Source organism: Electrophorus electricus, chromosome 1 (assembly GCF_041902795.1).
Source record: "Electrophorus electricus isolate QZ-2024a chromosome 1, ASM4190279v1, whole genome shotgun sequence".
Lineage (NCBI taxonomy): Eukaryota > Metazoa > Chordata > Actinopteri > Gymnotiformes > Gymnotidae > Electrophorus > Electrophorus electricus.
In genome coordinates, this window is record NC_137497.1 from 17,729,195 (window position 1) to 17,801,283 (window position 72,089).

Genomic DNA, 72,089 nt, shown 5'->3' on the forward strand with positions numbered 1-72,089 from the left:
TGTGTATGTTCTGCAACTGAACTGGTTTTCTTTCCTTTTTTTGGTGTACAGAGAAATTCTCTACATTTTAGATTTGAATTTGATGTGAGTGAAGGTCGTCGTACTTCCCACACTTCTGGTACTGTCACTCGATCCCCCCTGCCCTGAAAGACATTTAGCCTGTTTACAAACACCACAGCCACCTTTGTTTACAAACACAAACACAGCCAGCCTTGATCATTTTAATTATTTATTAGAATAGTAATGTACCAATACATTCATGCCATTTAGCTGACACTTTTATCCAAAGCGACTTACAATTATGACTGAGTACAAGTTGAGCAATTGAAGGTTAAGGGCCTTGCTCAGGAGCCCAACAGTGCTAACTTGAACCTTTAAATTAAAAGTCAAGTACCTTAACCACTGAGCTACCACTGCCCGGCACATTCATATCCATCAACCATACAATAACAAACACACGTGTACGCACGCACGCACGCACACACACACACACACACACACACACACACACACACACACACACACACACACACCTTTTCAAGTACATGCTCTCATCCTCTTCCACATTGCAGAACTTGTGCGTGTGTTTCGCTGCGCCAATGACTCGTGCCTTGTTCCGTGGTCTCATGGGTAATTTCTCCAGCTGACAGTCTGAGAGAAGAGTTAACACACACACACATACACACACACACACACACCTGATAGTTAGGCAGATAGACATGACAGAAAAGTGAAAGGTTCATTCAGCCAATACGAGTGTGTTCAATACTTAATTAAATCCATGTATTAACAATGTACTATTTGCCATACATTAGACAGCTCTGCCTTGAGATCTGAAGTAAATTTATTTTTTATGTAACATAGAATGTAACATGAAAAATTAATTCTGTAAATTCTGGTTTAAAAAAAATTCTCTTTTCTACCACTGTCAGTGTGGCACACTACCACCTGTTGTAGATCGACTCGGTTTGGTTTTGTAGATTAATTCCTTTGTCACTTTATCAGATGCCTAAATGACAGAAACAATACATACACCCTCTGACAGGAGGTGAACAAACAATGTAAACAAGCAGTGTAAAAACAAACAACTCCACCAACAAACAAATATGTACAAGACAAACCTTATAGGTGCAAAGAAACACAGAGGACCAAGGAGTGGACCTGATCAAGATGAAAATACATTTTTCAGGAATCGCTACATTGCACCTGTACCTAGAACAGTTTTACTGTCTTATGATGGTTTGCAGTTTTGGGGAGTTTTGTTGTTCTTTTTGTTTTGTATTTTTGTTGATAGAAACATCTGACTAGGGTTACACAAGGCAGTGTGAACAGCAGGGCTCTTACACGTGTTTCCTGAACTTCCAGGGAGTCCCGTAAGGAAGCAAGAATTCTCTGAACAAGGATGTGATGACTTAAATGAAAGAGGAAACATTTTGATCAGTTTTTTAAATCTAAATGCAGTTAGCATAAGTTCCAATGGGATGACAGGCATGTTGAATTCTAACTTCTGCTCTTTGGATATCAATAGGTCCACTGGCTATGATTGTGTGAATTATTCTGTAATCTGTATTAGGATGAAGTGAATCAAGAGAGTTCCACTTTACTGAGGAAAGCACAGAGTATATATGTGTCCTATATCTACTATCTAAATCTACAGGATGACGGGGAAAAGTGAGGAATGTTCTAAGGGTCTACGTAGAAAGGAAAAAGACAAGGTTAGTAAAGATTAGATGCAGTCAGCATGACCCAGCCATGAGCTGCTCGTGTACGTAGAGAGAGATGGGGAGAGCGAAAGAGAAAGGGAGGGGTAAAGTATGCAAGAAGAGGGAGCGGATGACCTCGAGTGAGGAGCTCTCGGTCAAGCAGTTACATTATGGCTGATAAGCAGAGACGTTGCGTTGGGGTCTACCAAAAATTACGTCAAATGGAGACAATTTGGTAGTGGCACTGGGCGTCATTCTGATCTCACACAACACTGCTGGCAGTAGATCTATCCACTTCTTTCCTGTTTCCATCATGACCTTTGTCAACCTTTCTTTCAAGGTATGATTCATTCTCTCAAAAATGCCAGATGACTGAGGATGATAAGAGATGTGAAACTTCCAGTCAATAGTTAGGTAGGTGCATAGTTTCTGAGTTACCTTAGAAATGAAACAGGGTCCCTGATCTGAGTCTATTACACAAGGGACACCGTACCTCGGTATTATATCCTTGGCTAGGATTTTAACCACAGTGTGGGCGTCTTCCTTAGAACAGGGAAATGCCTCAGTCCACTTAGAAAACCTGTCTACAATCACTAGCAAGTACTTCAACTGACCACAAGGTGGAATGTGTGTAAAGTCTATCTGTAGACACTGAAAGGGATATTCTGGAGCCAGTAAGGCATCATATTTGGCTTGTGTTTTACCCTGGTTGCTTCTGGCACAGGTTAAACAGCAATCTAGGAGGAGTTTTACAGTTATACATTTTGCAGAGATACAAAACTGTTTTTGAATGTTAGCCGTCACTCCCCCTTTGTGCAATATGTGAAATCCCATGAAAATGGCGCACAAGAAATGGCAAAATAGATTTAGGAAAGGTGATACGCCCCTCCAGGTCACGGATTAGACCATTTTAATCAGGACTACAGCCCTAATCAACCCAGTGAGAGCAGTCCTGTTGTGTACTCTGAGTTTGTAAGAAACACAGATCGATATCATTTGGCACCAAGCAATGAGAAAACATGGAGACAGCTTCACATGTCAAGGACATAGCATATGTGCAAGAGGGGCCATTAACAGCTGCCCAATGTGTGATCTCGTCCGCTAAGGCATCGCCAGTGTCAGACTCAGAGGTTGTATCATGACCCTTGACCTTTACAATAGCCAGCTGAGCTGGTAGTGTACATGCAGACAAAAGTGCAGACACTAGTCCTGGATTAGAAATGGTCTTACTGTCAGAGGTGCGGAACCCCCTGGAGTGCCAAATCTTACCCAAGTCATGAGGAATCCCAAACGCAGGAATCATTGTAGATGGTGACAACCTGATCCCGGAGTAGATGGCAGGCCCTGGTCAACAGCATCAGCTCAGCTGCTTGAGCAGACCTGTAAGGAAGAGAGTAAGCCTCCCAAATGAGGTTAGGCAGAGAGCAGACAGAATAACCACAGAAAAATTCAAAGTCAGACAGTTTAAAACATGAATCATCTATAAAAATGTGATAGCCGCCTATTTTTAATATCAGTCATGCTAGGAGGCATAACTCTACAGTTTTTCACCCAGCATCATGAATGCAGTAGAAATATTTACGAGGTGGCTGGAGCCGTGCGCCGAAGTCTCACCCTGCTGTAGAGAGGCAAGCTTAGTATAGAGGGCAGGTGCGGCTTGTGTGTGTGTGTGTGTGTTTATTTCTTTATTTTTATACATTTCTGTCCTGTATTGTGCCATGTTCACTGTATTATTCTGATTGTTTTAGCAGAAAGTATTGCATGTTTCTCAGTATCTCTTTGTCACTGGTTAGATGATCTAATTACACTGCACTTTCTGTCCATATTTCTACGAGCGGAGGATAAACAGCTGGGACTCTCTGGGGTCTGACTGAGGTGTTTGTTTTTGTGTGTGTAACAGGAACCAGACATTTACATGTGATAAACGTGATGTCAGATTAAACGGCAGTGGTTTTGTCCCAGTGCCCTGTGGAGATGATCAGGACATGTCTCTCAGTGATGCCAATGCTTAGACCAGATGCTTAGACAGCTGGAGTGATGGTGTTGTGTGTGACAGTGGGCTTGTCCTTATAGGGATCTTTTAAAAGCTGTTGATGATGCTCTTATGGCATCCACTTATGCAGAATGTGTAGCTAAGCTTTCCCTCCCTGCCTCTCACTTTCACTCATTTATGTATGTTTTCCTCTTGTTTGTTACTGGGATGATAAGCGTACCCATAGATGAAATTGTGGCTGTTCTCATGCCCCCACCTTGTCTCAGAATGTGTCCTGGAAAGAATAAGTACAATGTTAACCTCAATAATCTAATTTTAAATGAACTATTCTAACCCATTTACTGTTGGTTTTGAGGACTATCTCCCAATATTTGCAGTGCCATTACATGTGTGAGCACATGCGGGTGAAAGTGTAAGTGCACTGCATGTTCCCACTAACACCAGCTAAGCCTTACAGTGGGCAGAGGAGGAGGCAGTGATTGAGAGTCCCAGTTTAAGTGGACTAAAGTGGTGTCACAAGTTCATAATGTCATTAGCCAGAATAGCAATTCAGTGGAACTTGTTATATTATGGACATGGTGCTCTGAGGAAATCTTGGTCCACAGACAATATCCATGTTGACTTCAGGCAAAACAACAAATATGGGAGAAAAGCATACCTCCCAACAGCATGTTTTTCTTAAAAGCCTCCACTTGCCATCATCTTTTGAGAGCACAGAGATATCTGGAAGATCCACAAGTGTGCCACAAGTGTACTTGTAATTGTAAAAATTACATGTTGAATATTTTCTCCAAAAATATTGCTTGTGCCTGAAATACGAGGCAGTCTGCAATCTCCTTTTCATTCTTCCCATGTGCCTGTCAGCTTTTGTGGGTTGAGCAAGTGAAAAAGATGCCTAGTGAGCAGGTAGATATTTTGTTGTTCTTGTTGAGAACCTAACAACTCAGCAAATTAACCTGGACCAAAACCAGATTTAAAGAAACCAGAACTTGAGGGTCAGGTTTTCCGGTCAAGCAAAAGTATCAGCAAAGAGAGAGTGAGTGAGTCAGAGATAGTAGCTGTTCTTTCCTGGCTGTCTCTGTGTTACCAGAAGTATACTGACACCTTTATCATTTTTACTGGTGTGTAAATGCACAATTGAAGCAATGACTTTGTATTTCATCAAGTGTCATGTGACACAAAAATCTGCTGATTATTTAAACAAATCAGAAGCCTCTGGGTCATAAACAAATGCCTAGTGCCAGAAGCATTTTATAGTCCCATATGTGCAAGCTGAACAATATTCATAATTTGCTGTTGTTTTAGTCCTGTTTGGCCATCATTTTGCCTTGTTAATATGGCCATGTGTCTGAAAATCCATTGTCATGGAGAATAATGCATGGTGTTGTAGGATAATGTATGTCTTGGACTGTTTCTCGATGAGGCAATAAATGAACAAAATATGGAAATATTAGTTTTAGCTCTCAGCATTTCTTGTTTAAAGGGTCTTAGGCTAGTGATATGTGCATTATTTTTTCTGTGATGTTCTTCTTTTATGCTTCTATACTACTCTGTTGTCTTTCAGTAACAGTTCCAAAAATTCTGCCTTTGCTTTAGTTCTGCTTTATTAATATATTTGCTTGTGAGAGAATTAGACCAGGGACAAGCATGATATCTCAAACATTTCCTGAGATGTCAATGTTACTCTTAATAAATCTTCATAAATCAAAAACACACTGAGGAACTCTGGCCACATTTCATTTGAGCATACCCATGCACTGTGTAATCTTCAATATGCAATAGTAGACTAATTAAATAAGTTGTACATTTTTCAGGGTTATTAACATGGAACATATACTTTCAAAGCATCGGCACAGTGGAGGCACTGAGATAGTGAGTGTTGCAAATGTGCCGTGGCTGGAGTTTTCCAGCATGTCACTGTCACTGCAGAGTGGTCAGCCACCCAAAATATCTTGGCAACTGCAGTCATTTGGTCAGAAGCAAACCACTGATAAAGGGCTAGAAAATGTGTAGAAATGTGGATGGTGGCAGAATGGACAATGGACTCTAACTATGCAACCATGAGGTGCCTCTTGTAACGCTTGGAGTTAGTCCTATTTAAATTATGCTCCAACCCAGATTAGCAGAGAGCTTTGGAACTGGTAGCGAGAAGCCTGTGAAGCACGTGGAGGAGACGCGAGTCAGACTCAACTCAGTTATGCAATAATCTTGGCGGTTTATTCATTACATGACAGAGGCTTGCTCTTGGAATTCTGTTGACAGTGCATACATGAACTGTAGAAACATCCAAAGCTCATAAACACATTAACAGAGAAATGAAATTAAGGACAAAAGAATCGCTGGGTCCAGTAAGGTCCGTCATGTACAGTACAAAAAAAAGTCTTCTCCTGTGTGGCATTCATGCACATGCATTTTCCGTAAAACACAACTTAAAGGGACAGCAGACAAATTACTGCCCGTTACACTCTGCACAGCAGTAGGTATTTAGAATATAGTCCTGTGAGAGTGTATACACAGCAGTAAATTCTGTTTCTATTTCTATTTCTATGTGTATCAGAGGGTTTCTTCTAAAACCACTAGGAACACCTCTGCGTCATACAGAGAACTGGCACAGCCAATAGGAAGGAAGCTTTCTCACTGGGGGTGGAGAGAGCGGCGGAAAGTTCATTAATATTCATAAAGCTGTTAACACAATAGGAGCGGGTACTGGCGCAGTCAATCACACGCTACTGTGTAAGTGATTTGTAGCTAGCTAGTGTTTGTCCACACTCCAATTATAATCAGTCGTTAGGCTTACTGACCTTTAGAATTCACATCAAAAGATGAGAGGTGTCAGTAGATATGGAAAAGAGGAAAGGTGGCTGCACAAAGCTGCCACCAATAAGACCAAAACACAGTGCTCAGAAAGCAAACAACGTTCAGGTACGTGTATACACATTTTATTTAAACACTGAAATGAAGGAGCATGTGATTTTGAATCTTTAAATTGTATGGTATACCTTAAAAATATGTGTACTGGTGCCTCTAGAATGAAACAAATAGAAATACATTTTTAGTACATTTTAATAAAAGGTTGTTTGGCTATGATGGAAGGTTGTGTATGGTTATGTGTGCTTGTGTGTCAGTATGTAAATTATTGTGTGAAAAATACCTTGTATACTTTGTTTAGGCTCTTGATGTGGGTGTGCACAGTCCAGAAACTAGAGACAGCACACATTTTGCTCCACTTGTTCTACCTCCAATCAATGGTAGCCATCCACTACCATTTCAGAGAAAAAAAGGTAAAGAACTATAAAGTCTATACATTCTAGAGAAAATTACATGGCAATTAATTCCTGTTGGTTTTTAACACATGGTTTCATATGAAGAGTCAGAATATATTTTTAAACTGAGCCTTCTCATCTGGCTCTCGATGTGGGTTTGCACAGTCCAGAAACTAGAGACAGCACACATTTTGTGTGTCTGTCTGTGTGTGTATATGTTACTTTCCAGGGAATAAAATTGTCTGTACAAAGAAAGGAATAAAGAAAGGAATTACCAGCACTAGAGAGGTATGACGTCCTATTAAACTCAGTAGATTAAGACTAATGTGGGTGCAAATTCTGTTGATTTTTTAGATAGCCATGGAACTGTCAAGTAGACTTGAAAACATAACAAGACCCATCCCATAAATCCCATCACAAAACTTGGAAATTTCGAGCCCCCATTTAAAACTGAAAATGCAGTAAATTTATTGCCACGGAGTAGGATGGGAAGATGTATTGTACAGTAGAGTCTTGAAGGCATAGAAAATAATCTCAGTATTGTGTACCTCCACTCTCAGTTCCAGTCACATCTAAAATAAACGATCAACTTTGTGGAGCTGGAGATCCAGGCCAAACTAGCCAATCTGGCCAAGATAAAGGCAATGATCGGCAACAAGCGGAAAGCTCTGGCAGGGGTAATGATAACTAAAGACAAGCTGCGTACAGACAATCTGCGCCTGTACCAGCGCTGCAGCCTGCTGAGAAACAAGAAGCTGCTCCAGGATTTTGAGAAGGTGAAGGATGCATGCGAGGACCTGCAGAGCCAAATAGACATTCTCAAGAGGCAGCATGAAAAGCTCTCTGTCAAGTGTAGCACAGTAAAGAGCAAGCTGAAGCAGAGCAGGCCACTGCAGCATTGTGTATAACACAGTTGAACACACACGTGTACACGTATATACACAAACATGCTGTACGCTCTTTGTGCAGAACTAAAATAAAAACAGTACACTGTTATATTTGAAAATAGTGCTGTGCCTTTTATATTTGAAAGTTGACAAAATATCTGATATATGTGTGTTTGTGTGTGTGTGTGTCCGTCTGTGTGTGTATATGTTACTTTCCAGGGAATAAAATTGTCTGTACATGTTTAAAAAATGTCAGCATAAGAAGTCAGTATAACTTTGGGAAGGAAGACTATGTTCCAAACACAAGTCACTCGTTGTCTTCCAGTGAATCAAATAAACACATCAGTATAATGGATTGTAATTGACATGGTGTGCCAGAATTGTACGTTTAGTATTCATCTTTGAAGAATTACATAACTTTTGCTCTCTTAGCCTTCATCTTTATTCAAGGCTTTATGACTTATCTTGGGATATGCATCAAACCTTACCAATGTACTGCTAGTCAGATTCTCTCCACCTAGTTCCACAGTTAAATTGTGCCAGATTCTGACATCGTTGTGCGATTCAACACAGCTGGCATGTACACTATTATAGCTGTAATTAAGGGAGCCACGCTAAAGACCACAAATTACTGAAGAAAAGATATCTTACATTTAAGGAGGGAGACTCAGAGCAGAGTCCTACTGAGAGAGCAGCTCCGTGACTTCTTCATCCAAAAGTTCAGTAGACAGGCGAATCCCAAAGTTACAAATATCTATGTTATGCTAATTTTAGCTGATATGACTTCAAAACCATCCCCATTCTAACCAATTTCTTTGGGTTTGCCAGTAACACTAGTTGACCATAGCATAAAGATAATGTTTTGTTCTGTCCTATTTGTTGATATTTCAAACTGAGTAGTAAGAAAAGGCAATACAGTGACCAATAAGCAATAAAAATTTAATGAAAAGCTACAGACACACTGTTAAATGGGCTGACCAAGATATTTATCACCAGAGACCTAGAGCCCTAAACACTTGCCCAAGTCATTGTTTTGACTTATCTGGTTCCTAATCAGATGATTCATACTATAGCTAAGCAATTTGACCCAGGAGTACATTTCACTGTGCATTATTTTTAAAACCATGACAAAAACAATACAGTTTTCCATCTATGTCACCAGCCCAGCACACAGCCAGTCTCATCGATGGAGCTTTCATAACTCAGAAAGGACCAGCTCAATAACCCCTTGGTGCTAGATGCTATACACAGATGGTGCACTGTCTGAGCTGGACCTAGACTAGGAAATGAAAAGTAATTAGCTAGTAATAGTAAAAGCATGGACTGAGAGATTTATTGAGTCCATTCTCTCTCTCGTTCCATCTCTCTCTATCTCTCTCTCTCTGAGGCATTTTCATTATTTATTGCCTAGCTAACAAATCTGCAGAGACATCTGAAGGCCTCTGAGTACAGCTTGATATGTTGAATGTTTAATAATGTTCACTGTTATAGTTGTATGTGATTGCCACTTGTGTTTTCCGTGTTTAATGTTAATAAATGTTTCACAAAGTCAAGGTAGTCTGTGTGTCCTGGCCCATGCCTTACGGTGTTCAGGCCAGCAGCAACATTACAGAATGACCAACCACCACAGGACTCTTACTCCCTCGGCAAATGACGGACTTCCTAGCAGGAGGTGCGTGAGTTAATGTCTAAATGTAACATTTGTAACCATTTTTGTCTACCTCGTGTTAATGTTAAAAATTGTTAAGTGTTAAGTGTCTCTGTGTTCACTGTTTGTGTTACACGGGAGTGCCACTATAGTCTTTACGTTTTATGTAAATGTTTGTCCACGTCGAGAGAGTCTACGCTCTGCTCTACACCCTTCGGCACTCAGACCAATGCGGTACAGAATGACCAACCACCACAGGACGCCAGGTCCTTCGGCTAAAGATGGACTTCCTAGCGGGAGATGCGTAGGCACCCCCGCCCTGCTGCCTGGATCCCAGCAGATTGGGGAGAGGACCGTGACTGGTGTCTATGTCCACCCCGGAAGTGGAGGGGTACACCCCCAAGAATTTCTTGGGTGGGCTGGGGGGGGGCCTCGAGCCTAGGCCGAGGAAGACCGAAATGCACCACAACAACCAGAAAGAGGGCAGTTGGGTGGACCCATCGGGATCTCCAGCGGGCAGAGCTGAAGCCCGTGTCCCTTCCCTTCAGTGGACTCACCAGCGAGACCGGAGGGGTCTGCCCAAAGCCCCGGAGGCAAACCGCCGCTGGGATGCTCCTAGAGTGGCAGGCGAGTGGAGGACCGTTGGGGGAGGTAGCACGTCTGGAACCGGGGCGGACGTGCACGCCCGCATGTCCATTGAGGCCACGGACACGTACAAGGTGCCTGCGCAGACAGCGGGCACCATGTCACAGCGCCTTATATGTTTGTGTGTGGGCGCTATTGTTTGTTTGTGTTTACAACTTTTGTACATCTACAGGCGTAACGTTGTTGGGGGCGTACCGGACTGCCCTGACAGAGACAGAGAAGCTGCCTTTCTCCCAGGCGGCTGCTTGTGTGTACATGTACACGGTGTCCTGAGACTCGTGTTCACTGGAAGAATGCGTCGAGAGCCGTGCCCCTTGGGAGGAGGTTCTGTAACAGAACGCTCGCCTCTCGCGAGTCATGTGGTTTGGCCCGCCACGTGCAGTGACAGGATCTTTGTTTGTATCCACGCCTGCACACACCTGCACCTTGTTTGGCTTTGTGTATTTAAACCTGCATCAGTGTGTGCAGTGTTGTTGGTCATCGTTGATGTAGCATGTTGTTTGTGAGTTAATGTCTAAATGTAACATTCGTAACCATGTTTGTCTAGCTTGTGTTAATGTTAAAAATTGCTAGTGTTAAGTGTCTCTATGTTCACTGTTTGTGTTATATGGAATGCCACTATAGTCTTTATGTTTTATGTAAATAAATGTTTGTCCACGTCGAGAGAGTCTGTGCATCCTGCTCCACACCCTTCGGCACTCGCGTTACACTGAGAGGTCACAGAATCTCTATACTCCCTTATGTTTTCTGTTATTAATATGTCTAATTCAATGTTAAAAACCTCTTTTCCCTGTAAACACTCTTTTTATTACCTCAGTATATACATAGGTTGTGTATATACACAATATGAACACAGTATATATATGTATATACACAAACACAAGGTATATATACACAATTACAAATGAGAAAAACATGTGAGAACAATGAAGTAAGGCAGAGAATACCAGACAAGGGGTGACAGAACTGGCATCAAATAATGTTCTAATCATTCTTTAGGGAATCTGTCAGTCACATATATGTTATGTACAGTATCTTCCAATGAAAATTAACAAAAATCAGCCTTTGTGTACTGTTATTCATGTCACACATATCTCTATATATGTATTTCGGTTGTGGGCCTCACTGAGCTTGACAACATAGGTTTTTCTGCAGTTGTCAAACGTTTTAAGCTGGTTGTAGACATTGCACCTAATCTGTGAACTTTTCAACAGTATGAAACAAACTGGTCTTTTTTCTGTTTTGTTTAGCTTCACTTTTTGTGGTTCAATTGGCTAAAACTCAACAAAAGGAAGTATGATTGTGACCCAGTCTGAAAGATGGTCAGAGATAAATAAGGGCTGATATATCAGTACAAAATTGGGCTTATGTAATGCTTAGACATCCACGGTCAAATTGTTTTCTCAGTCATTAATTGCTGTTCTCAATGTCTTGTCAACTTGATGTTGTATTATGTGTGTTTTCTGCTACAGAAGAAGCTGACAGATTTGGCCAGTGCAGTGCAGAGAGAAACTCAAAAGGATCCACCTGTCACAACAGAGGACTTTCATATTGTGGTTGGTAGTGTTTCTAGCTATGAGATATGGTTTTGGTTACACTGAAGCATAGTAATATTAAAACTTGTTAAAGTATATAATATTTCCCATTTCCCATTCTGGCCTTTACTAGTAGCTACTTAAAAATATTAACACACAAGTAGATTATATTTCTCCTATAATTAGATGATGAGTCTTACACATAAAAAGCATGTAAAACGTGTCTTTTATGCATATGGTGTAACATGCATATTTTATATGTAAGATCATTTCAAAAACACTAAGATAGTACAAGAACACGTGGCTACTGAGTCAGTGAGTTAACTGAACTCCTCAAAAATCTAAACTTCAATGAATGTTTCATACCATGGCACTGCAGATTAGGAGGACCTCTGTTGGCCAGAAGAGGGATTGCTGACACATTGACTATATGATTAAAGACATTATGAGTAAAGAAATTAATGTTAGTTTGCACCTGTGGTATCTGAGTTACCGGCATTTTTGAAAAAAGGTCAGAAGTGTCTATCACTGAAAAACCAGGTAAAATATATTTGTGCCAAAATAAGACCAATAATAAGACATCACTCTCCGACAGCTACATATCCATTAGTGCTAGGGTCTCACTGGAAGGAAGAGGAGGCTGGCCTCGAACACGCTGAGAAGCCTACCCAGACACAGCCTGCTGGATGTTAAAGTCAAAAGCAGGGTGCCCGTGAGTCAGACGCTCCGGGAGCTTACTCAGCGCGGGAGGGAGAGGTTTCAGGGCCAACATGGGTGTGTTGGACTGGCCAACACTCAGGTGCAGAACATCCTGTTCCTGCTTTTTGTTCCTTGCATTGTACCCGTAACGAAAAATGCAGCCCAGCCTATTAGTGCTCAGCCTTTATAGTCCACAGTGCTAATAAGGTAAATATAAAACCCGGTAAACTCAGCACTGGGTCAGTGTCTGCTGATTCAACTCAAAAAGTTGAATACGGGTCTGGGCCATGAGGCCAGGGATGCTGAGGACTACGTCCCAGATGACACCGTAGTCCCTCATGACGACAGCCCACCTGTTCACCCTGACGATGGTCTGACCGGCCAGGTGAAGTGGACAAAGCGCCAGGCACACGGTCTGGACAAGGTGGCTGCCGCTGGGCCACTGAGCAGTCCAATTCTGTCCAAAAGGTAACGAGAGGAAGAGACATCGTGCGCACGCACGTCTGTGGAGACAAAATACGACATGCGCACGCATAAATCTTTGACAGGCTACTTACTTGAATCCCTAGTCGATACCCAAACTGTAGAAAGAAGAACACACACATCAGTGCCACATATATAGTACCGACACGGTCGCGGTTTGCTTAGTGAACACTTACAATGAACGCGGTACACCGCTGCACGTCTGCAATACAGACAATACCGCAATACGGTCGATCTCGAGTTGTGAAGCACCACTTCGGACGCGCATGCAAGCTAACTGGGTGCATTTAATCAGCCATTTTAATGTCATCTAGCCAGATAGTCAGACACTCTGAATTTTACACATAAATGACCGAGACGAGCGACCGATTTAGCAATTAGCAAGTTGTGCTTGCTAATTTCGCCCATTAAATCTCACTTTTACATTCTTGACGTACGTAGACGGGGAATAAAAACCAGGTAAAGAACCAGAGCGTAAAACCTACCGAAAACGGATCGAAGGGCTAAACTTCAAACAACAGGAGAAACCGGCTGTGCTGATCTCCACTGTAATCCGGAGACAGTCAGCTGGTGTTCGGCACCTTTTCCAGTCGCGCTAGTTTACTAGCTAGTTGGCTAACGTACGACAGCTTTCTTTCAGAGTAATCTAACAAAGCGGATGTGTTCAGATTCCACTCATACTGAATAAAATGTACTAAAGGTCATAAAGACGGTGAACTACCATGGCGTTGTTCAAGCATAACCCACTAATGCTAGTATTCAAGAAAGCTACTGAAAACACATCTGCTAATGTTGATTTCTAGCTAACGCTAGTTTAGCTGCACTGTAGCTACAGTACAGTACAGCATTGATCTGTTCCAGCCTCTCCATCTGTATTTCTCTCCAGTGTCTTGGCTGTTTTGTTTTGTTTTTTGATGATTTTTGCCCTGGTTTTCTCTCTGAACTGTGAACTCTCTTCTTCTTTGTGTACTGTGAGGACGAGCGTCAGGTGCTGTGCTGATCTCCACTGTCATCCGACTCCAAACACACCTGTACCGGCGTCTCATTAGAGGCGCAGACCTGAATGAACTCCAACGTCCACGAACGCTCCACCTTTACTGTTGATGGTTTATATGAAATTCACGAAGAGCTGTTTGTCCAGAAAATATTAATGTGTCTGCTGAATATAAGCATGCACAATATATAAAAATATTTGGATGTATTACTCATTGCATTGTTAAGTTTAAAATCTTGTACACTCGATGAGAATCTGGAATGCCATAAATTCCAGTATAACAAATGTAAAGGGGACACATCCGGTTTTAATTGGACCAAAATGCCGAAGAAATTGAGGAAGTTGATGGAGGGCAAAAAATTAAAAAGGAAACATTTAAAATTTATAAAGTGGCTGCAAAATAAGAAAGTACTACAAAGAGATTAAATGCGATCTTTGTCATCACACAATGAACCTACACAATAGCGACTGCTGGGACTGATGTGAATGGTAGACTAACGAGCTTACTTAGATGTTTTAGTGTAACTTTAATTTACAACGTATAGGTGGGAGCAGCTAACACACGCAGGCTTATATGTCTTACTTTATACAACAAGTGTGGACTGAGTGGCCATTTGAACTGTAATCAAACAGATTTTTGTTCAGCACATCTAGATACTTTCTGCAGTGTGGAAATATTTTAATGGTGCAACCGCAAACATCCATGTGTAACAAGCAGGAATAATTGTTTTATTCAAATCAAGTAAATTGTTTGATTAAAAGAAGCAAAAATAACCAGAGCAGTTCACATGACCAAATTAACTTAATTAACAAATAAACTTTACAATTTTACTGAGTACATTCAATATCTTAGTAAGGAAGTGTTAAATACATTTATTCAGTTATATAATCAATTTAGCACCATTATGTCCCTTCAGGTTTTCTCAAGTTTCTTGTCAAAATTGTCTAAGAAAGTGAGAGAGGCTTGTGTGGTGGCGATGGAAGAACTCAGAAGAAGGAAAGGAGGATGCAGACAGTTCACTGTCATAGATGAGAGTAACTTCAGGCATAGAAGAAATGCAGGTGCATCTTTTATGTGGGTATATAATTTTGTATAGTCTTAATAATGTATAATGGACATACACGTCTTCATGCTTCATACCTGTAATTTTTTCATCTTGTTAATAGTTCTTAATTAATGTAATAATGCTTTACTTTTTATGTTACACGGTATGGAAGAGGGCGGATGGCCGGGCGTTGTGGAGGAGGCAGTGGGTCTCTGGGATGCTGGGTGAAAATGCTGTCCACACTAAACAAGGACAGCCAGTTCTTCACCTAGTTCAGAGAAGGTCCAGAAGGGAACTAGTGCCACTTATCATTCAGCATGTAAGGAGGCGATCCACAATCCTCAGTGGTGAGTGGCGTGTCTACAGGCAGGCTCTGTCTCAGGTTGGCTACAGACATTACACAGTTAACCACAGTATATCATACATGGATGCTCCTACAGGGGCTCACATGCAGAATATAAGGAGGGCCTGGATAACATACAAGGAAACTGTTTGGAGGTTTAGAAGTAACCGGACAGAGGAGCTGTTAAAGGATCACTGGACAGTAATAGAAATGTATGAACGGCTAGCAAAAAAACACAATAATGGCCCTCTAGGACGATTCATTCATGATCTTGGAAAACTCCATGAATGAGAACTCCTACTATGCATATTTATTAACAAGCACATTAGTCTGAAGACATCAAGTCTTTTTTTTAATGTGTGTTTTATAAATTATTACCAAGTAATTTATACATTTCTTAACAGACAACTTAAAATGATACGTTTATTTGAAAGTGTGTCGTTTATAAATGGCCTACAGACATTTATAGATATTCGTGTCTATTGAATAGTTTTCACCTTAGCAGCTGTAAAATGCTACAGATAATTTCTATATGACAAATAATTTAGAAACTACAGCTGCTGTTTGTTACTGTTTAACAAATAATTTGTATGGCTACACTTTTTAATTATTTTAACAGGTTCACAAAGAATCTTAGGAGCCAGGATTAATAAAGCTGTCATTTTAATAATATATTAACTAATGGTGCATATCCTCTGAATTCCTGAATTGGTCACCATTAATTCTGAAATTGTAACATACATATTTACATTAACATTTAAGGTGTTTAGCAGACTCTCTTATCCAGAGTGACTGTTGTGCATAACACAATAGCATATTTCATAAATGCAATTAAAACTTTTTAATTTTTTAATAAGTTTTAATAAGTGCAAAACTAATGTTCAAGTAAGTGCATCTTCAGTCGGCGTATGAAGACAGTGAGGGACTCTGGTGTTCAGACAACCAGAGAAACTTCACCACCTGCAGGGCTACAACAAGGAGTCTTGATGCTTGTCTTCCAGGCCTCTTAAAGGATGGAGGTTAAGCAGGTTGCACCTGAAGTTCAATGAGTTCTAGGTACAGGTTGGGTTTCACCATTGTAAGGCTCGTGACATGACAGCAACTGGTTATGGCTACAGCAAAGTTTTACACGAGCGGACAGAGTTACCAGGGCATTCTTATATCTTATAAAGTGTAGGCAAGAAAACCTGTAGACTGTGAATATTACAGCAGGACATGTACAGTCCCAAGATGCCTCAAAGACATGTAGACTGTGAATATTACAGCAGGACATGTCCTCAAAGACAATGCCCACACAGAGGGTTTATTGTAAAACATGTTAAAAGAAGGCAAGAGGTAAGGAAACATCTCTTGTTATTCTAGGAAATACGACCTGCCACCTAAAGCCCCTGGAGCCCCAACTCCAAACCCTACACACAGTAACCTAACAACATTCTGAACATTTACTTTAACTAAATGCAGTTCCATTGTTCCTGCACGTATGCAATGGCACAATTCATTATCTAATAAAGAATAGCACTTAAAAACCCAATTAAGCATAACATCTGACTTCCTGATCTGTTCATGATCAGATAATTATGAAGTCAGAGCTTAGATACATCTTATAAATGATCACTAATATATTAATTCATGATGAATAACACTAACTCATTAGTTCATGATTAGTTCATTATGAATTACAAGCATATAAATGCTCTATAAACTATCGTTATTATAAAGTGTGAGCCTTAAATGCTTCATGCCCTCTCCATTCCCTCTTCTCTGACCTGTCTCCCAGATGGAGGGACGAACTAACACTCTTGCTTTCTTCAAACATAGACTGGACTCATTTATTTGTGGAGTATTTTAAGATTATTTGTTTGTACAGTAGTTAAAGAGTACTTATTTGTGGAGTATTTAAGAATATTTATTTATGGACTATTTTAAGAGCATTTATTTGTAGAGTATTTTAATCCTGCACATATGGAAATATCATTGCAATGGTCCACTAGTAAAGACACACGGATACACTCCTAGTGGATACAAAAGAAAAGGTATTTATTGGCTCTCAATATGCAGTGCAAACAAAAAGCCATATCCAATAAAAAACAAACAAAAATATTCAAAAAAAGGAAAATGCAGTATTTACAAGTATTTACAAGTTCAAGGGGAAAAAATCCCGCAATCATAAATTCTCCAACATCAATCAACTTCAAAACACAACTCTAGTGAATTTTCCCTTAGAAACATATATAAGGAAACATCACCACAGGAAATTATGTGACATCACTTCCTTTCTTTGGGAAGGAAAATTCCCCATAAAAGTCCCCTTCAACACAGGCTACAGTTTCTTTTCACTCTAAAACAACATGGAAGCTTCTCCACAAAAGTAATCACAGGTAAGTTAATTTTTCTCTTTATCTACTTTGTTTTACCGACTTAGTTAAAATAAACAAACTTTCCTGGCAAGATAAACATTAAACTTAAACTCCAGAAACAAAATTATAAGAACAATATTTAATCTCAAATACTTACAGTACCTTTCTCTAATGAGTGTGGGGAATCATACGTGACATCCCTCTGCCCAACACAAAACAACCCATGTTGAGTTTCATGATAAAGTCCTCAGGAACGGCTGTGGAAAAAACTTTACTGATACATTGGTCTGGACTCAACCCATGTATCACTCATTCAGGAATCTGAAATTGGCCTTGTGCTCTGCTCTAGCACTTGGCCTACCAAATTATAATCTGACCTTCCACCTTTACGTTTCTGAAAACGGCTCCACAGCCATGGGTGTCCTGGCCCAGGAGCATGGTGGCAGTTATCACCCTGTGGCCTACCTTTCCAAACCTTTTGATTCGGTCGTTCAAGGCATGCCGGCCTGCTTACGCGCCGTGGCTGCCGCTGCCCTGCTGGTCACTGACGTAGAGAAATTGGCACTGTCTCATCCAATGGTTCTTCACACTTCACATCAAGTTATTACTATTCTGAATAACATTCAAACACAGCACATGACAGCACAGCAACGTTCAGGCCTTGAGGCCATCCTCTGTGCCACTCGGAACTTAACCATTAAATCACACATGACCCTGCGCTCACCTGCTAGTCTGTTACAATCATTTTTGACATCGCTAAATCATTCTGCTGACTCTGTGCCCCACGACTGCATGGAGGTTATTCATGAGTCCTCTAGCATGCGTTCTGAACTTTCTAGCACGTTGCTGGAAGGCAGCTATTACATTTTTGTAGATGGCTCATGTTTTAAACCGTCTGACTCTCAAATTGTCTGTGGTTATTCTGTCTGATTTCTGCGTAACCTCATTTGGGAGGCTCACTCTGTCCTTTACAGGTCTTCTCAAGCAGCTGAACTAATGGCATTGACCAGGGCCTGCCATCTATTCCAGGATCAGTTTGTCACCATATACACTGACTCCTGTTATGCGTTTGGGGTTGTTCATGACTTGGGTAAGATTTGGCACTCCAGGAGGTTCCGCAGCTCAGACGGTAAACCCATATCTAATCCAGGACTAGTCTCTGCACTTTTGTCTGCATGTACACTACCAGCTCGGCTGGCTATCGTAAAGGTCAAGGGTCATGACACAACCTCTGAATCTGAGCACAAGGTGGTCAGCAGTGTTGTGAGATCAGAATGATGCCCAGTGCCACCACCAATTGTCACCATTTGAGGTAATTTATGGTAGACTATTTACCACCCCATGTGCCAGAGGTAACCCAGGTGTTTTTCTTTGAGGTGACATGGACGTGATCCTGGTTGACTACACCAAAATGTTGATTGAGAAATTGAACAGTCCTCAGGCACCCAACGCAACGTTTCTGCTACACATTTGACTCCTGCAAATTAGCTGACAAACAGTTGCAGATATTCTTTTTAGCGTTATTACCTCAAAGTTTGAGAGTGGCGGGAGTGTAGCTCAGTGCTAGAGTGCATACTTTGCATGTCAGAGGTCCTTGGTTCCATACTCAGCACCTCCAGCCTAGTTGACTGATCTTTAGAACAACTGCATGTGCTTTAGAATTTAGATATATCCTCTCTAGAAGGGGTTCATTTTGGAAGCATATACAGCTGTGCTTTATGCTGATGCTCTCGATAGTGCACGATCAGCTTCCAATGACAGTTACTCATGAGTCAGAAGGCTGTCAATATTTTAGTAACTTCCAACCCTTTCAAGGCTTTTCTATTGTCAGACTTAAGGTGCAAGCTCGTGCATTGTTAAAGACCAGTTCATGACTTGCTTCTAAGGCATGATGGCCAAGTGGCAAGGTGTTAGTTTTGTAAACCAAAGCCCACAGTTTCAATCCCTGTTTGTGCCTTTCAGAAGATTGTATTCATCTGAGAGCTTCAACTTTGTTCATGGAAGCCAGACAAAGATGTGCTGAGGGTAAACATGTTTCTCCAAATCTCAGGCTCTTTTCTTTCTTGTTTTCCCCTCATGCTCTCTCTCCTTAGGGAAATAGTTCAGGGACACATACTCTTGTGTCATAAGTATCTGGCGAAAAGCCTTTATACAACATCCACCACTCTCCTAGCTCACCGCAAGCAGTAAAACACACACCACTTTGAGCCGCTCTCCTCCAGTCATATATCCTTCTTTGTTTATTTGTCGTGAATGCCGCCATAGCTTCAACGACTGGTGCAGTTGATCCAGTTTGGGTTAAAGATGATGGGTGTATCACATGAGCTTCATAAACCAGATGTTTCGACTCAAACAAACTGCACCTTGTTTTGTCCATTAATAAAACAAGATGTGGTCTTGACTGCATGGGCCTTAAAGTCTTGCCATGGTCCTCGTCTGAGAACGGAGGTCCATACAGAGATCCATAATAGCTGATGCTTTGTGGATAATTCCTGCCAGACTACTGGCTAGTGGAGTTGATGACAGATCTCACACTGGAGCTCTGCATTTCTGACAGGGTAGTCAGGGCAGTTTGCAATGTATCATTACAGTACACTGGAAAATAGAGAGCTTAGATCAGTGTAGGGGTGAATAGAGGGCTTAGATCAGTGTAGGGGTGAATAGAGGGCTTAGATCAGTGTAGGGGTGAATAGAGGGCTTAGATCAGTGTACTGGTGAATAGAGCGCTTAGATCAGTGTACTGGTGAATAGAGGGCTTAGATCAGTGTATAGAGGGGTGAATAGAGGGCTTAGATCAGTGTATAGAGGGGTGAATAGAGGGCTTAGATCAGTGTAGGGGTGAATAGAGGGCTTAGATCAGTGTACTGGTGAATAGAGCGCTTAGATCAGTGTACTGGTGAATAGAGGGCTTAGATCAGTGTAGGGGTGAATAGAGGGCTTAGATCAGTGTAGGGGTGAATAGAGGGCTTAGATCAGTGTAGGGGTGAATAGAGGGCTTAGATCAGTGTAGGGGTGAATAGAGGGCTTAGATCAGTGTACTGTGTGACACTCGTCTGTCCTCTGTAACAGCTGACCCTGATGCTTGGATTGGCTGGAATGGCCAAGTACTCTCTCAGTCAGCCAGGTGGGGTGGAAGGGCAGAGGGCAGAGGCCACAAGGTACAGGTGGAGAACGGGAGGTGCAGGTGGTGGAGGGCAGTGTTACCGAAGGCCAGCATGCAAGAATGAGAGTGAGAGAATGTGACATTGAGAGAGACAGATAGAGAGAGAGAATGTGAGAGTGTGTGTGTGTGTGTGTGTGTGTGTGTGTGTGTGTGAGCAGGAGGGAGAGAGAGTGAGAGAAAAAACACACAAACACACACACACCTGATAGTTAGACATGACATGACAGAAGAGTGAAAGGTTCATTCAGCCAATGCGAATGTTCTGCGTTCAATACTTAATTAAATCTATTTATTAACAATTTACTATTTGCCATACAGTAGACAGCTCTGCCTTGAGATCTGAAGTAAATTTATTTTTTATTTAATATAGAATGTAACGTGAAAAATAAATTCTGGTTTTAAAAAATTTCTCTTTTCTACCACTGTCAGTGTTACACACTACCACCTGTTAGTAGATCGACTCTGGTTTTGTAGATTAATTCCTTTGTCACTTTATCAGATGCCTAAATGACAGAAAAAATACATATACCCTCTGACAGCAGGTGAGTGTAAACAAGCAATGTTAACACAAACAACTCCACCAACAAACAAATATGTACAAGACAAGCCTTATAGGAGCAAAGAAACACAGAGGACCAAGGAGTGGAACTGATCGAGATGAAAATACATTTTTCAGGATTTGCTAAATTGCAGCTGTACCTAGAACAGCTTTATTGTTTTAGGATGGTTTGCACAGTTTTGGGGAGTTTTGTTGTTCTTTTTGTTTTGAATTTTTGTTGATAGAAATATCTGATTAGGGTTACAAAAAGCAGTGTGAACAGCAGGGCTCTTACACGTGTTTCTTGAACTTCCTGGGAGTCCCGTAAGGATGCAAGAATTCCCTGAACACGGATGTGATGATTTAAATGAAGGAGGAAACATTTTGATCAGTTTTTTAAATCTAAATGAAGTTAGCGTAAGTTCCAGTGCGATGACAGGCCTGTTGAAAGTCTTCCTTAGAACAAGGAAATGCCTCAGTGCACTTGGAAAACCTGCCTACAATCACTAGCAAATACTTCAACTGACCACAAGGTGGAATGTGCATAAAGTCTATCTGTAGACACTGAAAGGGATATTCTGGAGCCTGTAAGGCATCATATTTGGCTTGTGTTTTGCCCTGGTTGCTTCTGGCACAGGTTAAATAGCAATCTAGGAGGAGTTTTACAGTGAGACGTTTTGCAGGAATACAAAACTGTTTTTTGAATGCTAGCCATCACTCCCCCTTTGTGCAACATGTGAAATCCCATGAAAATGACACACAAGAAATGGAAAAATAGATTTAGGAAGGGTGACACGCCATTAGACCATTTTAATCAGGACTACAGCCCTAATCAACCCAATGAGAGCAGTCCTGTTGTGTACTCTGAGTTTGTAAGAAATGCAGATTGATATTATTCGGCACAAAGCAATGAGAAAACATGGCGATAGCTTCACACATCGAGGATATAGTGTATGGGCATGAGGGGGCATTAACAGCTGCCCAACGTGGAATCTCATCTGCTGAAGCATTGCCAGTGGCCGTGTCAGACTCAGAGGTTGTGTCATGACCCTTGACCATTACGATAGCCAGCCAAGCTGGTGGTGTACATGCAGACAAAGTTGCAGACACTAGTCCTGGATTAGAAATGGGCTTACCTTCCAAGATACGAAACCCCCGGAGCAACAAATCTTATTGAAGTCATGAGCAACCCCAAATGCATAACGGGAATCAGTGTAGATGGTGACAACCTGATCCCGGAGTAGAAATTTCACCCTGCTATAGAGAGTTGAGGTTAGTATAGAGGGTGGGTGTGGCATGCCGTCCACTCCTCCTCCAGAATATGTCGGTACAGACCCACTCACCTGATTAAGCCCTTCTCGAAGTGATAAAGTAATGCCTTAAACAATTCCTTTGGTGTTTTTGCTTATCTTTTTTTCATTGCTTTCACATGCTCTTCCTCTCTGCAATATGCAGGATGATCTGTTGCTTAAAATGATATGAAGTTTAGTTTATGGGATCAGTATACAACCTATCACTGTATTGGACACTTCTAGCTAGAGCAAGCTAAGCTCTGGTTAGTTCCTACAACTAACGTGAGCTAGCTACCTGTCCATCCATACGTTCAGTGAACAAATACGCGACAACTCAAGAGATCCAGCTCTGCACAACCGCACTGTTTCACAATACCAAGCCAGCTTGTGTACCCTGACAATTCTGTCTACTGGCTGTGATGCTGCGTTTTGTTCTGGCACTGTTAACATCACGAGGCAAGCGGCAGTACTGGGTCTGTGAACCTTTACTGTAAAAACATGGAAAAATGAAATTGCGTGCGTGTGTGTGCATGTGAGAGAGAGAGAGAAACTGGCAGACTCTCCTCCCCTCAAGGTCCGTTAGTAAAAAAAAAATTTCATCTGGAAATCTAAGTTGCTATATTGTGCTGTGTAATGTTAAGCGCAGCACAACAATGTCCTGTAGGTCACATAAATAACGTAAGTAGCCTAATGTCATAATAACAAATATGAACAGGAATGATCAACCACTACAAACAGCATGTTAAAATACTAAAAATAACGAGTTGATTACAAATCGAGTAAACATTTAGAAAGTGAAACTTAACCAGAAAACCCATATTCTATCATTTAACCAATGAAAGATAGAAAATCACAACAACAAAAAACAACACAATAACATGTCGAAAAGATCTGCGCTAACATTAACAAGCATCGCTGTCACCATAGCAACCACAGCAGCTGGGGTTTTTACACAGGATACAAGATTTCATGACATTGCGATTAGCAAAGTAACATTTTCAAAAGAAACATAAAATAAACAATAATATCTCTGTACCTTTGATGACATATAAACATGTAAAAATTGCTTGTTAGTATGTGTGTGTGTGTGTACTACCCATGTAATAATAAATTGTGAGTGCCAGTGAGAAGTCCCCAAAAAAAACACATGCACAATAAACGATGCTAAAGGACTCTTCAGCTGCAGTTTATTTCTGTACATATGATACACGCTGTTCTACAAGTTACACATGCTTTGGAATCATAACTCACTGTGTTGAAGTCTCTGTACAAATCAACACATTAAAGTTGGAAATCTTTGGAAACTGGGAAAGGTTTTTCATGCTGTTTTCTGTGTGGTGGAGTGATACAGGTGCAGATGCACACAGTATGAGTGTAATGTCTTGTGATAGTTACCCTCCACCACAGTGTGTTCATGGACTGTGGGTTTGAAATGCACATATGCTGTGTGTATATATATTTATATATGTATGTAAATTAAAACACAGGATTAACACAGAAAAGTTTGTATATTTTAACAAAGTAGGTAAAACAAAAGTATATTAAGAAAAAATGAACTTACCTGTGATTTTTTTGTGGAGAGTCTTCCATGTTGTCTTTGAAGGGGAGCTTTATGGGGAATTGTCCTGCTTAAAGACAGGAAGTGACATCACCCAATTTCCTGTTTTTCCTTGTATTAGTTTCCAAAGGAAATTTCAAGAGTGGAGTTTTGATGTTGACTTATTTTGGAGAATTTATGATTGCTGATTTTCTTTTATTGAACTTGTAACTTGTAAATGCTAAATTCTATTTTTTAAAACATTTTTGTTTGTTTTTGTAGTGATTGCCAGATGAATCCTTGAAGCTTTCCATCCAATTGGTTCAAAAAAAGGTTCATATCTGGAGGCTTCATGTGCACACAAACCCCCCTACTGGCTAAACCTTTATTGTCATTTCAACTATTTGTGATGGATCTCTTGGCTGTTTTGCACCAGTGACAGCATGGGAATAGTCACTGCCAACAATAGAAATAAAAACACCTTAATATGATTTTGTGTGGTTCATTCATTCATCTAATCTGTTTTTGATGTGTAGGTAATGGTTTTGGAGGTCTACTAGTGTCAAAAAACAGGTTGATTTCAGTCAATGTTTAAATAAACCAAATAGGACATGAGATGTTTATGTTGAGATGTTCTTAAGACTGTTGCAGTGTTGTTCAAAGATGGGAAAATGGTTATGCTTATGAATACTGTGGTGACTTTATTCACTTTTATTAAGAAATAATATTTTTTCCACTGTGCTTGGACGCAGTTGGTTTCTCTGTTTGAAAATAACTTCCCTGGCTTTGAAGAAAACACTTTCACATGGTACTGAGGAGGCAGAGGTGCACAAGTATCCCACAGCAAACCTGTAGAGATTTGGATATATGCACCTCTGCCTCTGCCAGTACTGGAGGGGATCCTGTGTTCTGCTTTTCTTCAGTTCTGCCAGGTCTGCACTTCAACTGTGGCATCAGCAGTGACATTGTGTGTTCTTCTGGCCTCCATGAATGTGGCATCAAAATCACACCACAGTTTGTTTCCTGAGAAGCAAAACCAGATAATATGAATGAGGTCATAACTCTGAAATTGACTTTAATCCAATGCAAAAATATTAACCAGGTCTTTCAGCTACAGCATCTTGTGATGTTGAAGCTGCAGCTGGTATTGAATGTGACTGTCTAGACCCTATTACATTGGTACATTCAAAGGTGAGTTGTTTTATTCCTTTATCTGCCTTTTTTGGGCTAAAGGATCCAAGTGATTTGTATCTTGGGTCTAGCAGCGTTCCCAGCGATATAATGCTCATGCTGTGTGGAGCTTTTCCCTAAGGAGCCTGATGAGGTCTCTCCCAGTTCACTAGCTACTGGGACCGTTGCCTTTGCTGCCTCTTCCTGGAGCATCTTTTCCACCATTTTCAATAATAGCACCACTTTGGAGCCAGATACCTTTTTCTCCTCTGACAGCACCACAGTGGCCGTGTGAAAAGGAGACAGTATAGACAGGAGCTCACAAACATTATTGTACTCATCAGAGGTCAGCGCAGGAATACCAGTTTGTAAGCCTGCCAATGCTTACAGGCTCCCTGAGTTCTACTAATCGCTCCAGCATTTGAAAGCTGCTGTACCACCTTGTTTCAACCTCCTGAATCAGTTTCTTTTTTGGTTTTCCCATACGCTCTTGAACAAGGTCCAGCTTCTCCTTTAACAATAAAAACCTAAACGTTACATATGTAGCAATATAAAACAATGTGTAAACAAATGTGAAAATAATGTTACTAACTTTGACAGTTGTGCTGCTTCTAAAATAGCCCACCAGCTTCCTTGCCTTTGTAGGAATGGCAGACAGCACTGGGATTAGTTCAAGAGCTTTTTTAACAACTATATTCAGGGTGTAAGCAATGCAGAAGGCATGATGCAGCTTCAGCTGTTTACCACAGGCAATCATATCAGATGCGCCATCAGTAACTAGGCATGTTACTTTGGATTTTATTTCCCATTCTTCCATAAGAGAGGATTTCACACAGGCCAAATTTTCAGCTGTGTGCGCCTGTGGGAATTTCACTACACCGAGTAATGTGGACTTCAGTCATGTGTTGTCATCTATAAAATGGCAGGTCACACCCAAGTAGTTTGTCTGCTGTCACACTCACTGCAGGAACTTTCTGGACCTCAACTTTGGTCTTCTCTTTCTCTTGTTGATATTTGGTCTCAACCATGGCCTTTGCGGTCTAAAGGGAAGGAAGAAAATATTATTTTTTTAATACTACTCTCATAATTTATCCATGTCACCACACATACTTTCCTAGTTGGGAAAATATAGATTGGATCAAATTTTGCTACTAAATCCCTGAAGCCTTTATCCTCAACTGTGCTAAATGGCTGTGTGTCTCTAACAATCATGAAGACCAAAGCCTCATCCAGCTCTTCCTTTCTGGTCACTGCTTTGTAAAGATTAGATTACACTTTGTCATTTTTACACTTTGTAATCCAATCCAAACTGCAAATAACATGTAAGGTGCAGAGAATAATGCAGTATATAAATATATATATACACAGTATATACACATTATATTTTTATATATATATATATATATATATATATATATATATATATATATATATATGCATATTAATGTTAACAGTGAATAAAATTAAATTAGGTTATGGTTTAATTACAGTATTTGCATGTCAGAAGTCATTACATGAACATGTGCACATGTTTTGTTTTTATTTTGTGATGTGTGTGAGGAATGTAGCATCGTGGTCAATGTCATTATTATGATGGGTGATTAACAAATATGAAAATTGGAAATGCATACCCACCTTGGCTGGATCCAACTCTATCCCCCTCATTATACATGACAAGTACAGTAACATAGATGAGGTGTTGTTGTTGTATCCCAGTGGTTTGGAATGGAAAAAAAAAACGACTTGTGAATATTATAGTAGTAACACATTTCATTAATTACAGGCATATTATGTGCAATACCTTATTTGTAGAGATCTGCTCAAAGTGTTTCCATACAGGGGAAACCCTTTTCCTTTTAGCAGGCTCCATGAAAACAAGCTCATCAATGTCACAGGCAAATTGACAGAACACAAACATGCAAATTTTGCATGGATCCATTGCGCTTTATGTGTGTTCATAAATTGTGCCAACACTCGAAATGCTTCCTGAACCAGTGAGGTTTCAGGCATCATCAGTGACGTCATTCATCCTTAAAGAAGCAAGCCTCGATACATGTTTCATAAAAGACTTCCTGGAGCTCTCGACATGTGCTCCGAAGCCTCGGCACAGTAGGGGCCATCACTAGTATCTCACTTGGAGTGAGGAGTAGGAGTGAAGGGTGAGAGTGAGGAGTAGGAGTGTGGGGTGAGAGTGAGAGGTGAGAGTGAGGGATGAGAGTGAGTAGGAGTGAGGGGTGAGAGTGAGTAGGAGTGAGGGGTGAGAGTGAGGAGTAGGAGTGAGAGTGAGGGTTGACAGTGAGTAGGAATGAGGGGAGAGAGTGAGGGGTGAGATTGAGGAGGGGGGTGAAAGTAAGGAGTAGGAGTGATGAGTGAGAGTGAGGTGTGAGAGTGAGTAGGAGTGATGGGTGAGTGAGGAGTAGGAGTGAGCAGTGATAGTGAGGGGTGAAAGTGGGTAGGTGTGAGGGGTGAGAGAGTAAGTAGGAGTGAGGGGTGAGAATGAGAAGTGAGAGTGAGGGGTGAGAGAGTAAATAGGAGTGAAGGGTGAGAATGAGGAGTAGAAGTGAGGGGTGTGAGCCACTCAAACTAGGAGGTGCACCATATTAAAAACATCAAGGAAGCATTAACAAGAGAGCCTGACATTCTACCCGACTCACATGAACATGTAGGGAATTCCACAGCAGATATTTAAAAAATAAATGTTTTGTTTTAGTTGAGAGGAAATTCAACTATGAAATTTAAAACAAGCCTCGTAAGATGTTTATTGTAATCTAATCTGGATTCACAACCGCATGAGATGAATTTCTCAGATGTGTTTTCTTCTTCTCTTTCCCCCTGGTTTGCTTTAGTCTGTTGTCCAGTTTGTGGACATAGTGCCCATCACTTGTGAAACAGAATGTATGTCATGAATAAATGTCTTGTTTGGTCCTTCCTATTGTCCGTCTCTATGGTTTCCTTTCTCATGTTTCACTTTTCCAGTCCTGTTCCAGTCCCTGTTTTGGTTTTCACTGTTCATGATTTGCACCTGCGCCTTGTTTAGTGTTCATTAGTTCAAGTATTTAAACCCTGTGTGGTTCCCTGTGTTTTTGCTGTTCATTGCGTGTGTTTGTGTGGAATGTATTGCATGTATTGCATGTATTGCATGTATTGCATGTATTGCATGTATTGCATGTATTGCATGTATTGCATGTACTGCATGTATTGCATGTATTGCATGTATTGCAAGCTCGTCTTTGTTTCTAAGCCTCTGTTTATGTTAGCCTGTTTGATTCTAGCTGTTTTGTTTTTCCTTAACTCCGTATGTTACTTCTTTCTGTTATAGCTGCTTTCCCTGTTTGCCTTCGTGTGCTTTTGGTTTGTGTTTCCTAGGCTTTGTTATCCTAGCCCTTGTTTTTGTTATGTATTCTAGGACCCTGGACTACTCTGACTACAACTCTGGATTTGCCCCTAAGAAATCTCGCTCTCCTCCGCACATGCGACCACCTCATTACCGCTCACCATTACAATAACCTGAACAATAAGGGGAACTCTTAAATAAAACATGTTGACAAATGGCAACTAAACTATTTAAACTATTCAAAGATACTACAGACAAAATTGTCTGTTTTTCCATGACTTGACAAAAGTATTTACAGTTGCATTAAATTACATCACAGGATCGCATAGTAATATTTCCATAAACATATTTACAGTACTGGGCAGATCCTCTTATAGTGATTGATACATATTCATCAATATGACAGCATGTGTCCTCTCTGAGGATCAAACCTTACTGTACCTGCTCTACCAGGTGAGCTTCAGGAGCGCTCTAATCATGTATACATACACTGATCTTTGACCCCTGAATGGGACAGAGAAAGGCAGTGCGGATCTGTGTGTGTGTGTGTGTGTGTGTGTGTGTATTTAAACATACAGAGTTATAATTATATGTGTATGTACAAGATTGGTCACTGTGACAAGATCAAGAGGGATTGTGGGATCAAATTCAATCAAATTCAATCAGGAAGTAACTAGTACAGTGATGGAGAACTGTTTAGAAATCAAACTAAAACAAATCTGGATCTTGTAGAGAGATATTGTTGTAAATGTAGAATAGAAACATACTCAGAGTTCAAAGTGAATGAACCAGTGGAGAGAATGAGCTACACAAAGGGGGGGGGGGTGTACACAACAACAACAACAACAACAACAACAACCACCACCCTGATCACCACCTGTGCTCCGTCATAACTATGATCACTGCTGAAGCTCCAGTCTGTCATATTAACACACAGCATAATTACTGCACCATCACTGACTACATTTACATATTAACACACAGCATAATTACTATACCATCACTGACTACATTTACATATTAACACACAGCATAATTACTGCACCATCACTGACTACATTTACATATTAACACACAGCATAATTAGTATACCATCACTGACTACATTTACATATTAACACACAGCATAATTACTGCACCATCACTGACTACATCTACATATTAACACACAGCATAATTACTGCACCATCACTGACTACATTTACATATTAACACACAGCATAATTACTATACCATCACTGATTACATTTACATATTAACACACAGCATAATTACTGCACCATCACTGACTACATCTACATATTAACACACAGCATAATTACTGCACCATCACTGACTACATCTACATATTAACACACAGCATAATTACTGCACCATCACTGACTACATTTACTTATTAACACACAGCATAATTACTGCACCATCACTGACTACATCTACATATTAACACACAGCATAATTACTGCACCTTCACTGACTACATTTACTTATTAACACACAGCATAATTACTACAGTAAACAGTGGTACTGAGGCTGAAGTATTTGTTGATTTATTGAGGGTCGGCTGTAGAGGGATTGAGCTTCAGGAGCAGACAAGGCCAAACTAAAAAAAAAAAACATAAGACACACTAGAAATAAAACTACTACTACTATTATTATTATTATTATTATTATTATTATTATTGGTTACATTTATTTAGCACCTTTCTCAAACTCAAGGACACTTTACAGACAGAAATCATCTTTTATTCTCAAATCACTGATAGACTGATGAGAAGCGGCAGCCAATTTACACACACAGTCTGTCAGAAACTACAGACCCCTGTGGGACTGAAGGGTGCAGGGGAAGGGGAGGAGGTTCAGACCAGGACAGAGCAGCACCCATAGCTGGACATATACACACACACACGTAGAGCAGCACCCTTAGCTGGACATATACACACACACGTAGAGCACCACCCATAGCTGGACATACACACATACGTAGAGCACCACCCATAGCTGGACATATACACACACACGTAGAGCACCACCCATAGCTGGACATACACACACACACGTAGAGCACCACCCATAGCTGGACATACAAACACATACGTAGAGCACCACCCATAGCTGGACATACACACACACACGTAGAGCACCACCCATAGCTGGACATACACACACACACGTAGAGCACCACCCATAGCTGGACATACACACACACACGTAGAGCACCACCCATAGCTGGACATACACACACATACGTAGAGCACCACCCATAGCTGGACATACACACACATACGTAGAGCACCACCCATAGCTGGACATACACACACATACGTAGAGCAGCACCCATAGCTGGACATATACACACATACGTAGAGCAGCACCCATAGCTGGACATATACACACATACGTAGAGCAGCACCCATAGCTGGACATATACACACATACGTAGAGCAGCACCCATAGCTGGACATATACACACACACGTAGAGCAGCACCCATAGCTGGACATATACACACATACGTAGAGCACCACCCATAGCTGGACATACACACATACGTAGAGCACCACCCATAGCTGGACATACACACATACGTAGAGCAGCACCCATAGCTGGACATATACACACATACGTAGAGCACCACCCATAGCTGGACATACACACACACACGTAGAGCACCACCCATAGCTGGACATATACACACACACGTAGAGCACCACCCATAGCTGGACATACACACATACGTAGAGCAGCACCCATAGCTGGACATATACACACATACTTAGAGCACCACCCATAGCTGGACATACACACACACACGTAGAGCACCACCCATAGCTGGACATACACACATACGTAGAGCAGCACCCATAGCTGGACATATACACACATACTTAGAGCACCACCCATAGCTGGACATACACACACACACGTAGAGCACCACCCATAGCTGGACATACACACACATATGTAGAGCACCACCCATAGCTGGACATACACACACACACGTAGAGCACCACCCATAGCTGGACATACACACACATACGTAGAGCACCACCCATAGCTGGACATACACACACATACGTAGAGCACCACCCATAGCTGGACATACACACACATACGTAGAGCACCACCCATAGCTGGACATACACACACATACGTAGAGCACCACCCATAGCTGGACATATACACACATACGTAGAGCAGCACCCATAGCTGGACATATACACACATACGTAGAGCAGCACCCATAGCTGGACATATACACACATACGTAGAGCAGCACCCATAGCTGGACATATACACACATACGTAGAGCAGCACCCATAGCTGGACATACACACACATACGTAGAGCAGCACCCATAGCTGGACATACACACACACACGCAGAGCACCACCCATAGCTGGACATACACACATACGTAGAGCACCACCCATAGCTGGACATATACACACATACGTAGACCACCACCCATAGCTGGACATACACACACACACGTAGAGCACCACCCATAGCTGGACATATACACACACACACGTAGAGCAGCACCCATAGCTGGACATATACACACATACGTAGAGCACCACCCATAGCTGGACATACACACACACACGTAGAGCACCACCCATAGCTGGACATATACACACACACACGTAGAGCACCACCCATAGCTCGACATACACACACACACGTAGAGCACCACCCATAGCTCGACATACACACATACGTAGAGCACCACCCATAGCTGGACATATACACACACACGTAGAGCACCACCCATAGCTGGACATACACACACACACGTAGAGCACCACCCATAGCTGGACATACAAACACATACGTAGAGCACCACCCATAGCTGGACATACACACACACACGTAGAGCACCACCCATAGCTGGACATACACACACACACGTAGAGCACCACCCATAGCTGGACATACACACACATACGTAGAGCACCACCCATAGCTGGACATACACACACATACGTAGAGCACCACCCATAGCTGGACATACACACACATACGTAGAGCAGCACCCATAGCTGGACATATACACACATACGTAGAGCAGCACCCATAGCTGGACATATACACACATACGTAGAGCAGCACCCATAGCTGGACATATACACACATACGTAGAGCAGCACCCATAGCTGGACATATACACACATACGTAGAGCAGCACCCATAGCTGGACATATACACACATACGTAGAGCACCACCCATAGCTGGACATACACACACACGTAGAGCACCACCCATAGCTGGACATATACACACATACGTAGAGCACCACCCATAGCTGGACATATACACACATACGTAGAGCAGCACCCATAGCTGGACATATACACACATACGTAGAGCAGCACCCATAGCTGGACATATACACACATACGTAGAGCAGCACCCATAGCTGGACATATACACACACACGTAGAGCAGCACCCATAGCTGGACATATACACACATACGTAGAGCACCACCCATAGCTGGACATACACACATACGTAGAGCACCACCCATAGCTGGACATACACACATACGTAGAGCACCACCCATAGCTGGACATACACACACACACGTAGAGCACCACCCATAGCTGGACATATACACACACACGTAGAGCACCACCCATAGCTGGACATACACACATACGTAGAGCAGCACCCATAGCTGGACATACACACACACACACACACACACACACACACAGAGCACCACCCATAGCTGGACATACACACACACGCAGAGCACCACCCATAGCTGGACATACACACACACACAGAGCACCAACCATAGCTGGACATATACACACACACAGAGCATCAACCATAGCTGGACATATACAAACACACAGAGCACCACCCATAGCTGGACATACACACACACACACACACACACAGAGCACCACCCATAGCTGGACATACACACATACGTAGAGCACCACCCATAGCTGGACATATACACACATACGTAGAGCACCACCCATAGCTGGACATATACACACACACACGTAGAGCAGCACCCATAGCTGGACATATACACACACACGTAGAGCACCACCCATAGCTGGACATACACACATACGTAGAGCAGCACCCATAGCTGGACATATACACACATACGTAGAGCACCACCCATAGCTGGACATACACACACACACGTAGAGCACCATCCATAGCTGGACATACACACATACGTAGAGCAGCACCCATAGCTGGACATATACACACATACGTAGAGCACCACCCATAGCTGGACATACACACACATATGTAGAGCACCACCCATAGCTGGACATACACACACACACGTAGAGCACCACCCATAGCTGGACATACACACACACACGTAGAGCACCACCCATAGCTGGACATACACACACACACGTAGAGCACCACCCATAGCTGGACATACACACACATACGTAGAGCACCACCCATAGCTGGACATACACACACATACGTAGAGCACCACCCATAGCTGGACATACACACACATACGTAGAGCACCACCCATAGCTGGACATACACACACATACGTAGAGCACCACCCATAGCTGGACATACACACACATACGTAGAGAAGCACCCATAGCTGGACATATACACACATACGTAGAGCAGCACCCATAGCTGGACATACACACATACGTAGAGCACCACCCATAGCTGGACATATACACACATACGTAGAGCAGCACCCATAGCTGGACATATACACACATACGTAGAGCAGCACCCATAGCTGGACATATACACACATACGTAGAGCAGCACCCATAGCTGGACATACATACACACGTAGAGCAGCACCCATAGCTGGACATACACACATACGTAGAGCACCACCCATAGCTGGACATATACACACATACGTAGAGCAGCACCCATAGCTGGACATATACACATACGTAGAGCACCACCCATAGCTGGACATATACACACATACGTAGAGCACCACCCATAGCTGGACATATACACACATACGTAGAGCAGCACCCATAGCTGGACATATACACATACGTAGAGCAGCACCCATAGCTGGACATGTACACACATACGTAGAGCAGCACCCATAGCTGGACATGTACACACATACGTAGAGCAGCACCCATAGCTGGACATATACACACATACGTAGAGCAGCACCCATAGCTGGACATATACACACATACGTAGAGCAGCACCCATAGCTGGACATATACACACACACGTAGAGCACCACCCATAGCTGGACATACACACATACGTAGAGCACCACCCATAGCTGGACATATACACACACACACGCAGAGCAGCACCCATAGCTGGACATATACACACACACACGCAGAGCAGCACCCATAGCTGGACATATACACACACACCCAGAGCACCACCCATAGCTGGACATACACACACACACACACACACACAGAGCACCACCCATAGCTGGACATACACACACACGCAGAGCACCACCCATAGCTGGACATACACACACACACAGAGCACCAACCATAGCTGGACATATACAAACACACAGAGCACCACCCATAGCTGGACATATACACACATACGTAGAGCAGCACCCATAGCTGGACATATACACATACGTAGAGCAGCACCCATAGCTGGACATGTACACACATACGTAGAGCAGCACCCATAGCTGGACATATACACACATACGTAGAGCACCACCCATAGCTGGACATATACACACATACGTAGAGCAGCACCCATAGCTGGACATATACACACACACGTAGAGCACCACCCATAGCTGGACATACACACATACGTAGAGCACCACCCATAGCTGGACATACACACACACACGTAGAGCAGCACCCATAGCTGGACATACACACACACACGCAGAGCAGCACCCATAGCTGGACATATACACACACACACGCAGAGCAGCACCCATAGCTGGACATATACACACACACGCAGAGCACCACCCATAGCTGGACATACACACACACACACACACACACACACACACACACACACACAGAGCACCACCCATAGCTGGACATACACACACACGCAGAGCACCACCCATAGCTGGACATACACACACACACAGAGCACCAACCATAGCTGGACATATACACACACACAGAGCATCAACCATAGCTGGACATATACAAACACACAGAGCACCACCCATAGCTGGACATACACACACACACACACACACACAGAGCACCACCCATAGCTGGACATACACACATACGTAGAGCACCACCCATAGCTGGACATATACACACATACGTAGAGCACCACCCATAGCTGGACATATACACACACACACGTAGAGCAGCACCCATAGCTGGACATATACACACACACGTAGAGCACCACCCATAGCTGGACATACACACATACGTAGAGCAGCACCCATAGCTGGACATATACACACATACGTAGAGCACCACCCATAGCTGGACATACACACACACACGTAGAGCACCACCCATAGCTGGACATATACACACACACGTAGAGCACCACCCATAGCTGGACATACACACATACGTAGAGCAGCACCCATAGCTGGACATATACACACATACGTAGAGCACCACCCATAGCTGGACATACACACACATATGTAGAGCACCACCCATAGCTGGACATACACACACACACACACGTAGAGCACCACCCATAGCTGGACATACACACACACACGTAGAGCACCACCCATAGCTGGACATACACACACACACGTAGAGCACCACCCATAGCTGGACATACACACACATACGTAGAGCACCACCCATAGCTGGACATACACACACATACGTAGAGCACCACCCATAGCTGGACATACACACACATACGTAGAGCACCACCCATAGCTGGACATATACACACATACGTAGAGCAGCACCCATAGCTGGACATATACACACATACGTAGAGCAGCACCCATAGCTGGACATACACACATACGTAGAGCACCACCCATAGCTGGACATATACACACATACGTAGAGCAGCACCCATAGCTGGACATATACACACATACGTAGAGCAGCACCCATAGCTGGACATATACACACATACGTAGAGCAGCACCCATAGCTGGACATACATACACACGTAGAGCAGCACCCATAGCTGGACATACACACATACGTAGAGCACCACCCATAGCTGGACATATACACACATACGTAGAGCAGCACCCATAGCTGGACATATACACATACGTAGAGCACCACCCATAGCTGGACATATACACACATACGTAGAGCACCACCCATAGCTGGACATATACACACATACGTAGAGCAGCACCCATAGCTGGACATATACACATACGTAGAGCAGCACCCATAGCTGGACATGTACACACATACGTAGAGCAGCACCCATAGCTGGACATATACACACATACGTAGAGCAGCACCCATAGCTGGACATATACACACATACGTAGAGCAGCACCCATAGCTGGACATATACACACACACGTAGAGCACCACCCATAGCTGGACATACACACATACGTAGAGCACCACCCATAGCTGGACATATACACACACACACGCAGAGCAGCACCCATAGCTGGACATATACACACACACACGCAGAGCAGCACCCATAGCTGGACATATACACACACACCCAGAGCACCACCCATAGCTGGACATACACACACACACACACACACACAGAGCACCACCCATAGCTGGACATACACACACACGCAGAGCACCACCCATAGCTGGACATACACACACACACAGAGCACCAACCATAGCTGGACATATACAAACACACAGAGCACCACCCATAGCTGGACATACACACACACACACACACAGAGCACCAACCATAGCTGGACACACTCAAATCACTCACAGACAGATGAGAAGCAGCAGCCAATTTACACACAGTGTTCTCTCTATTAGAAACTACAGGAGAACCAGGTGTAGGAGAAGGGGAGGAGGTTCAGACCAAGACAGAGCACCAACCATCACTGAACATACACACACACATACACACACACACACACACACACACACACACACACACACACACACACACACACATCTATCTTTATCTATATTCATGCACAACTCACATTGATACAGGACAGTTTGAGTATCCAATCATCCTAACCTCCATGTTTTTGGGAGGATTCCAGAGGAAACCTACGCAGATACAGGGAGAACATGGAAACTCCACCCAGATAGGGACTCGACCCCCACACAGACACAAGAACACCACGGAAACTCCACCCAGATAGGGACTCGAAGGCTGAGAGGCAAACATGCCAACCACCAAGCCCTTCTGTCCAAACAACCAACTGTCCCAAATGAACACAAACAAAATTAAGTACAATAACCCTCCCTACTCCCAAAAACTAATAAACAGAAGTAAAGAACTGAGCAAATAAAAAAGGTGTCAAACTCCAAACTTCCCAACTACGATTCACGCAGGACTACTACAATACACTATACACAGAATAATATTTACAACAGTGAACACGTCCAGAAAAAGGGGAAGCAGAGGCCCAAAACCACAACAATCATCAAACACTCACTGAACAAACAACCAGCTTCAGCAACAGTGAAGATGTATCTCTGTCTGTCGCTTCTTCCCAGTCTTCCCCTTATATTCCCCTTATGCGCTGGGTAGAATGAGGCAGCCAATCAAGACAACACCGCAGCCGAGAACAATTCCAGCACAGGACAGAAGACTTGATCAAGTGGAGGAGGAGCATCAAGAAGGGGACGTAAACAAACACAAATTTTTCCCACTCAATCACTCTTTTGTTTTGGTATCAGCAAGCAAGCATCACACCAAGTGGTGTAAAACATCAGTGGCTGGATTCAACATGTCCATCCACCTCAAAGAGTCCAGTGAAAATCAACCAGGTCCACATGCTCTATTGGGGATATACTTTGATAAACAGGACCTCAACTAAGACCAAGACCTCAAACTATGACACTCAGTTCACGCTGTTTACATGATCCCAGCATTCATAGTCTAACTAATATGGAACCACGGATGTGCATGTAAACATAATTACTGATACTACGCACACCCCCCTCCCCAACAAAAAGTAACTAGGCAACATTAAAATCACAGTAACCATACTTACCTTCCACAGTAACTGTGTATGTCTGTATAATCTCTTCATGCTTAGTGTCTCTGATGATGTAAACTCCACTATCAGATGGTGTGGTTCCTTGCAGCTCCACAGCAGAGATAAGCAACACTCTCTGAGTGTATTCAGGTTTACACTTCAGTGAGTGTCCAGCCACTGTACAGATCTGTCCACTAGAGGGAGCAGCTGCACCTGTGCTGTTATAAATCACCTCCACTGACTCTGATATGAGCAAATCCAGCACCAGAGGTTCACCAGGCTTAATCTGAACTGAAGAATTACAGGCTTTGGAAAAAACAATTAGAAACTTCAATGTAATATACAACTGATTTGACCATGTAACCTCAGAACGGCAAATCTGATATAAACATTTAAACGTTACATACAAGCTCCTTCTGTTTTTCCCCACATATCTGATATTTGAAGTTTACAATTCTATGTTCTACTTAGAACATACTCTAAGTTCTACTTAAAGTTCTCTCTGTCTACATAAATAATGGTTTAGTAACAATAACTAGGTAATCCATTGAGGACACTTACCCTCTATCTGTAGACTCACATCACAGAGCTCTTGACCTTTACAGGCGCAGGTGTACAAGGACCTCTTAGTGTAATCAGCATCAGTGATGGTGAGGGAGAGATCTCCCTTCAGGTACTGATCATGGGACATGTGAAATCCCTCCTCTGACTGGCAGGATGTCTGGTTACACTGAGCCAGTACGTCATGTGGTTTATCATATAAAGTCCATGTGACCAGACCAGAACATGTCTGAGTGCAGGGGAGAGTAGCATCATCATGAAGATTCACCTTTACTGAAGGAAAAGAACCTGAAAGACACATTAAGAAAAGAGAGTATAAAACGTTACAGTGGTGCTTGAAAGTTTAGGAACTCTTTAGAAGTTTCTATATTTCTACATATATATGAACTAAAACTTCATCAGATTGTCAAAAAGGTCCTGAAAGTAGATAAAGAGAAACAAATCAAACAAATGAAACAAAATAATACTGTCATTTATTTATAGAGGAAAATGTTTCATATCAAGGCAATAAATATCAACTTGTAAACAATATTTATTATTTAGAATGTTATTTATTTTATCTGTCATATCCATGCATGTTACAGCGCAAGTATCTATATATAATATATAATTATACATATATAAAATACATCCCACACTAAATAATCCCCTACACAACTGAACCACAGTGGCTTTTAATGAAAAAATATCAGATTGGTATTTACATCAGGCGACAATCAAATGCAAGACATCAGTATCAGATCAGTAGAGAAAAACTGGTATCATGCTCTCTCTATAAATACAGTAAAACTAAAAATAATCAACCATTCACTCAGACTACTTAAATATTCTTGGTTACTCAAATATGCATTTCTATGTAAGAGCAGAACTGACTGATACTGCTCATTCGTACGACTGCAGGGACATCTGTGCCTTCTATGTCTGTGTCTACATGACCATTCTGGTGAGCTTTTAATTAAATGGTTCTGAAATGCAAGTCTATTAGCAAAGTGACAGGAAATCTGTCCAATGAAATTGATTAATTTTGTCACTCTGGGGGCGGGCCATTAGCAACCTATCCCTTCTCAGTGTTCTGAAAAAAAGGTTACGACATTATTAGTAAAGGATCACTGTGTTCATGCTACCTTAGCCAGCTGACTATGAATGGGGTCTATGAGTGAGACAGACACTGTAGTTATACAGTAGGTACGACGAGCTGAGCATCCACAGTGAGTTATACAGTACAGTTCTCATGAATAGCAGCAATGCAATAAATATGTTTACAATCCTTTTAAATGTTAAAAAAATGGATAATATTGTTTATGCTGTGCAGCGCAAAATGAATTATTAAAAACAACCATCAGAATTTATTACTTAATTTAATAATAATTTTATTAAATATAAAGAAGATTAAATAAAGATAAAGGTCAAGCAGGTACAATAATCTGGTTAAAACACCAAAGTCATGGATGAAATTCTGATGACCTGAGGGAACCTGTTCTGTCCACTTACCAGCTATGACTGTCAGCAGCTGTAACAGCAGAACACAGTGACACCTGCTGCAGGACAGCATGACTGAGGAGACAAAAGAGAACCCAGTGAGTACTGTAGAGAGGAGACAGGAGAACCCAGTCAGTACTGTACAGAGGAGACAGGAGGACCCAGTCAGTACTGTACAGAGGAGACAGGACAACCCCAGTCAGTACTGTACAGGTAGGAGCAGAGTGATCACTATTAGGAAAAAAGTCACTTATTTACCGTACCCTGATTACAGCACCTGGCATAAAATAAACAGGACTAAACCCCACTACACCTCAGCAGCACAGTAATCCTCCTTTACCAGAGGGGGTTAATCCAGGGTCCAGAACATCACAGTCCTGTCTGCCAGTACGTTGTGTCACTGTTCAGCTCCCTTATTCCCAGCAGTCATGCTGTGATTAATATTTCTGGCAACATTAAAATACTAATCAGACGGGACTAATTTTCCAGTCATATGTACGTATAGCAACTTTACCACAAGACCTCTGGAGTGTATGACAGACTCACACAGGATCAGAAACTTCAGGCTAAATTACAGACATGTCAGTGGCTACTGGATTTACGTATTACTGTCTCACTAAAACATCCACGTGTGATACATAGCCTTCGTTGGTCGCAACCACTAAATATTTTTCACACATCTGCACAGAATTCTGTTATTTAATGAAACCACTTATAGTAATGACTTGGGTTTGAACATTAGCAGGTTACATATGTGTAGGGGAATTTACTTAAAACCTCTGAGAAGTCATTTGCCTATTCGAGCACTTCCGAGATTGGAGAAAAAAGCGCCCAAACTCAGATATGTGAACCCTGGATAATCGCCCGGGATTAAAAACCCGAGATTACAGCAAACAGCCATTTAGAGCAGGAAAAAGGCGCAATAATTATTACTGACACTGCAGTAGGTAAAATGACGGACATGGCGAGAGTAAAATCACTGAGGAACGAGGAAAATAATTACATTACCACACCTCGCCATGTCAAATGAATCCTGTCCGAAAGGTTTTAACACATGAGGTTCTGAACCTTGGTTCTGGGGACGCACCGCCCTGCACAGTTTCCCATCTGATCCAGCTCATGAAAGACTTGATGATCCAGAAAACCTGAAGCTGTCCGCCAGTGGATGCACTGTTACCAGCCTTAAATATTCATGACAAACACGGAAATAAACCCGAAACAGTTTTTCTTTGGGCTGATAAACTGTTCCTGGCAACATGCAGAATCAATTAGTCTGTAATGCACCTATAAAACAGGAGTATTGTAACGGTCAGTAATTTGCGGACTGTCCCCTTAAGTTACGTTTACGTAAAAGGCGTGTGCACGTAGGCCACGCGGAAGAGTTGGTTTTGTACTGTGCGTGACGGACGTTGCCGGACCCAGCTCTTCATTTATCGTTATTTACTTCTTTAGAAACGCGTTATGAGCTGTGGATGTTTTTACAACTCATGTTTGAGCTGTCTACAATACTCCAGGAGCGAGCCTGTGTCACCTGGTGAATAAACCAGCAAGTTTACTACTAAACTGAATGATTCTGCTCCGCATCTCCCCCACGTGCTTCACAGGCTTCTCTCTACCAGTTCCAAAGATCTGCTCATCTGGGTTGGAGTATAATTTAAACAGGACTAACTCCAAGTGTTACAGTATGTACTAAAGTAGACAGTTACTGTAGGTGCAAGGCAGGTGTTCTTAATAAAGTGACCGGTGAGTTTATGTAGCAACATTCGTACTTGGGATATTTATCTAACGACCTCGCAAATATTATTGTGGAGAAAAATGTGTGATAAAAAATAGAGGCAGTGAAACCCACTGGCTAATCACAGAGTGCGACAGTGCTTTTGAATATTATTATTATTATTATTATTATTATTATTTAATAGCAATAAAGGTTTGTACGCCACATGGACATTATCTCCTACCAAACGCATTTACTGAGGTAACTGCACGCAGGAGACACACAGTCCATCTACTGAACTGCAGCATAAGAAGGCAGAACAGCACGCGGAGGGAACAAAGCGCACAGCTACTATCGCTCAGTGCACGAGCTAAAGTCCCTAAATGAAAACATGAACCCGTTCAACAGTCCGCGAGAACAACCAGAGTTCTTAGCAGACATGCAAACTTTAAAACAGCTGCACTAAACATTACATATTAATTTATTATCTATGCAGTTGCCTAGTTGCGTTCATAAATCAGACTTTCTGGCAGCTAGCGCGCATATTTGGACGGTAATCAGAAGTACATCGACATATAAACACTTTTAAACTCACCGCTAGAGATGTTGGAACTTGAAATGTCAAATTTTTTTCTCCTCCAAACCCTTATCTTTCTCTTTATGGTTCTTTCAACCTACAATTCACCAAGACACACAAGTGGCAGGCCAATCCGTTTCAACTCAGGCAAGCATGTATGCTTGCGGATAAATGTGTGTGCGGTTTATTTGTTTTTTCACGTGAAAGTTAAGAGGTGCGGTGTGACTGCGCAGGATGCGAGCGCCCCTGTTCCTCTCCGAGCAGAGGATAGGCAGCCGTATCCACGCAGTCTAAGCCACGCCGACCCGAAATGGGAACCCGAGTTTGACTTCAGCTTTCTGTTCGAGTACAGCGGCCGAGGCGGAGACACAGACACGGAGAGACGTTTGGAGGCAGGTCGCCGATTGCGCGTAAGCTCAGGTTCAGCCGCCCAGTTCAGTAAGATGATCAAGTGTATCTATTAATATTTTATATGAACTGTTACCTTATAGAAAGCATCACCCTTGCCGTTCCTGGCAGCTTCACTAAATATTACATATTAATTTATTATCTATGCAGATGGATACTTTTTCCGTCCTATATTGCTGAGCCGTTATGTTCATAAATCACTTTCTGACAGCTAGCGCGCATATCTGGACGGTAATCAGAAGTACATCTATATAAAAAATCTTAAACTCACCGTTACAGATGTCGCCTTTCAACCTGAAACTTGATTCAAAATGTTTCAAAAATTAAACCCGCGTGTAACCTCTGCCTAAAGGCGCCCTAATGAAATCATTCAGAGGGAGCACATCTCAGAAATTTCGTGTTAGATCAATGCAAATTAGCGCGGTGCCTCCAGAAATGTGTCTAGTACTATGTTGATAGTAATAAATCCTTTTAAACCCTCTCATGATTAATGACCCGAATGATTCACAGATTAGTAAATACAACAAATGACACTTAATTTAAAAAAAAACAAAAACGTATATCCCTGCACAAAAGAAAGCAATCGCGAAATAACAGAAGCAAATCACAAACAACGAAAACCGATTCAACATAAGTATGACCGATTAATGCAGTCACCTATTAACGTCACCACAAGCGGCGGAAAAAACTCAACGCGAAAAAAATACCAATATTAATATTTCTCTTACCCTCAGAGGCTTCAGTTGCAAATCAACCAATTGAATAATTACGGAAATTAGCAAATAAACGCTCAACAAAAATTGGTCAATACAGCAACGTAGTACGTGGATGTTCACAAACGTTTGTGTTAAGTAGTGATAGCAAACGCACTGACCCTTTTTCCTAACTGTACCAAACAAAAAAGTTCATTACTCACAGCTTCATGACACAGTACACAATAGCGGCATCTGGTGGCCAAAACTTCAAAGTGCTTTGTGCATCTGGTTGACAGATCTTTATTTGTTTAGGTAGTTGGTTAGTTATCTATTTATTTATTTCCAGCTTTTAAAACGTGTGCATGTCTTCAAAATCTCATTGCTGATGTGGGTACATACATCCAGGGCAGGATACTTTGATGGCTGAATAATGTGATGTATTCTATTACAATACATAAAACAGTAATATATTCAGAATACATTTAGAATGCACCCAGAACACATCTTACTAAGTCATATTTAAGAGCAAAACTATTTTATATATTTTAAATTTAAGTTCTAAATTGTGAACAGCTTATCATTAAACTGCCATCAATTTATGACTTTATAAATTAAAGAATTATAAATAATTATTATAATAGCGTTCTTATAAAATATTCTACCTTATTTGACGGCAAAAGTTAAGTGTTCAAACTTCAGAACGCTTTTTCCCATTTCCGGCTCTGTGGTCACGTGATCATTGTAGAACGAATGAAGCGCGAGCGTGTTTCATGTTTGAATCACGCGCCAAGGTTCAGGTTCAAGTTCGACATTTAGCGGTGAGTTTAAAAGTGTTTATATGTCGATGTACTTCTGATTACCGTCCAAATATGCGCGCTAGCTGCCAGAAAGTCTGATTTATGAACGCAACTAGCCAACTGCATAGATAATAAGTTAATATGTAATATTTAGTGCAGCTGTTTTAAAGTTTGCATGTCTGCTAAGAACTCTGATTGTTCTCGCGGACTGTTGAACGGGTTCATGTGTTCATTTAGGGACTTTAGCTCCTGCACCAGACCAGAGTCTTAACAAACATTATCGCGCTTGTGTGAGAAGCTGAGAGGAGACGCGAGTAGCTGCTTGTTGTGGCGCTTCGGCTCCTCTCCATGAATCATGGACTTGTGAGTATCGGAACAACCAGCCCCGTGTGTCTCAGACGCTTCATTCTCCACTTGTGCACCAACGAGTTATAACACAAACGCTTGTGAACATCCACGTGCTATATTGACCAAAAGTGCGAATGTTTCTACATAAACTAACCGGTCACTTTATTAAGAACACCTGCCTTGCACCTACAGTAACTGTCTACTTTAGTACATACTGTAACGCTTGGAGTTAGTCCTGTTTAAATTATGCTCCAACCCAGATGAGCAGATCTTTGGAACTGGTAGAGAGAAGCCTGTGAAGCACGTGGAGGAGATGCGGACCAGAATCACTCAGTTTAGTAGTAAACTTGCTGGTTTATTCACCACGTGACACAGGCTCGCTCCTGGAGTATTGTAGACAGCTCATAGATGAGTTGTAAAAACATCCAAAGCTCATAACGCGTTACTAAATAAGTAAATAACGATAAATGAAGATCTGGGTCCAGCAACGTCCGTCACGCACAGTACAAAACCAGCTCTTTCGCGTGGGCTACGTGCACACGCCTTTTACGTAAACGTAACTTAAGGGGACAGTCCGCAAATTACTGACCCTTACAGTACTCCTGTTTTATAGGTGCATTACAGACTAATTGATTCTGCATGTTGCCAGGAACATCTTATCAGCCCAAAGAAAAACTGTTTCAGGTTTATTTCCGTGTTTGTCATGACATATAAGGCTGGTAACAGTGCACCCGCTGGCAGACAGTTTCAGGTTTTCTGGGTCATCAAGTCTTTCATGAGCTGGATCAGATGGAAAACTGTGCAGGGCGGTGGGTCCCCAGAACCGGGGTTCAGAACCTCATATGTGTTAAGAATATTCAGACAGGATTCATTTGACATGGCGAGGTGCGGTGATGTAATCATTTCCCTCGTTCCTCAGTGATTTTACTCTCGCCATGTCAGTCATTTTACCTACTGCAGCGTCAGCAAGAATTCTTGCACCTTTTTCCTGCTATAAACGGTTGTTTGCTGTAATCTCAGGGGTTTTTAAATCCCGGGTGAATATCCAGGGTTCACGTATCAGAGTTTGGGCGCTTTTATCTCCAATCACGGAAGTGCTCGAGGAGGCAAATGACTTCTCAGAAGTTTTAAGTAAATTCCCCTACACGTATGTAACCTGCTAATATTCAAACCCAAGTCATTATTATTATAAGTGGTTTCATTAAATAACAGAATTCTGTGCAGATGTGTGAAAAATATTCTGTGGTTTCTTTCAACGAAAGCTACGCATCACACGTGGTTATTTTTGTGAGATGGTAATACGTAAATCCAGTAGCCACTGACATGTCTGTAATTTATCCCGAGGTTTCTGATCCTGTGTGCGAGTCTGTCATACACTCTAGAGGTCTTGTGGTAAAGTTGCTTTACGTATACGACTGGAAAATGAGTCCCGTCTGATTAGTAGTTTAATGTTGCCAGAAATATCAAACACAGCATGACTGCTGGGAATAAGGGAACTAAAGTGACACAACGTACAGGCAGGCAGGACTGTGATGTTCTGGACCCTGGACTAACCCCCTCTGGTAAAGGAGGATTACTGTGCTGCTGAGGTGTAGTGGGGTTTAGTCCCGTTTCTACTGTGAGATAGATGGTGCTTTAGTCCCGTTTCTTTTATGGCAGGTGGTATAATCAGGGTACTGTAAATAAGCGACTTTTTTCCTAATAGTGATCACTCTGAGATTTACTCAGCTGCTCCTACCTGTACAGTACTGACTGGGTTCTCCTGTCTCCTCTGTACAGTACTGACTGGGTTCTCCTGTCTCCTCTGTACAGTACTGACTGGGTTCTCCTGTCTCCTCTGTACAGTACTGACTGGGTTCTCCTGTCTCCTCTGTACAGTACTGACTGGGTTCTCCTGTCTCCTCTGTACAGTACTGACTGGGTTCTCCTGTCTCCTCTGTACAGTACTGACTGGGTTCTCCTGTCTCCTCTGTACAGTACTGACTGGGTTCTCCTGTCTCCTCTGTACAGTACTGACTGGGTTCTCCTGTCTCCTCTGTACAGTACTGACTGGGTTCTCCTGTCTCCTCTGTACAGTACTGACTGGGTTCTCCTGTCTCCTCAGACATGCTGAGCAGGTGTCACTGTGTTCTGCTGTTACAGCTGCTGACAGTCATAGCTGGTAAGTGGATAGAACAGGTTCTCTCAGGTCATCAGAATTTCATCCTTGACTTTGGTGTGTTAACCGGACTATTGTACCTGCTTGACCTTTATCTTTATTTAATCTTCTTTATATTTAATAAAATTATTATTAAATTAATTAATACATTCTGATGGTTGTTTTTAATAATTCATTTTGCGCTGCACAGCGTAAACGATGCCATCCATTTTTATAACATTTAAATGGATAAACAAGTTTACTGCATTGCTGCTATTCATGAGAACTGTACTGTATAACTCACTGTGGATGCTCGGCTCCTTGTACCTACTGTATAACTACAGTGTCTGTCTCACTCATATACCCCATTCTTAGTCAGCTGGCTAAGGTAACATGAACACAGTGATACTTTACTAATAATGTCATAACCTTTTTTTCAGAACACTGAGAAGGGATAGGTTGCTAATGGCCCACCCACAGAATGAGAAACATAAAATTATTAAATTTCATTGGACAGATTTCCTGTCATTTTGCTAATAGACTTGCATTTCAGAACCCTTTAATTAAAAGATCACCAGAATGGTCATGTAGACACAGACATAGAAGGCACAGATGTCCCTGCAGCCGTACTAATGAGCAGTATCAGTCAGTTCTGCTCTTACTTAGAAATGCATCTTTGAGTAACCAAGCATATTTAAGTAGCCTGAGTGAATGGGTTGATTATTTTTAGTTTTACTGTATTTATAGAGAGAGCACGATACCAGTTTTTCTCTATTGATCTGATACTGATGTCTTGCATTTGATTGTCGCCTGATATCAATACCAATCTAATATTTTTTCATTAAAAGCCACTGTGGTTCAATTGTGTAGGGGATTATTTAGTGTGGGATGTATTTTATATATGTATAATTATATATTATATATAGATACTTGCGCTGTATCATGCATGGATATGACAGATAAAATAAATAACATTCTAAATAATAAATATTGTTTACAAGTTGATATTTATTGCCTTGATATGTAATATTGGGTCGTTTTCCTCTCTAAATAAATTACAGTCTAATATTTGGTCTCATTTGTTTCTCTTTATCTAATTTCAGGACTTGTTTGACAATCTGATGAAGTTTTAGTTCAAATATTTGCAGAAATATAGAAACTTCTAAACGGTTCACAAACTTTCAAGCACCACTGTAACGTTTTAAACTCTCTTTTCTTAATGTGTCTTTAAGGCTTTTTTCCTTCAGTAAAGGTGAATCTTCATGATGCTGCTACTCTCCCCTGCACTCAGATGTGTTCTGGTCTGCTCACATGGACTGTGTCCTTTAAACAACTTGACATTCTGGCTCAATGTAACCAGACATCCTGCCAGTCAGAGGAGGGATTTCACATGTCCCATGATCAGTACCTGAAGGGAGATCTCTCCCTCACCATCACTGATGTTGATTACACTAAGAGGACCTGGTACACCTGCGCTTGTAATGGTAAAGACATCTGTGATGTGAGTCTACAGATAGAGGGTAAGTATCCTCGTGGATTATCTAGCTATTGTTACTAAACCATTATTAATGTAGACAGATAGAACTTGATTTATCTGGGGTAAATAAAGTAGAACAGAAAACTTCACAAACATTAGATATGTGGGGGAAACACAGAAGGAGCTTGTAGAATGTTTAAATGTTTATATCAGATTTGTAGTTCTGAGGTTACATGGTCAAATCAGTTGTATATTGCATTCAAGTTTCTAATTCTTTTCCACAGCCTGGAATTCTTCAGTTCAGATTAACCCTGGTGAACCTCTGGTGCTGGATTTGCTCATATCAGAGTCAGTGGAGTTGATTTATAACAGCACAGGTGCAGCTGCTTCCTCTAGTGGACAGATCTGCACAGTGGCTGGACACTCACTGAAGTGTGAACCTGAATACACTCAGAGAGTGTCACTAATCTCTACTGTTGAGCTGAGAGGAACAGCTCCATCTGATAGTGGTGTTTACAGCATCAGAGACATTAAGAATGAAGAGATTATTCAGACATACACAGTTACTGTGGAAGGTAAGTGTGGTTACTGTGATTGTAATGTTGCCTAGAGTTGAGGTCCTGTTTATCTAAGCATATCTCCAATAAAGCATGTGGACCTGGTTGATTTTCACTGGACTCTTTGTGGTGAATTCTCACATGGACACTCACATGGACAGCCACTGATGTTTTACGGCACTTGGTGTGATTCCTGCTTACTCATACCAAAACAATCATGAGATATTGAGTGATGAGTCAGAAAATTTGAATTGTTTGTGTTTGAAGGTGTTACAGCCTTGTTTGTGTTATGGGTAGGGTTATTTGTGTTTGTTTACATTTGTTACATTTATGTTTGTTCAGTGAGTATTTGTTGTGGTTTTGGGCCTCTGCTTGTTAAATCATTCTCAGTTATCGCATCACCTCTTTCTGGATGTGTTCACTGTTGTAAATATTATTCTGTGTATAGTGTATTGTAGTAGTCTTGCGTGAATCGTAGTTGGGAAGTTTGGAGTTTGACACCTTTTTTATTTGCTCAGTTCTTTACTTCTGTTAGTTTTTGGAAGTTAGGGAGGGTTATTGTGCTTAATTTGGTTTGTGTTCAGTTGAGACAGTTGGTTGTTTTGGGCAGCAGTGGTTGGCATGTTTGCCTCTCAGCCTTTGAGTCCCTCCCTGGGTGGAGTTTCCGTGTTGTCTGTGTGGGTTTCCTCTGGGGTCCTCCCAAAAACATGGAGGTTAGGATGACTGGATACTCTAAAACTGTTTGTTTGTTTGTTTGTTTGTGTGTGTGTGTGTGTGTGTGTGTCCGTGTCCGTGTCCGTGTCCGTCCAGTGATGGTTGGTGCTCTGTCCTGGTCTAAACCTCCTCCCCTTCTCCTACACCTGTTCAGTCCCCCAGGGGTCTGTAGTTTCTGATAGAGAGAACACTGTGTGTAAATTGGCTGCTGCTTCTCATCTGTTTGTGAGTGATTTCTGTCTGTAAAGCGTCCTTGAGTTTGAGAAAGGCGCTAAATAAATGTAACCAACTAAATAATAATTTTTTATTTCTAGTGTGTCTTATGGTTTTTTTTTTTTTTTTTTAGTTTGGCCTTGTCTGCTCCTGAAGCTCAATCCCTCTACATACGACCCTCAATAAATCAACAAATACTTCACCCTCAATACCACTGTTTACTCTAGTAATTATGCTGTGTGTTAATATGTAAATGTAGTCAGTGATGGTGCAGTAATTATGCTGTGTGTTAATATGACACTGGAGCTTCAGCAGTGATCATAGTTATGACGGAGCACAGGTGGTGATCAGGGTGGTTGTTGTTGTTGTATACACACACACCCCCCCCCCCCCTTTGTGTAGCTCATTCTCGCCACTGGTTCATTCACTTTGAACTCTCAGTATGTTGCTATTCTACATTTACAACAATATCTCTCTACAAGATCCAGATTTGTTTTAGTTTGATTTCTAAACAGTTCTCCATCACTGTACTAGTTACTTCCTGATTGAATTTGATTGGATACTGATATCCAGGTGGGAGGTGCTGAGCTCACCAGAGAACACACACAAATCTGTAGAAGTGGTTACTATGGTAACTGGTGAAACATTATGCGTACCTACTTGTTAAGATCTTGTGCAGTGATGCTGTTGAGATCTTTTTGTAAGGAACTGGAGCTGAACTGCCCTTGTCCCACAATCCCTCTCAATCCCATCACAGTGACCACTCTGGTACATACACATATGATTATAACTCTGTACTGTTTAAAGAGTTGTTCATAATTTCTGACCATTTTTATGTCTGTGTCTGTTGCAGAAGTCCAGCCACGTCCCAATCAGAGCTCCACAGTGACGGTGTTGACGGTGCTCCTGGCTCTGACGGGGGCGGGGCTTGTGGCAGCAGTGCTGGTGATTGTGCAGCTGAGGAAAAAAATCCCGGAGCTCTAGAAAGGAAGTACAGTGAATGGAACAGTAACCATGACAACAGAGGAGTTAATATGAATGGACTAAACCACTCAGATGAAGAGCAGAGGTGATCTCCCAATAATAACCGTGAGAGTCTGAGAGATGATAAATTATTTCGTTCTCTTTTACACACAGACAAACGTATCCGCACTGCCTTTCTCTGTCCCATTCAGGGGTCAAAGATCAGTGTATGTTCGGTCATGCATGATTAAAAATGTAATCACATTAGCTCTCCTGAAGCTCAACTGGTAGAGCAGGTACACTAAGATTTGATCCTCAGAGAGCACACATGCTGTCATACTGATAAATATGTATCAGTCACTATAAGAGCATCTGCCCAGTACTGTAAATGTAATGTAAAGATGTTTACGTAAACATTACTGTGAGATCCTGTGATGTAATTTAATGCACATTAAATACTTTTGTTAGCTCATGGAAAAACCGGACATTTTGTCTGGAGCATCTTTGAATAGTTTAAATATTTTAGTTGCCATTTGTCAACATGTTTTAATTAAGAGTCCCCCTTATTGTTCAGGTTATAATTTCAAGAGTCTCCCTTATTGCTCAGGTTATAATTTCAATAGTCTCCCATGTGGTCTTGGTGATTATGGTCAGTTGTTGTGGTTGGTTTTCCCAATGCTGTAATGCTGCATTAATTTCAAAGCATTGTATTATGGAAACAGGCCTCATGTCATTTGGCCTGCTTCATGCCACTTGTGACAAATGTTTCAGATCATTAAACAAATTTACTTGTTATCTTTGTCCAATATTAAAACACAAAATGCAGTTTTTAAATGAAGGTTTTTATTATTAACGAGAAAATAAATAGGACCTGCGAGACAAAGTGAAGTAGACCAAAAGATCCTTAAAACTAGACAGCATGCTGCGAGCCAAAGAAATTCAGAAACTCATCGTCTTACTTTCAGATATGTAATGAGCATTGATTTAGGCAGAAATTCACCAGGACACTTCACAACACAGTTAGTAATGCTATAAAATGTCATTTAAGATATAATTGGTTCAGTAATAGTACAGTTTTGAAGAGAACCACAACCGAGGCATACAAGCGCTAATCTTTTTGTATATCTGTAACGGCGTCAGTCCTACCCACTAGCCTTTCTCTGCCCAAACGTAGATCACTGTCGCCTGATTACTGATTAATTACACCAGTCTCTCATTTTAGTTTCTTTTATAACCTCCCTTTTCCCATAGTATCCTCGCGAAGTATTGCATTCTCATGCATACCGAGCGTTTCTTGTTTCTGTTGCTTTCCCCCTAAACACCACCTCACTCTTAGCCCCTTACACAACCTCGGATTCTACCTTCTGGTTTGGACTTGGACTGCCCTTGACTCTCCCCTTCACCATTCCACTCCTGTTTATGACTACCCTTCTATTTTGCCTCACAAGTCCTTCCTGCCTGTACTGAAAATAAACTCTTGCATTTGGATCCACACTTACCTGTGTCCTGACGATTCCTTACAACATCCTTGTATGATGCACTTACATACGCGTGACCCACCTTGCTCAGACCACGTTAGGCTGTTGTGCATGTAGATATCAGGAGCACACGCAGTGAACGTATTCCAAGGCTGTACTTCACAAAAGGAGCAGACCGTGGTGCACTTACAGGTGTAGGGCTGCACCCAAAACGTTCTCGCCCCAGTTCTGAGAATCCTGATCTGTGCAGCCAGTGAGGATTTATTACGACACCTTCACTTTTTTCTCTCTTTGCATTCAAATGTTTAATTATTCAATTTTTGGTGTATACAATGAGTCCCTTTTCTATCTAATTTAATCTTATTTATTCAAAAGAGGCACTTTTTTCTCTCTAAACAGAAAATGTCTCCTGATAACTTAGGTTTATTTTAGGTTCGGTTTTAAAATTAGGTTTATTTTAGTCCGTGATGATCAAAACCGTACCATATGGAGCTGTCTTCAATCGTATTAGCTTTTCAAAGCTTCAAATGTGAAGTTTTACATTCATTTTTGTAGACTTTTTAAAATCCAGTTGCCTAACTCTTTCTGGCATCATCCACTGGTTCACTGTATCACTGTATGTGACAGTTTCTCTTCCGCCAGCTTGCCTGAACGTTGGTATATTTTGACAGTTTTCAGTCTGTTCTGCAATGCTTTCCTTTGTACAGTTATCCATGCTTGGTTAAATATGTGGATTCAGATCTGGAATAAATACTAACATACCCATTAAAGATGTTCCTACATGCTGCAGTATGTTTTTCCATTTTTTATTTTTGTTTATTTTTTTGGACAGCTAATAAGTTAAAAACAATTTGCAGACACTTCAATACTGAACAAAGCAGAATATCCCGATACATTTTAGACAGTTTACATCAGTGTCCAGGATACATTCCAAGAACATCTTAACCTTTACAGCATTTGGCAGGTGCTCTTATTCAAAGCCAATCACATTTTAAAGCAAATTCTAGCTGGTTATTCATTAATAGGTCTTTGTCATTGCTGTACATCAAAAAAGCTGTAATACCAATAATATACAAGAAATACTTCTAAAAGAGCAAGAATTTGCCTCTCCAAAGCAAGACATGCCTCTTTCTTCCGCATCAAAATTTTTGCTTGTATTAAAAGTCAAATCCTAAAACCTTGGCAAGTTAAACAACCAGAATTTTTGATGCACCTTGTTCCTCACTGCACTAGTGCTCTGCATATGTAAAAATGAAGACCCAGAACATGCAAAGATGTCATCAAAATATAGAATAGTTGCTTTAAGGAATCTAAAATCTACGATTGTCAATATTTGTTTATCACAGCTGCTAGCTAGTGTAACTAGTTAAGAGTGCATTACGACCAATATCTAGCTAAGGTTAGCTACTTTGAGTGGTTACCTACCTAACCTAGCTAGCTGCTTTACTTGGCTATTTTATTCTGACATGTTCCAATCAAAATGAAATGAATAATCTCTTCTGATTGTTTTCTGAATCAATTCTTGATGATTCAGGGTAGCTAGCTAACCTAGTAAATTTAGCCACCTGGTCAAAGTGTAAAAGCCATGATTATTAAGGTTGTCTGCCAGATTTAATTTAAAAAAAGAAAGAAACAAGTTCACATGAAATGGGCCTTTATGAAGACATTGCTTTAGCCAGCGATGCTGACTTTTGTATCATAGCAAGCTTTAGCTAGCTAACCTAGCTAGTTAGATACTCGATAGAAATCTGATCATTTCCAATGTACCATTACGGGAGGAGAAAAAACACCAAAATAATCTAGGGTGAAGTTTAAGATAGCATGTTAACTAATCATCGGCATGTGAGTGACTATATCAGCTGATACCTGCCTGTAAAGTGTCCTTGAGTCTGAGAAAGGTGCTATATACATGTTAATAATAATAATAATAATAATATTATTATTATTATTATTATTAGCTAGCAAGATGAAACAAAAAGCATCAGGGAGATGAGGAAGAAAATATGTTACTTGCAGGTTTGTCACCATGGGGAGATTTACAAGTGGGTTCTTACAACGCGACACATAAAAAACTGAACGGAGCCCGAATGATGTGATATTGTTAAGGGACTGAGGGGGCAAAACGTTCAATTAATATTACACATACAAGACATTTAATACACGTTCACAGTAATCATGGTTTATACATTGAAAAAATGCATCAAAAACAAATAATATGAACAGTTCCATAGCTGGATACACCTGATATATTAATGGACAGAACACAGGAGTTTATGGAGAAACAACCTCTGTGCTTGAGAGGAAATAAGATATTTTAACATACACTAAATATCAATCACAAGGTCCAGTAATACACAGTCCAGTAGTACGTTTTAGTAATGCTAAAATGAGACAGCAGTGTACATGTCGTCACACCTGGTGTTTGTGACGTCACTGAAGCAGATATATAAAAAGGCTCATCTGGTGTCATGGTTACCATTTGGACAAAGTGCGCAAACTGAACAAACCAAAATACAAACTACAAGTATATTCAACAATTGTTATTTCACATTTTCCTGTGGATAAATTGGATTATTGTCAGTATACATTTCTCCGATATCAAAGATAGGCCTAAATATTCTCTTTAATGCAAACCGGGAAACGTCTATATGAAAAGAGTGCATAAAGGAAATAATTTCTTTCTATGTTTCGTTTTGATTGCGACTTTAATGTCTTTATATTAAAAGCTTAATTTTGCTTTGAAAAGTGCTGGGTTTTGGATTCATTTCAGATGTCCCTTAAATTCGCGTTCCTTTCGTCATCGATGGCACGCGCCTTCACTGAAATCAGCGCTTGGTCTAAAAGGAAGAAGGTCCACAAAAAGTTTTATGCCCGTTTGTATACTTGTCGGCGTCGAAAGTATCAGCACTGTAGTGGAAAATATATTTGTAATACAACTTTTCTATTTTGATTTAAAAAAAAATCGTTTCACGAAATATCAGTTGCGCTGCGTTCTGACATTGTGTGAAATTCTAAAAGTTTTCAGATTATAATCATGAACGTTTTCAGATTCTGTCATTAGAAACACGATGACTAATACATGCATGTTACTTAAATTATTTAATAAATGAAGGAAAGATTGCTTGTAGATGAAACATTAACATTTTCACTTTCAAAAAGTGGTGGGCATAAAAACAGCCATTTAGGAATGTTACAATCTGATTTTCAGCCGTAGTGACATGTAGCATCCCCATCATGATTTACGCACATGCTCGTGAACAAATTAAAATTGTTATTTGTGTGTTGATCAGTTTAAGAGACTATTGAATAGATTAAGAAAAGTGTGACGGCCCGAATCCTGCAGGGCAAGGAGCAGGACACACAGACCTCTCTCGTCCCAGACAGACATTTATTCAACACGAAAGATTAGTAATCAACGTTAACTGCACTCATATGTAACGAACCATTGCAGCAGAACACAGGGAGAGGCAGACACACACACACACGAGTACAACCAGTAAACAATGAACGCTAACACTAACATTAACGTAAATGAAACACACGAAACACACACACACACATAAACGAAGAACTGGGTGCAGGTGTGTGCTAACGAGGGGGGCGTGGTTACAAACAAGACGCACGTCACACCGGACAGTCAACAGCGAACTCCCACTGCACGTGGCGGGGCGTACCACGTGATCAGTGGGAATGGGAGCTTACCGTGACAAACGTTTGCTGAAGAGTAGTTGGATATCAACTAAGGGGTTTTTTGTAAAATAATGTACAAATAAAATAATAAAATAAAATACAAATAATATACACAAATTATGCGTTATGTAAGATGATTAATCAGAAACATTCTTTAGTAGAAACATTTAGACTATATATATATATATATATATATATATATATATATATATATATATTAGTTAATATGCAGTAGGAGCTGTAGGAAGCTCTTTTAAATTTATAGGAATTTTAATTATAATTTTAATTAATTCTGTGTTGAGATTAGTTTAAATACATTAAATTAAATTGTTCAGATTCAGAGACGATGAAGGGGATATTAAAGAAAGTATACATACAAATTATTTAATATTTGTTTTATTTATGTGTTGTTTAGCCTAGATAAGGAGAATGCTGTATAGTTTAATCTCAGAGAATGTGTATTAATATACATTGTGGGATATCAATTGATAAACTTCAAATAATATATTACCAAAATGCCGCCAGTGTGACTCCAAGGTCGAAGCTACCCGGCACCACCAGCAAGACCTGAGCTGCCACACACCGCTGCTCATCAGGAGGGCGAGCTTACATAAGGTAGAGAGCAGAGCTGTATGCCCAGCTCCGCCTGCCCCCTCCCTGGTGCTGCAGTGCATCCGTGTGCCCCGGGTGTGCAAGACTGAGGAAAAAACAAAGAGGCAGGACAAGTGCCAGGCTGGCCAGGCTGCCTCTAATCCCCCTGGAGCCAAAGACACATCTGTTGTGAAGGTTTATTTCTCTCTGTTGTTAACAAGGTGGGACAACAGACAGGTGAGCATAGGGGACCTTGGATCAATGGGTTAAAAAAATTACTTCTGACATTTACTTCACCCTAGAATACTAGAGAATTGAGTTAATTTTCTATTAGGTTCATTTCATCAGATAAACTAGAAAATGTATTAAACGATGGCACCTCTAAGGATATTTGAGAATGGAGTCTGTAACGAAAACTGCAGCAAGAGAAACAAGAATGTACTAAAGAGATTCCATATAAAACTCCTAAATTAACCTTATATTTCATAAGTAGTGAAGAAACAGTCATTTTAGGCAATAGTCCTGTTCAGATTTGTTTTATTTGTCTGTTGTGTCTCAGCGCCTGCACATGTGAAATGAATGGACTTCACCTGCTCTGCAGATGACCAGGGTCAGTTGCCCTACAGCCTCTGTAAGCAATAGAAACCTTCAGGGCCATGTTTGCAAACTTGTTCTCCAACCTGATATTGTCTGACATCCAGCATTCCTGACACTCGTGCATATTACTTCCTGAGAAAAATCTTTAATTAAATGTAGTTTTAAATGTATGCAGAGATGTTGGTCTGTGATATTTCCATTTCAATCCCCTTGAGTGTGTCTCCGTTTCCTGTAGGATGACTAAAGAGAGAACCTCCAGTGCAAATGTAAAAATGGGGGTACGTTTGTTGTCTTTCTTCACAACTGCTTCCTCTCCAACATACACATACTTGTGTTCTTTTCTTTCTACTAGACAAATACAACACACATTACATTTACTTTGACTTAAAGCACAAAGTTCCACTTCTGACTCTTGGTCTTTCCTGATTCAGAAAACACCAGTTCTCTTCTGCTGGTAATCATGGAAAGAAACTCATTACATATCTAAACGTTTTATGTTTTACACAGTCACAAATGACCCCAAACATAAGTAACCAAAGCTGATTTTAAATTCCTTTTATTGTAAAGATTTTTAAAATAATACTAAAAAAGAAATTCCCACTAATATCCTGCAATTATGCCAACTGCAGAGTCGTTAAGCACAGTGCTGCTCACCTCCTCCTTAAGTTAGTAATAGGACTGTGATGAGGTCATCGGGATACAGGACTGTGATGGTGTGATAGGGATACAGGACTGTGATGATGTGATGGGGATACAGGACAGTGATGAGATGATGGGGAGGCAGGACTATGATGATGTGATGGGGATACAGGACTGTGATGAGGTGATGGGGAGGCAGGACTGTGATGATGTGATGGGGAGGCAGGACAGTGATGAGGTGATGGGTAGGCAGGACTATGATGATGTGATGGGGATACAGGACTGTGATGAGGTGATGGGGAGGCAGGACTGTGGTGAAGTGATGGGGATACAGGTCAGTGATGAGGTGATGGGGAGGCAGGACTGCGAAGCTTTAGGCTGCTTGACAACTCATTTAATATGAATAGCCGCTTAAACACTTTACCTGCACTCTTTACATGTAAAATAGGGTGACATATTGTCGCCCTTTTCTCTCTCTCTCTCTCCTGTGTTTTTTCCTCTTTTCATTTTTGGTAACCAGATTTTTCTTTTTAATTTGACATGATGCTTCATTTCCAACATGCAGTGCACTTATTGCAGTTACAGTTTGCACCTTTTTGAGGGCTGAATCGGATCTTAGGAAGTGTGAAAAACACAAGTAGGCAGTGCCCAACACAGAGCTAACACACTGAGAGGACTTCAGGGAGGGTTTTGTTCATATAGAAACTTGGACCAAAGAATGTGCAGAAGGTTTTGATTGGATTGTTTTTATTATTATATTATTATTATTATATATTATTTTTATTTAGGTTTTGTCTGGCTCCCAAATGGTGTAACTCACTTCCACTGGCTGTCTAGACAGCAAAGTCCCTTGCAATCTTCAAATGCTGACTGAAGACTCACCTATTTGTGAAATATTTAGAATGACCATTGATCCTGTTTGTTATTGCACTTATTGTTGCCTTGTTTTTTGCACTCATGCACCCTGTTTTTTGCACCCTGTATTTCTACAGTATTCTACTTCATTGGTATGTTGTACTCTATACTGTACTGGCTAGGATGTGTTCTATGAGGAAATGACAAAGCACCTTTGTAAGTCGCTCTGGACAAGAGCAACTGCTAAATGCCAAAAATGAAAATGTAAATGTAAATGCTTGATGGTCTGTGCTTTTGTTTTGTAGCAGAGTATGGAAAAGTAATTACACTGTTTAAATTCATTTTATAGATTTTTTAAAAGTAATATTAATAAAGAAATTTCCACTAGCCTGGCTCCAGCTCTGGATTTTTTCCTTTTTCTAATGGGGCTGACAGGGCATGTCAAGGTTTTCTCCCATGGACCCTGCAATCAAGGCATCCAGAGGGGGTGGCTGGCATACGGCTGTTTTTCCCTCCGCTGGCAGGGGAATGTCGTCCAGAAGCTGATCTGCCTCTTGTGTGACCAAGAACACTGACAAGTCTTCAAACAGGCAGACTAACCGGATTCAAACAGGCAGAGTTCCCCAGCCAGTGGAGTCCCTCCTGAGCAGCTGGTCGACCATGTTCTTTTCTCATGCTGTTTTCCTCACACACCTGCTCACTAATGTCGTAGAGGCACATCCAATATTGCACTCCTGTGAATGGTCCTTACTGCGTCCGCATTGGGTCTGCCATTCTGTGACATGATGAGCATCAGGGGAAAAGGACAGGATGCAGGCACAAGTCTCAGAACAGAAATATGCTGAATTAAAACAAAAGTAAGGCAAATGTCATTTCAGTAATTTCTGCAGACAGGGTAGAGCAGGCATTGCATAAACAATGACTGGCAACTTCACCGGCAACACAGTGCTGATGTTCCTTCTGCCTCTTTCTTTTAGCTGTGCTGCCGGAGTCCATCATTGCACTTTATAGCTCCCGAATTTACACACCCTCGTACATGCCTAATATTCTAGTCTCTCTGCTTTTGTTTTGCTCCATTCTATAGCTGGTATCCATAGCAAGTCTTGGTGATTTCACTAAGGAGGTTCAGGCCAATGCAGAACTGAAGCAGGGACAGGGTATATCCTTGGTAAATCCCACACTTGATGGTGACTCGTGATATTGGTCTGAAGTTAGCCTCTAGGTTTGTCTTCTACAGCCCCATTTAATTCTTGATGAAAGCTCTTGGAGTCCTGTTGATGTGATATAACCTCATTTAAGGATCCACTGAATCATAGGTTTTCTTTCACCAGCAGCTGGTGCTTGGCTCCTCTAGTGTTCTTGCTAATAACATTTTTGGCCACGCTCATGTATTGGGCCATGTGCCTACTTAGCTGCAATGATGCCTGACAGGAGCTTCCATGTTGTACAGTGGAAGGATCAGGACTCTCCTGCCTCCAGTTAACCATTTAGGGTGGGTCCCATCCATTAGCAGCTGGTTCATTTTTGCTGTGATGCACTCATGGAGAGCAGCCAGCTTCTTCAGAGAGTAGGCATGGACCATGTTAGGGCCTGGAGCTGTACAGTTCTTAATGCTTGTGACTCTTTCTTGGATGTCTGCTAACATGATGGTTACTGGATCCTGTTCATCTCTCAGGTTCTGTATACACTGGGTATTGTTGTTGCGATGCCTCCTTCTCCCATATGTCTGTCCAGTAATGTTCAGTCTCGAGCTTTGGTGGGTCTGTCCTTATGCAGATTCCCTGCCACTGAGAGTACACAGTGGACGGCTAATGGGAGAACATCCTGTTTATTCTCCTGGCTTCGACTTCTCGTGTATTATTACTACATCTCTTGTAGTAATAATTCTGATGCTCTCATCTTTACTCTTATAAATCCCACACTACCCTGAAAGGTATGACAGGTGTGTAGCTTTTGTATGACTTTTGATCTGGGACCTGCACGTTCTACCGAAAATACATATCTTCCTCTTTTTGAAGGAAAGCTACACTGTTCTCAAGTCAGCAGTTACAGGATATTTCAAGTAGTTCTGCATGTTGTGTATGACTGTACTTGTACAGTCTGGCTGCATTCCTGTAATGTTTGTCCGAGTGCCACAGGGCGTGGAGCAGTACACACACTCTCTTGACGTGAAACATTTAATGACACAGTAGCAGTGAACATACACACACTTAACACTAACTATAAAGATTGTAACATAAACACAGGCTAGACAAACATGGACACTAACATATGCTCTGACTATGACAAACAAACAATGACCAACACTAAGGCACACACTAACGGGTGTTTAAATAGACAAACAAACACTCAACTTTAAACTCCGTGCAGGTGCGTGCCATTACAGGGTTGTGGCTTTAAACAGGAGTGAACCACCTCCTGCACGGCAGGCCGTACCATATGACTGCGGGGGGAGTGTCCCGTAACAATTCTTTAATGCATTCTTACCTGTGAGCCACTCTGGGCCCATTCCTGTTATTCAATACTGGGAGAATCACATGATAAACTGAACAGGACAAAGAGATCGGTATGAGAGAGACTGAGAGAGATTATCACTTAATTAGAGACACATAAATCTAATTCAGAGGAAAATTAGTGAGTATATAAATATCTACTGTAGATTCAGAATGATCAGAATTTGAACTGAAATTCCAGTAGATGGTGTTAGTGGAGACAGACAGCAATAATAGAGGTCCTTAGTCCTTCTGCTGTACTTTAACTTTTTATCTTGTTAACCAGCTCAATTTAGCTCATTTTATTTCTAATTCAGCCATGTTATTTTGCTTTGCTTACGTTATGTGAATTGTTTGGTGACTATAACACTTATCTACTGTGGACATTTATTCATTTATTCCTCTTTGGGAACATGTCACATTTGAGTGTGGCCCCCACTTTTATTTGATTTTTCCGCATTTTACTGAAACTCAAATATATTGAGTTTTACTGAAACTCAAAGAGTTCCTGGGCTGTGATGCCATTTTCACAGGCATGAATTCGCTAGGGTCTTTTTCACTGATACATTGTTCATTTTAAGTTGTTAAAGGAGAGCATGAGTTCCAGACCCTGAGACATGTGTCAGTTCTTCTCACTGGCACTACTGTTCTGTTTATGGCTACAGACTGGCAACATTCAGCAATAAAATATGAAGATACATTTTGTGAAGTAGCAAATAAAATTATTTATTGTACAGCACACAAACTCTTAAAGGACCAGAGTTAGACAAAGTTTAAAATAGACACACCAGAAAATTTAATCTTAGCTTTAATTTGACAGAACAGTAATCTACAATGGGAAAAGAAGAAAACAGATCAAGGAGTAATTTCTTATCAAACAAACAACAACAAAAAACAAACTAACAAACATAATTTGAGTGCAGTTCCACAATGTCTGACTTCTTGGACTCAATGTCTGTCCTCTAGTACATGGGATGTGTGTGGTGATTCAGTGTTTGATTTGTTGGGACTGATCTCTAATACATGGGAGTGTTACAGTCCTCAAACAGACTATACATCGACTATAGAGGTTTTTAATCAAATACTATACATGAACATTGTATTTTTTAATGTGTTTTAATTATTATTATTACTATTTTACAGCACAACATTACTAATGTTTGGGTCCAGATACCTAGCAATTGTTTATAATGGCGAGGAAAAACTTCCTGGGTGAAATTAAGGAAGACATTGGGACAACCCAGATTCAAGATGGAACCTATCCACCACTGGGCAGCCCAGCTAATAAACAGTCCATGCTTTATTATATTATATATAATCCATTTAGTATAGGTGTATAGTTCAGTACAGATGTCAGCTTCTCCAGTGGGTCAAGGGAGGGCGAGCTGTTTCTGCAGCTGTTCCTCTGGGTGTGCTGGAGTGGGTGGATGAATACAGCAACATCAGTTTATCTACTGGCAGCACTGGGACAGTTTTTTCTATTATCTCAGATTCTTCATCACTGATGAGCCGGTCTAGTCCATATGCAGTCCATAAGCAGTAGTCATGTGCCAGTGATCTGCATACAGTTCCAGCAGGTTTATCAGTAGCACCAGAACTAAAAGGGAGAACTAGGGGGTGACCATAGTGCTGAGGGTCTCTGAGACATTGTGTTCCACCCACATTATCATCACAAATTTGAGTGATTGCTTGCAGTGCCTAGGCAACACTGTCAACACCTCAAATTTCTAGAAAACTCTTTCAGTTGGGGCCCTAGGGTCTGCACCTTTATATACAGGTAACTAACCAACCTTTTGTGTAAATAATTAAGTCTTCAGCATGGATTTAAAAACTGCCAGTGTGTCTGAGTCTCCCATTAAAATTGAAAGGTTGTTCCGTAACTGAGGAGCTTTAAAGATTGTTTTTACTTTGGCTGTAACTAATTCTAAGGGAAATTCTGCATTTATCTTAGGAACACATACTCACTCGGATACTGCTGGGCCAGAACATTTAGAGCTGTATAAGTGTGACACTCAGATACTGTGGGCCAGAACATTTAGAGCTGTATAAGTGTGACACTTGTTGCGATGTGGAGTTAGAGCAGGATGTGGGACGAGTTTCGTAAAAGATAGGCATACGTTAACACACAAAACAATGAAGACATAGCATGCAGGCTATCAGGGTTAAACACTGACACAGTCAAACATAAACTATAGACTTTTATATTTATATTTACATTTATGGCATTTAGCATTCTAATGCCACACAATGAGGAGCAGGTGTGGAACACAGGGAGGGTGTGGCCACATGGACGAACATATGCACACACTCAAACACACACGGGGAGACGTTTGGGAGCAGGGGCTGTACTGTGACAGAGCCCTTCCCCAATGGTGCGACTCCCAGCGTGCCAACCTATCGGGCTACAGCCCCGAAGCCAAAGGCCAATGGCGAAGCCGGAGGACCGAGCGAACCAACACGGGCCAGTGAGAGCAGGACAAAGGGGGGAAGGACAGGGACCATGATGACAACAGACACAGGACAGACACACTGACAGGGACAGGCACTGACATAAAGGGGGACCAATTGACCAGCACAGACAGCGTGATGGGGACAGACACAGTGACAGGGACAGCTACAAAACTACATTGAGGAACATTAAGGAGTCCGGGGAAGCTGCCAAGAGCCCCAGGCTGTCCCCCAGTCGTCAGCTGGGCTGAAGTACAACCGGCCTGTGGAGGATCGCCCCTCGCCGATTTGGGGGGCTGTGACTTCTGCGCACCCGTATCAGGAAGCACACAAGCTGTTTTGCCTGTCTCTGGGGTGGGCACTGGTGTCACTACCTTCTTGCCTCTGCCAGGCTTAGGTATGGGTGCATGAGTTGCAGGGCTGTGTGCCCTAGTGGAGGGAGTTTCCTCCTCGAACGTGGGATGGCTTGCTTGTTCCTGAGCGGCACTCCATGGGTGGAGCCTTGGGTGGTATTTTAGGTGCCATTGGCTCATTGCTCCTGGAGACTACAGACTCAATGTCACTATCAGTGGGAGGATCCCCATAGAGGATCTCCTCTGCCTCCATTGGTGGATCCTCCACACAGTCGAACCCCCAAGTCCGACCTCAGATTGACAACTCTCCCTCCATAATCGGTGTAACCTTCATAGTAGTCCATGAACCCAGCGGAGTCCACTTCCAAGTACTGCTTCCCATAGTCCGGCTCGGTTCTGTAAAACTCCACAGAGTCCGACCCTGGATCATACCCAGGGCCCCCTTAAAATCCACCAGTGGCCTTCTCCCCCATTGTGGGAGTAAGGAGTGAGGCCAGGATGATGGAGGGTCTCTCTGCGAGGGTTGTGGAAGGGTGATTGCTTCCTTTCTTCCCTTTCCTTCTTTTGCTCCCCTTCCCAGGCATCCTTCGTCAGTCAGTGTTTCTGTCACAATGTGGAGTTAGATGCGGGGAGTTTGAAAAAGATAGGCATACGTTTATTAACACACAAAACAATGAAGACATAACACGCAGGCTGTCAGGGTTAAACACTGACACAGCCACATATAAACCATAGACTTTTATACATGCATACTAACGACGCACAACGAGGAGCAGGTGTGGAACACAGAGGGCGTGGCCACACGGATGAACATACACACACACACACACACACACACACACACACACACACACAAACAAACATACAGGGGGAGACGTTTGGGAGGAGGGGCTGTACCGTAACAACACTCAGATATTGTGGGCCAAAAAAGTGTGTAGGATACAGACATGAGCCATTTACATCAAACAAATGGATTTAAATGAAAAATGAAGTTAAACATGGAGAAGTACAAACTTGTAATGCAGGGCAACAAGACTAACTAGACAAACAAAGCAAATAGTCCAAATAAGTGACACTAAAGTGTTGAAAGGAACAGACTTTATAGGGGGTGTTGTGAAGTGGAACACGGGACCTCTGTGTTCTGTGAGGATGTGGCCTTGAAATGAAAACATAAACCACATGGAAGATAGAAAACAAACAAGGACCATGTGGAAAGGAGGATGCTGGTGAGGGGCATTACAATATGTCAAGATATCATCAGTCTTTCTACAAGTTGGAGTTTGTTTAACTGAATTTTTAGAGCATCCAATTAGAATACTATTAATATAAATATAATCTTGCATATATATATATTTTTCTCTATGCACCCCTGTTTTCTTTTCTTCAGTTTGGACAGAGCACTCTCCACACTGCGAGTTATACTGTGTATGACTATGTATGTGACAAATAAACCGAACTTGAACTTGAACTTGAACTTGATCTTGATGAAATAAAAGCATGGACCTATTTCCCTGCATCTGTTGAGTAAAGTATATGCAATGTAAATATGAAAATGTAAGTTTTACTCGTTTGTTCTACTTCACTGAAATGTGGGACATGAAAAGGGGGATATTGTATAAAAGGGCTGTAATTCCTATCTGGTTCATCCTGTAGAGATGTAAATACTCGGATTATAACTGCTATTCTGAGCTGTAATCTCATGGCCATTGTTTTATTTTAAATCCAGTCTTCTGGAGTAAAGAGCCAAAATCCACTAAAACCATGCTATTGTCCATTTCCTTACAGATTGCACTGAACTACATGTTAAAACAAGAAGGAATTTGAGGTGATCTGACAGAATCAAATACTTTATGAGATGTGAACACTCTGGACAGCACCAACTTGTGAAGAGAGGAACATTATGCACTTTGTAGAGGAGAGTGTCTGAATCTGAGCTTTATTTATACGCCTCTGCATGGAGAGCAGTTTTTATCTGATTTTTGACCTAATCAAATGGGCTTTCTCACCATGTGAAGGTTTTCCTGTAAGTGAACAGTGATAAATCTAAAACAATGGTTTTGGCGTGAAGTCAGTATTTATCCTGCAGTGTTTCTGATGTTGAGCTGGCCTTTGGTTCATTTTATAATTGAATATCCTGCATTACTGAATATATTTATTGTCGTGCATTATGTATCTGCATGCGTTTTTGCAGGTTCACAGCTGTAATCTGTAACAGGAGACATGACCTCCAGAATGAGTCTCTGAGGAACAGCACACACAGAAAGGAGAGAGCTGAGAGAATAGAGGGATTCTGTGGAAAACAAATTTTCACCAGCACTGATCAAAAAAACTCAGAAATGTATGAAAATACCTCAATGCCTTAATCCCTCAAATATTGGTGAAATTGAATGACAATTTCATCAAATGCACTAATTGTAACACGGGAGGAGGTGGAGAGCGAACACGTGTGAAGTGATGACGCCGTAACGAACCAAACTGATTGACAAGAATAAATAAATAATAAGTTTCAATAATCGACACAGACTAACAATACAGAATAGAATGAAGAACAAACAGGCTAACAGGAGAATAATGTGATAGCAGGGTTATGGCGAGAAATGGGCAACCAGGGAATACAACATTAAGGAAATACTAACGGAGAACAATAATAAAACATAACAGTGAGCATGAAGACAGACAAATGGGAACAACACAGAACTGGGCTACATAAGATCAACAAACAATACTGACGACGAAGATACAGAACTAAACAAGGAAAGCAACATGCAGCAAGAGTAACTAAACACAGAGAACAAACAAGATTGAACTAAACAAAGAACAAATGAGATCAGACTAAATACAGAGAACACACGAGAACGGACTAAACACAGAGAACAAGCGATATCGGACTAAACACAGAGAACAAACAAGAATGGACTAAACACAGAGAACAAGCGATATCGGACTAAACACAGAGAACAAACAAGAACGGACCACACACAGAGAACAAACGAGAATGGACTAAACACAGAGAACAAACGAGAATGGACTAAACACAGAGAACAATCGAGAATGGACTAAACACAAAGAACAAACGAGAACGGACTAAACACAGAGAACAAGCAATATCGGACTAAACACAGAGAACAAAGGAGATCGAACTAGAAACACAATGATAGAGCCCAAACGAGAACTGACCAGAAACAGTGAGAGACACTCTAAGACCAACAAACAAGATACGTAGGGACAGAGTTTTTATACCACTGCAATCAGGACAAACTAGGAACAGCTGGAGTGAAAGGGGAGGCGACAGGGAACCGTGGAGATGAATGAAAACCCAGAAGTGATTTGGTTGCCATGACAACGGGGAATGCTCAGGCTTGTAGACGTGACACTAATCAGATACACTGAGTGGTTGGTTGTGTTTTAATCTGATTCAGGGTAAGAGATCAGACTCACCTGAACCCAGCTATGTGTCCATGAAGAGTAACTGGTCAATGGGAGCTCCTGAGCCCTTCAGAGAGAGAGAGAGAGAGAGAGAGAGAGAGAGAGAGAGAGAGAGAGAGAGAGAGAGAGAGAGAGAGAGAGAGAGAGACTGTTCTACTGAGCTCAGGTAAGGATGATGTAGGGAATGTGACTTCTACTGAGCTCAGATAAGGACGATGACCTTTCTATGACTGTTGTCACTTTCTAAATAATTAACTATAAAACTAATATTCTGCCTTTGTGTCATACACAAACTCATCTAGAAATCTGGTCCTACACTTCACTTCCCAGAATCCTCAGTAGAGTCAGGTTAACATCCCCTATCAGCAATCATCTAGTCAGATGGACTTATTGAAATCATCATCTCCGGAGTATTAATTAGATCAACTTGCTCCTCATTTCTATTCCTTTGTAAAAACACTGTTGATGTTCTAAGACTTTGTAAAGTATTGCCTCTGTTTTTCTAGAGCTTGCCAAGCTGTTCCATTGTCTAGTCAGCGTTTCTGTGTATTGACCGGGTTTTGTATTCATTGACATTGTTTTTGGATTCTCCCTGTTTGGATTTGTTTCCTGGTGGAATACATTTTCTGGCTTGGCTTGGACTGTTTTTGACACTCCTATTGCTCCTTTGCTCCAGCAATGCCACTGTTTCAGTTTTGATATAGGCCTGTTATCTGAATTTGTTTTTTGATTATCCATATACCAATAGCATTTTGGATCATAAAAACATTTTTTATTATTTATTATCTGCAAGTGTTGCATTAGCCTTTCATATTCCTAAGCTTCACAAAGCAATCATAAGAGTAACATTGTAAAATATATATAAAATAAAATGAATAAAACAAAAAGAAATCCAATATGACAATGTATGTATGCATGGCAATTCACACATAGTTTCCAGTATCTTCTCCCCAATTGTGCGTTTTAGTCTGACTGAGGGTAAGAAGTCGGATTCACCTAAACCCCGCTGAGTGACCAGTCATTGGACCATCTATGGAACTTCAGAGGTGGAGAGTGTTGTAGTGATGAGAGGAAAGTGTCGTTCCTAGATCTTCCTAAGTTCACTCAATACACACTAAATAGAAATAAAGATGCAGACTCTGGAATTAATTGAAGAGAAGAGCTGGTCCCGTCTTTATTCTGAGCTCAATGTTACAAACGAGGCATTGTCCGGAGAATGTTTAACAGTCTCAGGTGGGCACTCCTTTTATACATTTTCTTCTTAACCATTTTTGTTTTTTCATAAAAACTTGGCCAGGTTCCACTATTGTTCTCTAAACCATACATTATTCAATGTATGCAAATTGATATTCAATACTTACACCAACGAGTTCTTGGTACCATTAGGTTCATCCTGAACTACTTCTATTTTTTAAAGGCGATCATATTCTTTCCTGCATGAAACCAGTTTATTCTGGACCATCCCTATTTTTCAGTTTTCAATATTATTTTATTACCTCATAAGGATAGTCTCCTGGTTTAGGACAGTGTTCCTCACTTACAGTCCCACCTGATCAAACTCACTCAGCTCATCATGAAGCCCTTCATGAGCTGCATCAGGTGTGTTAGAGCAGGAAAACACTAGACTATGTAGTGCTGTAGGACTCCATCACAGGAAGTGAGGATCACTGAATTATGTGATTAAATCAATTCATCCAACACTGGCAATGAGGAACAATGGATTAGAGAATTAAATCAATTCATCCAGCATTGACAGTGAGGAACATTGTTTTAGGGGATTAAATTAGTTTATCCAGCCTGAATTGTACAATTGTGCTGGTGTATATAATGGTGTGTGTTATATAGGTATGAATGTGCTACACATTCCCTATTAAACTCAGTGCTGTGTTTGTCCACACTGTACAAAAGGAGAAATCCGCAATCACCTCCAAAAACAATGTGGAATTCATATTCAAGGTGTGTGCATGTATGTGTGCGTGAAGGCAGTAACAAATGCATAGAGTGCTCTCCATCATATAATACAATCACATCATAATTTTCTTTTTTGTAACAGTGTGTTCTTATGACTGTCTGCTGTTTATTCCCAACCAGGAGCTGGAGCACAAACTCATCTCTCTGGTAACGAAGGAGTTGAAGAGGTTTAAGAAGATACTAAGTCCAGATTACCCACATCCTGCAGAACATGAACCAGACAGACCTCGCTAACATACTACAGACCAGTAAGAGTTCTGGGTCATGGCTTTATGATGGCACTGTTACTCTAACAAAAATTTTGTTTTAAGGTTTTTATTAAAAAATGACTTCAACATCAGTGATAATAAGGTGAAATATTTTGATAATGTTCTTCTGTTTATTAGAGCTGATCTCTGTATATCAGCAAAAGATTAAACACAAACTGATGTAAAAATGTAAAAATAATTAATGAACTGAATGAGATCTACACAGAGCTCTACATCACTGAGGGAGGGAGTGGAGAGGTCAATAATGAACATGAGGTGAGACAGATTGAGACAGCATCCAGGAGACCAGCAACACAGGAGACACCCATCAAATGCATTCACCTCTTTAAAGACAAACCTATCAGAAAAGTGCTGACTAAAGGAGTTGCTGGAATTGGAAAAGCTTCTGTGCAGAAGTTTATTCTGGATTGGGCTGAAGGGAGAGAAAATCAGAATGTCATCTTCATATTTCCACTACCCTTTAGGGAGCTGAATTTGATCTAGGAGAAAAAGTTCAGTTTGATGGATCTGCTTCATGACTCTTTCCCAGAAACAAAACAATTACAATTAATAGACTGTGATGCTTACAAAGTGATTTTCATCTTTGATGGTCTGGATGAGTGTGGACTTCCTCTAGATTTCCAGAACAATGAAAGATTGTGGGATGTAATAGAGTCGACCTCAGTGAATGTGCTGCTGACAAACCTCATCAAGGGGAATCTGCTTCCCTCAGCTCTCTTCTGGATAACCTCTAGACCGGCAGCAGCCAATCAGATCCAACCTGAGTGTGCTGACCAGATAACAGAGGTACAAGGGTTCAGTGAACTTCAGAAAGAGGAGTATTTCAGGAAGAGAATCAGTGATCAGAGCCTGGCCAGTAGAATCATCACACACATGAAGTCATCAAGAAGTCTCTACATCATGTGCTACATTCCAGTCTTCTGTTGGATTGCAGCCACAGTTCTAGGGAGAATGTTTGGTGAAGCAGAGCATGCAGAGATCCCCAAGACTCTGACTCAGATGTTCACACACTTCCTGATCTTTCAGATAAGACACAAGGACAGAAAATACCATGGAAACACTGACATTAATTTTCACCAGACTAAAAAGACAATTCTGGCACTGGGAAAACTGGCATTCCAACAGCTGGAAAAGGGCAACCTGACCTTCTATGAGGAAGACCTGAGAGAGTGTGGCATTGATGTCAGAAATGTTAGTGTACTCAGGAATGTGTACCAAAATCTTCAGAAAGGAGTCTGGGCTGCACCTGGAGAAGGTGTTCAGCTTTGTGGTTTGTTCAGGACTTTTTGGCTGCTTTATATGCCTTTCTTTCCTTCATCTCCAACAACACAAATGTGTTGGAACAGCAAAAGAATGAACTCTCTAAAAGATCAACAAGGTTAAAAATGTCTGAATCCTTAGGAATGCAGTGGACAAGGCCTTACAGAGTCAAAATGGACACCTGGACCTTTTCCTCCGCTTCCTTCTGGGTCTCTCACTGGAGTCCAATCAGACTATCTTACGATGCCTACTGACACAAACAGGAAGCAGCTCTCCTAGCAAAGAACTGAATGATCATTCTCTAGTGCAGGAAGTCCAAACATACCTGAACAGAGAAGGTGACAATCGTCTTTGTGGAGTCAATCTCTCTCCTGCTCAATGGTCAGCTCTGGTGTTTGTGTTGCTGAACTCAGAACAGGATGAGCTTGACCTGATGAAATATGAGCCATCAGAGGAATGTCTACTGAGACTGCTGCCAGTGGTCAAAGCATCCAGAGAAGCCATATTTTCATTCATAAACACATTACTGCACTGGGATCAGTGAATCAGTACCCTACTCACTATTTAAAGTGCTAGCTGACCCATTCGTTAATCCTAAAGTTCTTCTTAAGTGTCTTTGTGCTGCCTTTCCTCTGATTACAGG

At 41.4% G+C, this 72,089-nt stretch overlaps 2 protein-coding genes and 2 long non-coding RNA genes across 8 annotated transcripts; 2 read left to right on the top strand and 2 right to left on the bottom strand.

The window, feature by feature from the left end:
- Positions 1-6,896: 6,896 nt before the first annotated feature.
- Positions 6,897-10,802, top strand: LOC145660181 (uncharacterized). The gene is made up of 2 exons (XR_014126366.1): positions 6,897-6,977; positions 9,396-10,802. It is a non-coding gene; the product is annotated as an uncharacterized LOC145660181 (long non-coding RNA).
- Positions 10,803-18,106: 7,304 nt separating this feature from the next.
- On the bottom strand, positions 18,107-39,476 carry LOC145659453 (uncharacterized). The gene is made up of 6 exons (XM_081722158.1): positions 39,299-39,476; positions 38,753-39,043; positions 26,932-26,948; positions 26,259-26,336; positions 24,976-25,149; positions 18,107-18,160 (listed from the first exon to the last, which is right to left on the bottom strand). Exons 1-6 carry the CDS (start codon positions 39,426-39,428, stop codon positions 18,107-18,109), a joined length of 744 nt encoding a protein of 247 aa, XP_081578284.1. The 5' UTR covers positions 39,429-39,476.
- Positions 39,477-39,495: 19 nt separating this feature from the next.
- On the bottom strand, positions 39,496-44,676 carry LOC145657428 (uncharacterized). The gene is made up of 3 exons (XR_014123066.1): positions 44,205-44,676; positions 40,790-40,852; positions 39,496-39,586 (listed from the first exon to the last, which is right to left on the bottom strand). It is a non-coding gene; the product is annotated as an uncharacterized LOC145657428 (long non-coding RNA).
- A 252-nt stretch (positions 44,677-44,928) lies between these two features.
- Positions 44,929-53,792, top strand: LOC118241376 (uncharacterized). Of its 5 annotated transcripts, none has more exons than XM_035526255.2 (6): positions 44,929-44,989; positions 45,206-45,331; positions 47,421-47,477; positions 48,686-48,973; positions 49,215-49,505; positions 51,268-53,792. In XM_035526255.2, exons 3-6 carry the CDS (start codon positions 47,423-47,425, stop codon positions 51,396-51,398), a joined length of 765 nt encoding a protein of 254 aa, XP_035382148.1. In that variant the 5' UTR covers positions 44,929-44,989; positions 45,206-45,331; positions 47,421-47,422; the 3' UTR covers positions 51,399-53,792. The 5 variants fall into 5 exon arrangements, with proteins under 5 accessions (XP_035382148.1, XP_081567982.1, XP_081567977.1 ...); XM_081711856.1 differs by having other exon boundaries at positions 48,701-48,973; XM_081711851.1 differs by lacking the exon at positions 45,206-45,331 and having other exon boundaries at positions 44,930-44,989.
- Positions 53,793-72,089: the final 18,297 nt, after the last annotated feature.

Bases quoted from the DNA above. Each gene is read 5' to 3' on its own strand.
- LOC145659453 (XM_081722158.1), bottom strand. From the start codon at position 39,428: ATGTCCCATGATCAGTACCTGAAGGGAGATCTCTCCCTCACCATCACT. The intron at 39,044-39,298 runs GTAAGTGTCCTC...TTTTTTCCAAAG, and splicing joins TGTGAGTCTACAGATAGAGG to CCTGTAATTCTTCAGTTCAG. The intron at 25,150-26,258 runs GTGAGTGTGACA...TTTGCTTCTCAG, and splicing joins AGGTCCAGAAAGTTCCTGCA to GAAACAAACTGTGGTGTGAT.
- LOC118241376 (XM_081711833.1), top strand. From the start codon at position 46,020: ATGACATATAAGGCTGGTAACAGTGCACCCGCTGGCAGACAGTTTCAG. The intron at 46,126-47,420 runs GTGGGTCCCCAG...CTGTCTCCTCAG, and splicing joins ATGGAAAACTGTGCAGGGCG to ACATGCTGAGCAGGTGTCAC. The intron at 47,478-48,685 runs GTAAGTGGATAG...TGTGTCTTTAAG, and splicing joins GCTGCTGACAGTCATAGCTG to GCTTTTTTCCTTCAGTAAAG.